Consider the following 57,697-nt stretch of genomic DNA (forward strand, 5'->3'; position numbering starts at 1 on the left):
AAGTGCTATCTAATGTCTCAGACCTATTATCGCTGGCGATGATAGAGCGTTTACTAAAACGCTATGATATTGTTCGATAGCGTTTTCCCGATGCTAAGAATACAAGATTTTCTTGTAGTGGTTTTCAGAGAGAAAGAGGGTGGGGCTTATATATTGTTAGCTACGAATATAAATCCAAAGTTATTTGGAGGTGAAGTAGTTCCTATTATACTTCTTTTACCTTCTGTTATCTTCTCTTTCTTTTAGAATTCTAATTTTATGCAATATAAATCTTGCATGACAACTAACCCATGGCTTCTCTTCAGGTGAACTTTACCTAACGCCATGTCTGGGACAACATTTTATTCCGACGGTGACATAGCAGCAACTCAACAGTTTGCTGATAGGTATTTAAATGGTTTATTCTAAATCCTTTATATTTATTCATTAATACTTTGTTGTTTATGTTTCTTAACCATCTTTAACTAATTGACCAAGTAGACTAAAGGGGAAAGAAAAAGAAGGCACCAACTCAATTGCAACATTCCATGGAGTATCCAAGATTGAACATGTTTCCATTAATGAACTGAATCAGTTTGTTGCAACCGGAAATCCACAGGTGAATATAAGTTGCATCATATTTATATTGAACAATCCACAGAGGGATTAACAACAAAATTTTTGTTTTGTGTTGTCAAATTTTAAGAGATTGAATTCTTATGCAGCGCTACAGTAACAGACATACAAGATCAGCGTCGCTGGAGTTTTATATCATGTGCTGCATGTGGGACAAAAACGGTGAAGAAGATGGCGTCCCTAACGTGTAATAACTTTAAATGTGGCTCAACTACTGCAATTGGAGATGTCAAGTACGTTTAGAAACTGCTACTCTATTTCGGGTTTTTAGTAATTTGCAAGTTTATTAACTAATCCATACTCTTACGATCTAATAATTTGGAAGATACCATGTGGAACTGGTTGTTCACGACGGGACAGGATTACCACCGGCGTTTTTGTAGCCTTTGATAAGGACATTGTGAAGTTAAGCAACATGCAAGCATCAACCCTCTCTTCTCATATGGTATTTAAATATTCTCCGAAACTTTTCATGGTTTTGTATTTCTTTCAATCTTTTAATGTCAAACGCCTACAACGTATCTGCTCGAAGTTCATATCGCTTATGTCATATCGATTTTGGAGGTCCTATACCAAAAATAGTTTCTGATATTGTTGGAAAGAAATTTACATTCCAGATTAAGCTGTCTGATTTCAATTTCACTCCTCACCATCAGTCATATACTGTTTCACGTATTTATGAGGTTGCTGAGGTGACTCATGCTCCAACTTTCACTGAAGTTAGCTTCAGACCACATCTGTATAACTTGCCGATGAATGACCTCACACTTTTGTTAACTACTTAGTACATATATACATAGGCACAAGCTGAAGATAATGTGGATTTAGGTGGTCAACTGCCTGCTACCAGTCCAACTCGGCTACACCTCAGAAGCACATCCGTAGAGAAAGGTTCACCAGAAAATTCGATTCGTTCTGGAGATTTAGCTGAGGAAACTTCATCCTCGACAGCAAGGAACATGAAGCAGAAGAAACCAAAATTGAACTAGCCTATTTCCTTATGCATTTTATTTTCCATTTGCTTTTTCCAACAGACCTTGGCTGCATTTCATAAATGTTGTCACTAGCCTACTTCCTTATGCATTTTATTTTCCATTTGCTTTTTCTAACAGACTTTGGCTGCATTTCATAAGTGTTGTCACTTTTATATCTATTTGGAGTTTCATTGCATTACTATATGATTGTTATTGTAATCTGTTAGAAGTTTGAACTGAATATTTAATCTGATGTTTTACTTTTGTAATGAAGAGATTTTGAAATAGAAATATGCTTCCATTTAAATATGTTCTAAGCACCAAATTCAATTGTATAATTGGCAATCAGAGGGTTTAAATACATAGACAGATAAGTTACAAGAAAATCTAGGACCAGAACATATTATACAAGGTCGAACCAAATGATGCCAGAGCTATGGAAACTGGAAAACATGAACAAAACCTCCTGCCTTTTTTGCTATTGTATGATATCTAATCTATACGTTTCAAAGATGAGTATATAGTAGTTCTGTGCCACTTCACACCTTGTAAAACCCAAGATTAAAACTTCCCAAAGGCGCGAATAAAATTAAAGTTTTTTGTATCGATACAAAGAATGATGCTTCAAAACGAAGAACACCAATCAAAATAAGATCTATACAAGCCTTCTCCTATGATTTAGATAGAAATATTAATACACACCATTTTGTTCAACAACCGATCTACGACAAAGAAGGAAAAACACAGCTACAAGACACGAGCGATTTTCCAAAAGGACAACAACATCCTCAAATCAATAAAACCAACTCTAGACCCAAAAGACCACTACTTTAAAGGCCTAAACCAATATTTGGGCCCAATCAATGTACCACTACAAAAAAAAAACAACCGAATGTAAGAAAATTTAAAACCTCAAAAAAAGTTACTAACTTACTAAGTTTGTAACACAATTTCAAAAACGTTGCCAAACATTCTCACACATTTAATGAAATACTTATTCTAAAAACCAAAAAAAAAAATGAAGTACAATGACGTATAGAAAAATACTAAAAATAATCTATACAAATAATGGAAAAACAAAAATTACAAACTAGAATGTTTGCATGAAAAAACAGAAAGAAACCCTAAATCACCATTACAAAAAAAACAAAAGAAATTGCAATCAAAACATAAAGCACAAATGACAAAATAAACCAACATATCCAGACAGAAAGATTACAAATACATATTCAAAAAACAAACTACCAAAACAACAAAAAAACAACCCCATCTAACTTCCGCGCGTAGCATGGATCAATTGCTAGTAACTTATACAATTTGGATAATTTATAAAAAAAATTAAAATACAATATTAATTTTCAAAAAATTGAATCACCAATCAAAATAAGAAACATAAGATTTGAAATCTAATTTATCATATTAATTTTTTTTTAATTATTATAATTCACCTCTCATCTTTATATGATTCTATTTTTGGGAAACAAATAAATCATCCTATCATCTTTGAGAACATTAATCCAGAAAATAACTTTCATATAAACAATCAATTAAAAACATCATAATCGATATTAATTTTTTATCCCTGTTTTAGGGAAGTTTTGAATATCATAGTAATTTTTTATTTTTATCATTATCAATATTTTATAAATAAGTGGTATATTGTATGATTTGAATAAATAAGTGTATTATTTAAGAAATTTGTTTGATATATATGTATATTAGGGGTAATTTCAAAAATACATATTTTTCAATACTACTTTTCAGAAATACCATTTTAGAAAAAAATATTTAAAAAAACTTCTCAGAAAATTCTCAAAGTTTTATGATTATTACATAAATTAAATTGAATTAACATAACTAATACAACAACCCACGCATACGCGCGGGATATTACCTAGTGATATTAACAAAAGCCCTTAATCATGGGAAAATTATATTTTAAACCTTCAAATTGTCAATGAGTAACACCTTAAACCTCGAGAGAATTTCACTAACACTATAAACCTTTACAATAATTTTACTAACACTGTTAACTTTTAAAATGATTTCACTAACACTTTAAACCTTAAAACTAACTTTCTTGTTTGCACCGCCATAAAAAATGATAGACCAGTAATATCCGTCAACTTAAATAGTTAAATTATGTTGATTTAATTTCTTTTTTTTTATTACTTTAATTTGAAAAAAAAAATAAGAGACATCCTCATTGTAGACGATAATTTTACGACGTTACTTTTCACATTATTAATCCTTTTTATAGATACATCTCTACTGGATTATGATTCAAATTGATTGACTTCTCACTCGAAACCAATGAATCTTCTAAATATGTAACTGTCTTCAATTTTAGTATTTTGCATTTGTCAAATGTTTTAGTATTACCTCTCATTCTTCATTCTTCATTTTCTTCTCTTGTGTTTTAATATCTCGTTAGAGGTTTATCAATGACGTAAGTAATGAGTAACCATGACGAGACTAGGGTTGGACGAGAGTTTATGGTCAAACAATGAATAGAAGAAGAAGATCTAGTTTTCTCATTTTTCTTAATTTTTTAATTAATCTTAATAAATAGTAAAATAAATAAAATATATATTATTAAAGCAGAAGTACTCACTAGACTCAAATTGGACCATGACTTTGTTTTGATACGTTTTTTATTAAAATTGATTAGAGAATCACTTAATTTAATTAAATTAATCTATAGTTACAATTTATCTAAATAACCATTATACCTCTTGCTCGACCACTTAATTACGACTGGGTCGGGACGCGGATCCTCTTTAACCCAGAAATAGAAGAAATAAAATTCGCGGACCTGTTTGTACTCCAGGTTTATAATATTCGGATCTTGTGTGTTCTTTGGTTCAATAATAATTATTCATGTCGCCAAACAGAGGTATAATCCCTATAAATAAGGAAACTAGTATCCGAGTATTTAATGGTTTCAGTAATATCAAATATTAACTACTACCATACTTAAAATCTATAATTATTATGAATATTAATAATAATGGGAAATCTTTAATACTTATGGATTGTGGCTTTGTTGCTTCCAAAAAAATCAATAGATTAAATACAAAATTGTATATATATGTAAACTTATTTGATTTGCTTTTATATTTTGAGATATTCACGGAAACAAAAAATCAATTTAATACAATTATATAAAAACAAATCATCATTTAGTTTAGATTTTTCAATATTTCCTTAACGAAGTTAAAGTAATTAATTATGATTAGTATATATGGAAAGAATAAAAAACGCATAAATTATATATATGTAAAGTTGTAAACTAATTTACAGAAAATGTGTACTATATATCCCACATCGACTAAATATTTTGGAATATGGTTCATAATCACTATAAATACATTATATGACTAATATGTTTTGAGTATAAATGAGCAGGAAGCTTGATTTATCAGGTACCCAAATTTAACAGTTTAATTTGGTTATATATTTGAGCATATTTAAACTTTTAAAAAGTAAACATATTATACTATATTTACGTTTTTGAAAAAAATTTTAGAGATTATAAATATTTAAATTTTTATAGAATGGTTAAATTATTATAAATATTTGAACTCCGTAGAAGTTTAAAATATTATAATATATTTAAGTCTATAAAATATTTAAGTAATATTAATATTTTTACTCTTAAAATTTTTCAAATCTAAAAAAATTTGAGTTAACCCCGTTAAAACGGGTATTTTTACCAAACTATAAATTAAATTGGTTTTTTACAATTTTGTTAATATTTGATATATCAAATATTAACTTCTAAATAATAACCTAAATATACCTAATCTCACTATAAATACAATGGTTTCCTAACCATTGAAATATCTCACACTAAAATTTAACAAGCAACTTCTCCTCTTTTGACAACAAACCAAAATAAAGAAAAACTCATCCTCTTACAAAACTACTATCCGATATTGCGTCTATCCTCTTACAAAACTACTATCCGATATTGTGGAGTGTCTATTCTCTTACAAAACTACTATCCAATATTGCGGTGTGTATGTTTCCATGAAAAGCTACATTTTACAAACTATTTACTATATTAGGATTTCCAATTTACTGTATAACCCCAAATATACATAAACAAAGAAAATAAGTCAAAATAGAAAACTATATTACAAAAATACAAATCACAACAAAAAGTAACTAACAAAATATATAATCTTGTGTTGTAGCACGGGTATCACCTAGTTAGTATTTAAATCAAACTAACATAACTTAACTGTTTCATGTTGACAAATATTACTGTTCCATTATCTTTTATGGTGATGCAAACATGAAAGTTAGTTTTATGGTTTAAAGTGTTAGTGAAATCATTTTAAAGGTTTATAGTGTTAGTGAAATTATCTCAAAATTTAAAGAGCTATTCAATGATACTTTGAAGGTTAAAAATATGTTATTCGCCTTAATTATGTATTGGAATACATACAGTTTTCCTTATTTAATCCTCTTATTTCGGACTATAAGAGTAAATTATTTTTGACCATCATAACATTTTAATGAAACATTACATTATAGATTACTTGTATTATTGGGCCATTCCATTTTTTAAAACCATTTACATAAAAGTAAGTTTCACTCTCTCTTTAATGGTCAATTTGATCTTTAATATTTTAAAATATAATATTTATTTTTAATTAAACTTAAAATTCAACAAATTTAATCATACATATAAATTCATACTTTAAATTCACTATTTACTACTATATTATAACTCAAATTACATAAATTGTGAATTGCCTATTGTTTTCAAGACAAGAATGAAGCAGAGCAAAAAGGACCTGAGAAATCTTGTCTTGAAAGTCTAAGAATGTTGGATTTGTTGTCTATATAGAGGACAGTGTAGTTGTAGCCTGAGAGGGTAAGAGAGGTTGTGTTTGAGCTTTTGTTGCATTTTAGTTTCAGAGAAGGGTGACTTCAATTCTCTTGACGAATTTCTCCCGAGAATGGGAAACCAGCTGTGATGTTTCCACACTGAAACAAATCATTACACAACCAAGGATCTAGTTGGCTTAAAGCACAAGGAAGATAAGAAAACAAGAATAAGAAGATCAGACTGAACCTAGTTGTTTGAGATCCCATGGAGGACGGAGAATCCATGATGTGTGAGAAAATTTTTGCCAAAACAAAAAAAACACACACACAAAGTCAAGTAAGGCCACAGAAAAAGGGGAGACTTAGAGCATCATTACTGAGACTTTCTCTCACCGTTTCTCGTATAATTGGGGTCCATTATGAAGAGAAGCGTTTCTTGGGGAAGGAATTTAAGCACCGCAGTAGCAACGCTACGTGGCGTTTTATGATACGTAGATGCATAAATATAAAAGGAAATCGCCGTAAAACATCATCAATGAAAATTCTAGTTTTATCATCATCAACGAAGATTGGGGTTCCTGTAATCTCCGATCAAAACCAGAGAATTGGGTTTGCTGATGATAACAGACACATATGCATCTCTAGAACGGCGTTTTGCTGCGAATGATTGGGGTTCCTGTAATCTCCGTTCTTGATCTCTGATGGTGGTAACGTCGACGTTGAAGATGGTGTTGTTTCTCTCAAACTCCAAGGTTTGCTTTCTTTTTATTATTTTTGGATTTCAATTACAAAAAGTTCAGATTTTGGAGTTAGGTTTTTTGCTGATTTTGTTGAAAAAAAGGTTGAAACTTTTTGGAGTTGTTGGAATCTAGTCCCCCTTTTTTTTTAGTTAGTTATATGTCAGTTTTTGGCTGGGCATAATAAGCGTAGGAGGAAAGAGAAGTTGTCGTATTGTGGCAGTGTGCCACCTCATTGTGTCTGCCCTTGTCTGCTGGCCAGTTTATGGATGGATTCCTGGGCTATTCCACAATCTTCTTTCGGGTGTCCAGACGTCCTCTGTTCCTGCCTTGGGTCCAAAGGAGACCTGTAGTTTCCTCTGCATTCTAGTACGGAAATCTTACACTTCCACTAATTATTTTCAACATATATTTCCAGCCGAATAGATACGACTCATCTAAACATTTGTGATGGAAGTTTGATCATGTTTTTTGTATTCATTTAATGTAAATGGTATCAACTCGAGTATCTCCATATATTATCTTATACTTTATTCTTCGTTGATTTCTCATTGCAAGAGTGATATTCTCCTAGAAGGAGTGTGGTTTTATAAAATATGTTTAATATTCTAAAGTTTATATAATTTTATTTTTTTCTATTTTATGTAATATAAAAATTTTAAATAATTATTTTGTCATTTTAGATCATTAAAGTTTGATAATTAATAAACACAAATTAAAAAATATATATATTTAAATTGGGGTTCTCTAGTGGAGGGGTGATTTTGCTTAAGTTCTCTTAGGGTTGCTTTAATTAATTTAGTATTAATTATATAATTAACTAAGATCAGAGTAACTATGGTAGGTTGATATGCTCAAATTAAACCCTGAGCTACTCTCTCAAATTAAGAGATCAATGTAGTACTTAAGGGTCGAAATCCACGAGGACTCTAGATTACACAATAAATTATAGAGTTTTATGATTACGCTAAACAAGTTGATTTAAATAAAGAAAAGCAATGCAAAATATTAAAATAAAACTGTTGTAAATTCAGAAGATCAAAAAGCTAGGTCCAGGGAATTTCTCAGGAAATTACAAAATATTAAATCAATAATTAAATAGGATTCAAACAACTAAAAATCAGATCTAGAACTCTAAACTCTTCTATAAAATAAATCAGTTCTCACTCCAAATATTATCTAAATTTAAAACCAGAAAATCCAAATATCTTTGTAAATTTTCTAGGTTAAAAATCAGCTTTAAAAACAGGTTTATATTGTTCACAAAATCACTAAATCAAATCTCTTTGCAAGAAATAATTTTGCTCATCAAAAGGTTTTTGTCAAGAAAATCAATTATATTCTCATATCAATCAATAGTCCTAAGATCTAAATTAAGATCTAAATCCAGATGACTAATCAAAGATCTAGCATTAAGAACAACCTATGATGAAGATCTAGAAAGATAAAGAATCCTAAATAAACAGATCTAATAAATCATAAAATCCTTGTGAAAAACCCTGAACCTAACAAGCAAACTACTCAGACATATTCAATGAAGAACAAAACATAATTCTGAATAATAAGCAATTAAAATTAAAAGAGTAAAGAGGGAGTTTATGAATTCTTCTCTCAAAGCAGTTCAGATCTCTCTACTAGAAGCTCTCAAAATCTCACAGAGTTGCAGAAAATAAAACTTGCTAGAATAAAACTTCAGGGTTTTTTAAAACCCAAAAACACTAAATATATGTCCTAAAACACGTCAGGGACTTGTGTTGTAATTTAGGAAAACTTCGGGCAACTTTGTAAAACTTCCAAATTTGTGATTCTTCATCGGCTGAAGAGGGTGTCGACCGATGCTCCTAAGTGGTGTCGATCGATGCCCTTGTTTTGATCCGAGTCCAAATTGATTCTTCGATATTTATGCTCCAAAATGATCCAAATTGCTCCACTTTGCTCCTTATGTGCCAAAGTCCTAAAAAACCTGCAAAGACTCAAAAACATCCTAGAAAACAAATCAAAAGACTCAAAAAACTCCTTATACATGTTAAAAACCACAGAAACCATAATATATCACTCCACTAAAGATGGTTTTAGAAAAAAAGGGGAGACTTTAGTTGACTTGATAAAGTGGTGAGACTTTTCTTAGGACATGTATCTAGACCTTAACCATAACTTTTTTTTTTTTATGCAACGACCTTAACCATATCTTTGTTGCCAATGTTCTGTAATATTTATAAATGAAGGTAAAAAGAACACAATATTATACTTTAATCAAGAATATATAAGAAAATCTCCTTAATCATTTATAATAAACTTTATAAAGGATAGTTTATTACATTAGAATGCCAATAGAAATATATGTTCCGAAGAAAGAACTAATAACAGTTATTGAGCGTAAAAATCTAAAATAATAATTTATACAATTTGGATAATTTATAAAAAAAACGAAAAATACACTATTAATTTTCAAAAAATAGAATCACCAATCAAAATAAGAAATATAAGATTTGAAATCTAATTTATCATATTAATTTATTTTTAATTATTATAGTTCACCTCTCATTTTTATATGACTCTATCTTTTTGAAACAAATAAATCATCATATCATCTTTATAATTAAAAATTGTATTTTCCACATATTTTCTGACTTAATTTTTTTTAATATCAAGTGTTCCATCGATAAAGAAAAAATTGCAACGGGTCAAAACTCCAATTGAGTAATAGATTTTATTTTAACTAAACATATATTCAAGAAAAGTCTCGACGAGCAACGAGTTAGATTTGGAATATACATGAGTCTAAAAAATTATATTACTTAGTAATACATACAAGAGTCTAAAAATTATACATGCACAAAATTAATATATGAGTCTAAAAATCACTTTGGAATATATGTTAACGAGACTTAAAATTTCACATTTTTTGGATATTTAAGTAGTCTAAGGGAAAGTTTTGTAATATGCATCATAAATAAAAAAGATATACTTAGTAACATTTTAGATTTTGAAAATACAAACCATTTTATTAAATTAGTTTCTCTTGCATGGTTTTTGACATGTGTATCATATAAATACCTCGGAGTCGTTTGAATTCTCTTCTGAGAGCGAAGAAGATTCTGGAAGAGGTTCTGCAGAAAAATGTAAAGAAGGCTTAGGAGGGACTTCAAGAGCATCCAAACTTCCTTCAATCATCTCAACAACTCTGTTCATCGGTGGACGATTTAATGGACATGGTTGTATACACCAGAGACCAACCAGGGTCATCTTCTTTGCAGTCTCTTTCTCCTCTCTAGATATATCATCACCAAATTTCCATGTATGATCTCCGTTCTCAAGATCCTTGTAGATCCAATCTGGAAAGTAAGCTGAACTTGAGTTGGAACCTGCTGTTTCTTCTGTTACTTTGTTCTTTGCTCCGATCATCTCAAGGACCAACATTCCATAGCTATAAACATCTGACTTGTGAGAGACTCTGCCATACATTCCTGAAAACACCTCCGGTGCAATGTAACCTATAGTTCCTCTCGCCTCTAACAAGGACAAGATGCTTTCTCTTTTTTCGCAGAGTTTGGCGAGGCCAAAGTCGGAGACTTTAGGGCATAGATTATCATCTAATAGTATGTTTTGAGGTTTGATGTCAAAATGCACAATCCTTGTTTTGCAGCCATGGTGTAAGTATTCAAGCCCCCGAGCAACACCTAGTGCGATTCTGTATATGGTACTCACCTCTAGATTCAGTGACTTGTTTTTAGAGAGGAATTGATCAAGAGATCCATTCTCTAAAAACTCATACACAATTGCTCTTTTGGACCCTTCATAGCAAAAACCAAGCAAAGAAACAATGTTAACATGTGATGTCTGGCTCATGCTTGCCACTTCGTTGATGAAATCTTCACCATTACTCTCAAAATCCTTCAATATTTTCACTGCAACCTTACGGCCATCGTAGAGGTTTCCTCCATAGACAGTTCCAAATCCTCCTTTCCCGACCGTGTTTGAAAATGATTTGGTAATTTTCCTTACTTCTGCATAACTGTACTGCTTCAGTTGTATTAAGGCCTTTAGGTTATGGTCTCTTGATCGTGGATGATGTGAAGTTTCTCTCTTTGGGATTATGCAACAAAACAAACATCCGGTAATAAGAGTTGCACCCAGTAATCCACAACTGAATCCGATACCTAGAGACAAAAAAATAAAGAAAAGAATCGTTATTTATTCTATTACTACTAACAAGGTATATAACATATACCTATTTTCGCCTTTTTGGAGAGACCTGCATGAATAATATACCATGAGAAAAATGTCAGTTCAAACTAATGGGAATATATATAAATGGTCATCAGAAAGAAAGTAATATATTATGAAAGAACCCATTACCCATATTTCCACAAGAATGCTTGTGTGGCTCATTTATACAATAGCAAACGAATTCTCTCGAGCGCTGATTATATCCACAAGCCCCCTTTGATTTTACGCATCGGGAACAATCACTGTTGAATCTAAGCTCGAACCCTTTACCAAGAGCTTTCTTTATAGTCTCCGGACTCTGATTTATCTCTGCTGTTTTCAGATCAGATCGAGAAACTGGAAGTTCGATGGTCTTTTTGCAGGATGACCTAACCTCTTTTGCTCCAACCAACTCCTGTGAAGATGAGATCTCTTTTCTCATAAAGTAAATTTTCTCATCAGTATCATCCCCACACTGCAGCTGACTAATGTGATCACCAAGATGAAAATCTACAGTTGGAACAGGGCAGTCGTAGAAGAGAGTTAGCAATTCAGTGTCTTTATAAAATGGAAGAACATCTTGGTTGATTGGTGCGCTCTCAGAGTCCTCGGGACAAAGATTGTTGAGATAATCCTTTCTGGCAAGTCTTATTATACGAGACTCATAGTTCATCTCAAGGATTTGGAACTTAACCGCCGAGGATATACTAAACTCGGCAAGATCTCCGCTGCAGTTGACCTTGAAATCCGGGTGACCGCACTCTTCTCTATCAGCTGTCCAGAATGGATAATAGAGCTCTGTATGATTGCCGCATTTAAACCCAGGAGTGCACTTTATGTGACGCTCATCAACTGATAAAACACTCGTGGGGATCACAAATAGAACCCATATGATTGTATAAGACAAAGAAATATTGATCTTGGTGATCTCCTCTGTTTTTTTCATTGCCTTAACGATGAATATGAAGATTCAACTAAGCGCAAGTGGAATCGTGTTTGTCCTAGTCAAGATTGATTGAACTTTTTTTTGTAATTAGATTAAACAAAATAAACGTCTTCTACACGGCCATCAATAGGGAGAAGACTTCACAACAACACCCAACAATAAACGTCTTCTACACGGCCATCAATAGGGAGAAGACTTCATAACAACACCCAACAATAAACGTCTTCTACACGGCCATCAATAGGGAGAAAGACTTGGTCATATTTTCTTATTTTTATTTGTTTTTCTCTCACTGGCAAAACAATTCGTGGCACAAATTACATGCATGATGCATGCGATACCGTGTTCAAAATATATGCATTATCCGGATTACTGCTACCCAAGACTTTAGAATCAGTTATTGTGAATGATCGATTAGAGAAGAAAGAAAGAGAATTGTATGCATGAAAAGTTGGAGACATTTCGTTAGATGTCCACAATTTTCGCCAATATCACCGAACTAAACCCTAAATGCTTGAGAATTCATCACTTTTTGTAACTATATTTTGAAATTGATACGATTAGTAAAACTATTAAACAAAAATTTACAAGAAGATGTAAGGTCTGTTTTTGTTAAGAATACGTTTTTTTTTTTATTATAACTAATAAATAATTTTTGAGTAAATTCAGCTAAGAAAAACATAATCGAATCTTCAAAGGTAAATCTTACGTTATGATTTTAACTCTTCTTGTTTCTCTGTCTGTTAAATAAACTCATTGTGAAAAAGTTTTATTAAAGAAAACAAGAACATGGGAGACTTGGAGATGTTGAAGGACCAAGTCATGAGTGAGAGTGACATATACATTTTTTTCTTTTTTAGATGCCGTGAAGAGAATCTTTTTTAACGTATGTCTCACTTATGTAACCCACAAATCCATTTTTTTTATATGTTCATTTGAAGAGATATTTGTAAGTTGTAAGTTGTAACTCAACACAACTTAGAAAAAATAGAACATTTCAGATTTTAGATATTGAATTCACATAGAAAAAACTATACACTTTGAAACATTTTAGATTCATTATACATAATCTTTTCTACAATAAAATTCTCTAGCATAATTAGACCAAGTATATGAGTCTCAAAAATAGTTTTTCCGCTTGTGGCTCATATCAATACCTCAGAGTATTTCGAATTATTTACTGAGAGTGAAGAGGAGTCTGGAAGAGGCTCTGCAGAAAGATGTAAAGAAGGCTTAGGAGGAACTTCTAGAGTATCCATACTTCCTTCCATCATCCCAACAACTTTGTTCATCCGTGGACGATTTAATGGACATGGTTGAATACACCATAGACCCACCAGGGTCATCTTCTTTGCAATCTCTTTCTCCTCTCTAGATATATCATTACCAAACTTCCATGTATGATCTCCGTTCTCAAGACCCTTGTAGATCCAATCTGGAAAGTAAGCTGAACTTGAGTTGGAATCAGCGGTTTCTTTTGTTACTTTGTTCTTTGCTCCAATCATCTCAAGGACCAACATTCCATAGCTGTAAACATCGGACTTGTGAGAGACTCTGCCGTACATTCCTGAAAACACCTCAGGTGCGATGTAACCTATTGTTCCTCTTGTGTCGAGCAAAGACATCATGCTTTCTCTTTTCTCGCAGAGCTAAGCAAGGCCAAAGTCTGAGACTTTAGGGCAGAGATTGTCATCTAACAGTACATTTTGTGGTTTGATGTCAAAATGCACAATCCTTGTTTTGCACCCATGATGTAAGTACTCAAGTCCTCTAGCAACGCCCAGCGCGATTCCATATAGTGTACACACATCCAGATTTAATGATTCCTTGCTAGATATGAACTTATCCAGAGACCCATTCTCTAGAAACTCATACACAATTGCTCTTTTGGATCCTTCGTAGCAGAATCCAAGTAAGGAAACAATGTTAACATGAGATGTTTGGCTCATGCTTGCGACTTCGTTGATGAAGTCTTCACCGTTGCTCTTAAAGTCCTTCAAGATTTTTACCGCAACCTTGCGACCATCGTATAGGTTTCCTCCATAGACAGTTCCAAATCCTCCTTTCCCAACCGTGTTTGAAAATGAATTTGTAATTTTCTTCACTTCTTCATAACTGTAATGTTTCATTTCTACTAGACCGTTAAGGGACAAGTCCATAGTTGGAGTGTTTGACATTGTATTGGTGGAGTAAGGCAGTGTAGTTGATAATTCTTTTCTTGTGTTTTGAGCTTCCAGTTTCTTTCTTCTCCGGATGATGAAACAGAGCATACATCCTATGAAAAGACTGGTACCAAAGAATCCACTAGCAAATCCGATGCCTATAGACAAACAAAATGACAAGACCTCTATAAGATTATGCTATTACTTAGGTATGTTAGTCTACTGAAATTAGTTTCCCTTGAAAAATAGAAGGAGACATGTACCAATTTTCGCTTTTTTGGAGAGACCTGCATGAGCGAAACAAACGTCAGTTCAATAGTCAAGACAGAACTTTAGAATCGTACATATAAAAGAAAGCTTGATGAGGAAAGGAAAAGATTAGCAAATCAGATACAGATAGAAATTGAGATTCATATTAACTTAGGTTAGCTGGAAGATTCAGAGAAACAAAGCAAGAAGGAATCACAAAGAGCATCCATATCAGAGACACAATTAAATCTTTTATAAATTGATTTAATATAAAAGACAACTGAAAATACAAAAAAACAAATTGTATTTAGAGGCTAATTTGTAATTTTGTTTTCTAAGAATTCGGATAACTTACCAAAAGATCTAGATGGGATCATATTCATTGAAGTGCATTTTTGTTCTGATGACGAGTTTGTCTTGCAGCAAACAGAAGTTGCTACACGGTAGGCGCAGATTCCACCACTGGTTTGACATCCTTGGCACAGTCTCTCATCAATCTTCAGCTTCACCTTGAATCCATATCTTAGTACACTTCCTAAATGGGTCAAATTCAAAGCATCCTCGCCCAGATCATAAGTCGTTGGAACAGTTATGTCGAAACTCGCGCTACAGTGTTCATGGTAGTTATTATCCTGATGCACCGAGGCAAGACCAATATTTGGACATGAAAAATTTGTGGGATTATGATATGTAGGGTTACAGCGGTAGTAAACAAAGAGGGTCTTATAGTCTGGCAAAAGCTCAAAGAGTTCAGAAGTCAACGTTGTGCCGGTGAATGTAGCAGAGCAGAATGATTCATATAAAAAGTCTTGCCTCGCAAGTCTAAGAGTGTTAGATGAATTGTCTATTTGGAGAACACGGTACATCTGATCTGAGATAATCAGGGAAGTCTTGCTCTCGTGACAGTGAAGCACCAAAGAAGGATGACCACATGGTTCTGGTCGACCCCCTCCCCAGAAAGGGAAACCGGCTGTGAGATTCCCACACTGAAACAGAGTATCACATAACCTAACCTCTCCTTTACTTAAAGCACAAGGTAGCTGGTGAAAAAAGGTCAAGAAAAAGAGCAAGACCAGAAAAGAATCGGGTTTAGAGAATCTGCAGAGTACTGGAGAGAACATGATTGTTATCTGAATAGTTTAGTCTTCGATGAGTTTGGCTTAGGCTGAGCAGATAAGCGATTAAACATAAACTATAAAAAAAATTGAAAAAAGGAAGCAAGTGGTAATGTTGAAGGAGCAAGTCAAGCGTGAAAGCCACACATACAAAAGACTTGGTGAGTTTAAATCATACGTTTCTGAGTCTATGTCTCATTGACGAGAGACTTTTTTCTCCTCACTTTTTTAATTATGTTTTGCACTCACCCAAAACTGAAAAAACTTTCCTTACTAGTCAATAGTCATTGTGGAGAATCTGTTAACGTATAAGAAAAACTTATGGAATCCGCAGATCCATAATTCGATATGTCATCATTTAAATATTATTTTCTAGCTTTCTGTTGACAAAGCCTTTAGACCCAATCATTGTTCATAAAACAGATAATTTTGGATAAAGAGGACATGAACTAATCCATGCATAGTTCAAAAGCATCTCTATATAATAAGATTTATTTTCCAGTTTACATGACAACTCAAACTGATCTCTCTTGTGTTCAGGTAAGCACTATACACAACATATAAATAACAGTCGCTGATAGTGAAAAGCCAAAAAAACCAACTGCTCTAGAGTTTTGGCAAGAGAGACAAACAAAAACTCTAATGCTTATACCAATCATAAAAAAATTCTGCGATACATAGTAAACAATACATAGTAAACAATACATAGAATAGTTTCAACTTGCCAAACAAAAAGAGACACAAAGCAATCAATACAACACTCAAGCCTGAACTAATCTATATCAAAAAATTAATACACTACATATAATTGCTTACACCTATGACAATACACAACCTGTAAATTCAAAATGATTAAAGCTACACTTATTGTCAATGATCAAATCATACCAGAGCTTGGAGGTGATGAAAAACCCCTCATGTTTCAGTTCATTGGCTTTAAACAATTTTTTCGGAACTGCCCCAATCTGTGAAATAGAAACAGAGGAAAGCAACAACAAAATTCAAGATATTGAGAATGTAACAAAGAAAAACAGATCATTGACAAGCCAAATGCACATATTACCAATCAAAGTTGAAAATAAACAATCTTTTAGAATCAATGAATAAGTCAAAGATTTTTTTGAGTCTGGTTATTTCAAACAATACATGTGTGTGGTTTCTACCTCTTTTTCGTTGTTATACATCTGAGCACAATCAATATGATGATAGCCAATCTGCAATTGGAGTAAAGATTAAACAAAGTATGGATTATAAAAAGTATGGATTCATGGCGAAGGAAATAAGAACCAAATTTCGAAAGACAAACCTTAACAGCAGCGGCGACTGGTGAAGGAAGGAGACTCTCTGATTTGGTTATCCAAAAGCCGATTAGCTGAACCAAACTCGCCGTTGAGACCCGGCGTCGTTCTGATTTTTAGACAAACTCGTCCAATTGCGTCGAGAGAGGGAGAGAGAGGAGGAGGAACAAAAAAAAGAACAAAATATTATTTTATATAATTTAAACCTTCATCCAACAAATTATTGACACGTCACCCGAAGAGTTGCCTCTTAAACGTCTTAAATAAGAGGCACCTCTTGTTTATTTTACCATTTCTGATTTATTTTTAATTGCATTAAACACAAGAGCCTAACCTAAATAACTCCCGATGGAGATGCCATTAGCCTTCACTGGCCTAACTATCATATAATTGACCACAAGAAAGGTATCAAAAATCATTATTTATCAGTTCTACCAAATTCGGAACAATTATTTTAAATCTTACACAAAACCAAACAATTATTTTGCAATCTGTTAACTTTTGGATATTTAAGTAGTATAAGGGAAAGTTTTGAAACGAATGTATATGATTTTAAACATAAAAAATATTTTCTTAAATAACTTTCTCTTGCATGGTTACACAACAAGTATATGATGGAGTCTCAGAAATAGATTTTCTACTTGTGGATCATATAAATACCTCAGAGTTGTTGGAATTCTCTTCTAAGACTAGAGCGAAGAAAATTCGAGAGAAGATGTTATGTAGAAATATGTAAAGAATGCTTAGGAGGGACTCTAAGAGCATCCAAACTTCATTCTATCATCTCAACTACTCTGTTCATCGGTGGACGGTTTGATGGACTTGGCTGAATACACCAGGGTTATCTTCTTTGCAGTCTCTTTTTCCTCTCCAGTTATTTCTTCACCAAATTTCCATGTATGATATGTATTCTCAAGATTCTTATAGATCCAATTTGGAAAATACGTTGAACTTGAGTTAGAAGTCGCGGTTTCTTCTGTTTCTTTGTTCCTTTCTCTGATCATCTCGAGGACCAACACTCCATATGTGACACCCCGGTTACATAGACTTACGGAAAGGTTTAAAAGAATTGATTTTGCCACCTATGACACCAAAGTGCACTTATCATTTCGGTCAAGGGTATGAGAGAACTCCACAGTTAAACGTGCTTATGCTGGAGTAGTCTTATGATGGGTGACCTTTCGGGAAGTGACTGTCGGAACTGTGTGAGTGAGGACAAAACACAGGGAAAGATCATGTGCTGTTAGGGACGGTAACAAGTCTTTAAAGCCTCCTGGACGTAGCAAACTGGCTGTCAGATATGGATGGGCTCACGTGCCTAGTGAGAGGACGTGAGGCCCATTAAAGAAGGTGGGTGATAGTAGGCTTTTCACCCAGGGTATCAATTCCCTCTGCAATTGTAGTACAAAGGGTTATCAATCCAAATGGTTGTTATGCTAACAGATAAGATGCAATCAGAAACAAGCAAGTCAAGCCAAGCAATAAATGGGTTTGATCTAACAATCGTAAAATAAACAAAAGAAAGCGATTAAATGAGAACCACACGACCTAAGCACTCGATGCAAGCATTCGAGTAAAGGATCGGGTAGAGTGATCGAGTAAAGAAGGGAAGCAAGAACAGCTCGAAGGTATACTCGAAGCAGGAGATCGTGTACTTGTTCGGGTAAGGGATCGAGTGATGAATAAAAATGTAAACAATCCAAATACGAAAGCTCCTAAGGATAGGGTAATCGACTCCTAAGTGTTCCTGACCAATATGGATGTCCTATATGCCTCAAGTAAATATTCCCTAGACAATGAATCTTTAAAATAGTATTAAAACACTCTCGTGATAGAAACAATCAACCTTAATCACTTTCCTACCCAACTCTCGTTGGAGAAACATGACCAAGCATGCAATACAAACCGATTCATTATTGTCAATAAACTCCTTACTCATCTAATCTCTTAGGCTAAGTGAGTAAAATCTCTAGCATTGATAGATTCAAGCATTTCAACTACACCTCTCGATGGTAAAACACCCTAGATCTAATCTCAAACTCTCGGTCTGTTGATAGCATTAAGAACACCAATCTAGTAGGGAATTTATAAAACAAAAACAACCAAGCTAAGACATCATAACTGATCAAGAATACAAAATCGTCTATCCCGTCCCTAGAAACCTTACTTCACTACTCAGATCTCATTGTAGAAAACATAAAAACATAGATAAACGAAAATTGCACTGCATTAAAAATAGAAGTAGAGTAGAAGAGTATAGAATCAAAAATGCAAAAAGAAATGAAATTAAATCCTAACAAAGTAGAGAAAGTGTTTGAGTCGCTCAAGATCTCTCTCAAAAGCTCTCGCTCTCTGGTTTGAGGGTCTGCGGCGTCCTAGGGCGAGAGGAAGAAGAGGGGGTTTATATATGGAAACCGATTAACCCTAGCTTCCCAGTCCTGCCCGAGAGTCTGCTCGATGGTGTGCACGAGGATGAGCTCGGGTTGCTCTTCGGGTAGGTCCTCGGATTGTTCTTTCTGATCTTAGATCCTCTTCGATCGGGTTGGTGTTCAGACTGTTCTTCCTACTCCATAGCTCCTTCGGGTACATGCTCGGATTTGACCTTGTTTCTCCCAATTTTCGGCTCTTAACACCTGTTTTCATCCAAAATATGCAAATGCAAGAATGCAACACCCTAAATGGCCTAAATGTGGTTTCCTACAGTAAATGACCTAAAAATGCTAAGGTTAGGGTAAAAACAATGCAAAACATGGACAAAAAGCGATGCTTAAAACATGTAAATTAGAGAGTTATCAGACCCCCAAACTTAAATCTTGCTAGTCCTCTAGAAAGGAAGTAGGAGGGTGCGGTTTTAAAATGGGACTCATAACCTTTTGAGCTAAGCGAAGGATTCAAGCTATAGTCCTTAAAGATAGTTTAATGGTGCTAAGATCAATCAACATACTTACAAATATTTTTCTATGCTTATCACCAAGCATCGATTTAGTTCAACCTCCAACTAACAACAAGGGCTTGCAATTCCAAAGAACATCTCTTTCATATTCATTATTAAAGTGTTTGGCGAATTCTTGCAAATGGAAGGTGAATCAAGCTCAATTGGTTTCAAGGGTAAGACTTTTGGTAGGGTGGTTTTTAAACAATTTCTTTGGGTGGCTTACTCTAAAAAGAAGGAATGCTAGACAGTTATGAAAACTATTAAAGATTGAGAACAATTAGGGCATACAAAACTTAGCTCTTGATAATCTACTCCTTTCTTCTCATTCACTCTCTCTTTTTTTTTTTATCAAACCCCCTAGAATAAAACTACCCACATCCTTGATTTTAATTCTTTTTTTATAATCCCTAAGGTATAATCTTTAGATATCTAGCTCTCTCTCTCTTTTTTTTTTTTTTCTTTTTCTCTTTTTCTTTCTAAGCTAAACTCCTAATAATATTCCTATTTTTTTTCTTTTCTAGGAGACTATAGCAAGATCTTTCTCTTTTTATTTTTAGAGACTTAGAGCTACTTGAATCGAACCGTAGGGATTTCCTTCCTAAATTTCTCTTTTATTCCTCAACCCAACCCCAAATAACCATGCTAACCACCTATCTTTCAGAACCGATCCTAATAGCTAAATCAAGAGCCAGTTCTTTGTCGTTCTCAATGCTCTCAAGGTTTCACAACCTATAGCACAATAAAAAGGCCTCACTCAACGATTCAATACAAGGTTTGAAAGAAAGGTTTGGGTTCAAGGGTAGGGGAAAACGAATCAGGTTAAATGAAAAGATTGGTAAAAATGGTGTGTTAACCCGATTTTAGAGTTACCATGAGCAAGTATTCAAATTCCATAAGCAAGACAATTTAATGTTCAAGCAAGTGGAGGAAGCTTTCAAAAGATGTTCAAATATTCCCTAGACAATGAATCTCTAAAATCTTGTTAAAACACTCTCATGATAGAAACAATCAACCTTAATCACTTCCCTATCCAACTCTAGTTGGAGAAACATGACCAAGCATGCAATACAAACCGATTCATTATTGTCAATAAACCCCTTACTCATCTAATCTCTTAGGCTAAGTGAGTAAATCTCTAGCATTGATTGATTCAAGCATTTCATCTACACCTCTCGATGGTAAAACAACCTAGATCTAATCTCAATCTCTCGGTCTGTTGATAGCATTAAGAACACCAATCTAGAAGGGAATTTATAAAACATAAAAAACCAAGCTAAGACATCCTAACTGATCAAGAACAAAAAATCGTCTATCCCATCCCTAGAAATCTTACTTCACTACTCAGATCAAGACATAGATAGAGAAAACATAAAAACATAGATAAACAAAAATTGCATTGCAGTGTTTGAGTCGCTCAAGATCTCTCCGAGAAGCTCTTGCTCTCTAGTTTGAGGGTCTGTGGCGTCCTAGGGTGAGAGGAAGAAGAGGGGGGTTGATATATGGAAACCCATTAGCCCTAGCTTCCCAGTTCTGCCCGAGGGTCTGCTCGATGGTGTGCAAGAGGATGAGCTCGGGTTGCTCTTCGGGTAGGTCCTCAGATTGTTCTTAGATCCTCTTTGATCGGGTTGGTGTTCGGACTTTCCTGCTCCATAGCTCCTTCGGGTACATGCTCGGATTTGACCTTGTTTCTCCCCATTTTTGGCTCTTAAGCACCTGTTTTCACTCAAAATATGCAAATGCAAGAATGCAACACCGTAAATCGCCTAAATGTGGATTCCTACAGTAAATGACCTAAAAATACTAAGGTTAGGGTAAAATCAATGCAAAACATGGACAAAAAGGGATGCTTAAAACATGTAAATTAGAGAGTTATCAGTGGGCCCACGGACTGGAATTGGACATGGGGTCCACTAAGAGGTGGCGGTCTGGGCGTTACAAGTGGTATCAGAGCCGAACTCAAACGAGTGTGGAGTCGAGTGGGCTCACACCGTCGGGGGTGACGGTCTTGGTGCGCAACGAGGACGTTGCTATCTGTTAGTGGAGGTGAATTGTGACTCCCCGGTTTCAGAGACTTGTGGAAATGTTTAAAAGAATTGATTTGGCCATCTACGTCACCAAAGTGCATTTATCTTTTCGGTCAAGGGTACTGAGAGAACTCCACAGTTAAGCGTGTTTATGATGGAGTAGTCTTAGGATGGGTGACCTTCTGGGAAATAACTGTTAGAACTGTGCGAGTGAGGACAAAACACATGAAAAGATCATGTGGTGATTTGTAGGGACGTAACAAGTCTTTAAAACCTCCCGTACGTAGCAAACCGACCGTCGGATATGGATGGACTCACGAGCCTAGTGAGAGGACGTAAGGTCCATTAAGGAAGGTGGACCCATGGACTGGGATTGGACATGGGACCCACTGAGAGGTGGTGGTCGAAGCATTACACCATAGCTATAAACATCTGATTTGTGGGAGACTCGGCCATACATTCTTGAAAACATATCTGGTGCGATAAAGCCTATCGTTCCTCTTGTGTCTAGCAATGACATGATACTTTCTCTTTTCTCACTTAGCAATACCAAAGTCCGAGAGTTTTGGGCATAGATTGTCATCTAGCAGCACACTTAAGCTATCTAACATAACTCTATTCTCAGAATGCAAAGGGGACGAGAAAAAGTAACGTCACACACCAATATCATCCTTACACTCGAGCTGTTTAATGTAACCGTTAAGAAGAACATCTACCTTTGAACCAGAGCAGTTGTAACAAAAAGTTGACAACTCGGTATCCGGAGAAAATGGAAGGATTTGTTGGTTGATTGTTTCCTTCTTAGGGTACTGAAGACAAAGATTGTTGAGATAATCAATTCTGGCAAGCCTTATAATACAAGACTAATAGTTCATCTCAAGGATTCTGAACCTAACCGAGGATATATTAAACTCCCCGAATCTTCCACTAGAGTTGACCTTGTAATCCGGATGACCACACTCTTCTCTATCAGGTGTTCAAAAGGGATAATAGAGATATGTCTGATTACCACATCTAAACATAGGAGTGCAATGCATGAAAGGTTCATCAACTGAAAAAAACATAAGAGGAAATCACAAAGAGCATACATATGATTGCTTATGACAACAAAGATGGAGAAAGATTGATCATGGTGATGTCGTCTGTTTTTTTTTATCAATGGGAAATTAAGAACTAAGAAGATCATATTTTGAAGTATTAGATAAGAACATGATCATCTTTTAAGAAGTACGTAATCGTGTTTGTCCAGTTCAAGATAATACAAGTCAAGCAAAGAGTGTAAACAACAAAATAAAAGTTAAGAGTGTCATCACTTTAAGACCTAAGAAGAAACCTCTCACCGGATTTGGTTGACAGCAGGATTATATCTTGGACCGTTACATGCGTCTTGTCTGGTGAGTTTTTCGAGGACGCACGACAATTATTTCTTTTGGGTGGAAATCATATCTGACCTCAAGGGTCATTGGCGTCTAAGCTTCTCCATAATGGAGATAAACTCAGCTCCGCCTTCCTTCCTTGTGGAAAGAATCTGTCCATGTCTCTTAGCCTTTTCAAAGTGGTTTGCACAAACAACCAATGAAGCTAAAAACTCTTTTTCAACATCACAAAATCTGTTGATAGTGACTAATGTTAATCTCCCCCGAACTATTCGCGTAAGTGTCTTTTGACACACCATGATCTCGTATGTGGCATGTTGCGACGTAGCTTTTGTCTCCGAGCTTCTACTGATCTACCAACAAAGCTTAATGTTTTCTCAATCTATCTACGTACTTTTGGTGTAAGCTTGTTTTTAGTTAACCTTTTGTATCCAACTATGAAGTTGATTAACTTGTACTACTTATCCCCTTTTGGGGCTGAATGAATGGATAACAAATATTTTGCACAAAGAAAAAGGATACTGGAAATTGAGAAGGATTGGCAAACACTTCACAGCACCCCCAACAATTAATATGAGAAGACTTGGTCAATTTTGAGACAATATCTATTCGGTTTTATGCCAAAAGAAAGCGTATACTTAACTTTTGCCACAAATTACCTATCATCCAACGTGCATGCACTATCATGCCAAATCCTAGATATATATTTAAAATCTTGGACCAAACTAAGGCTGCAAATGGTGATTAACAAACTGAACCAGGAATAATGATGGGCTGAATAAAAATAAGCTGAACCATCAAAATAAGCTGAAGAAATTGAATGAGCTGAAGAAATTGCAGAGAAATAAATTAGTATGCTAAATGGTGACTATTAAGTTGAATACAAAAATATAATATTAATAATCTATCAATAAAGTATCCGATTTTAGTTTTTATTTTAATCAATAAAATATGAATTATGCGAAAGAGTTTAAAATTAAGCTGATTTTGCGTACTAGAATATCTTTTATTTGTAACAAATAATGCTAATTTAAATTATTTAGTTTAATATTGAACAATGAATAATGTAAAAAAATTGCAAACAAAAAAATATAATTAGTTAGTGAACGATTCGTTTGTTACATATTTAAATATATATATATATATATATATATATAAAATAATAATTAAAAACTATAAATATAATTTAAAAAACAAATTTTTAAACTCACAATCTTTGACTTTCCTAGATTATCAAAATAACAATCTAGATTTTGACGATTGTTTTGGTAAATGATATTTTTTTAAAAGCCAAAAAAATAATTCAAATATGTAAATTAAATAAATATCATATTTTTTTAGTTTTTCATCTCGTTCAATCTGTTCATCTCCTATTTTATGGCTGAACAATTTTCAGCCAAAAAGTGCAATTTTCCAGCCACACGGTGAAAACATATTTATCTTAAATGGTGAGTTTTTGGCTGAACAAGGTTGAAAAGTACGTTCAACTCATTCAACCATGTTGAAAAGTACAACAATTTGCAGCCTAAACCTCGATAGCTTGTTCATCTTTAAACTTCGTTTAAAAATTTAGGTGCTAATTGGGCGTTCGGGATGGATCTATCATCTACTGAGAAATCAGAAATTAAACAAAAATTAATCAAAAATTAGTTTTAGAATATTTTATTAAATAATAAAATTAGAAATATATGTATAGTTTGGTTCATATTAACGAAAAAAAACACCACATAAAATACAAAACTACAATATTGTTTTCAAAATTGCAATAAACACATGAAAACATAGTTTTTAAACAAAACTTATGATTTCCATTAAAATTTTGGGTATATAAGTTACTGTAAAACATCACAAAATAACAAACAAAAAAACTGTTATATACTTATAATCGAAAAATAATTGGATTATGCGGAAAGTAATCAAATGACTGATTTATTCAAAGGATGAGTCATTTATCGAAGCGAGTAGTATGAGCCTACCAATTAAGCGGTACCATTTAAGCGAGAAATAATCAGAAGTATGCCTTGATTAGAAGAGCATATGAAGGAGGATTTTTATTTTTATGACCCAATCAACATTTGCTAAGAGAGCATATAAGGGAGCATTTAGAAGCTGCAGATGCTCTCATTTGCTCTCTTCCTTTATGCTCTCACTTGAAGCATTTGTCAAGCATTTGCCAAGCATTTACCTCTAAAATATTAATATATATTAAAATAAATTTACATAATGTAATTTTTTTTGTTAAAAATATATTAAAATTATGATTTCACAAAACATAAATTTATTATGTTACAAGATAATATTTATTAGTAAATTATTAACGTTATTACTGAAATTAATAGTATATTTATTTAGTACATAAAAATTATTAAAACTAAAACATTAAATGTAGATATAACGTTTATACTATATATTACTATTTTATTTTAGTCAAATGTGTTATATTATATTATAATATATTAAAATTTATTGAAATTAAAAATGTAAATATAGATATAATGTTTTCTATTTTTATAATATGTATTAATTATTTTTTGATTAATTTGTTACATTATACATAAATATATAAATTTCTTAAATTACAAACATATATATATATATAACAATTTATAATATTTATTAAGTGTGTACAAACAAAATATTATATAGCAATTAGTGATTATTAATTTTTCTAATGAAACACATTTAAATTATGTATATTTTGTTGATATAATATATATTCAATTTAAATATAATATCTAATCACTCACTATTCCACCAATCAATTAAATGTGTTATATTAATCAGAGCATATAGCTTATTGCTTATGCTGCATAATGCTAAGAGAAAACTATCTAATGTGCCATGAACAGTGTTTTTCCTTTCCAAATCTGCCATAATCGATTAAATCTTTCCAAATGTGCCACATCGATGGCAATTGGCGGACAACTTAAATTGGTGGACAACATTTTTGACATTTGGTGGACAACTTCAACAATTTTGGTGGACAACTTTAACTTTTTAAGACAATTTTAACCTCTTCTATCGCCAACTTTAACATTTTTGGACAGTTTTAACCCATTTGGTGGACAACTTCAATCTTCGTGGACAACTTTAACCTTTTTATTTTCATTTTGGTGGACAACAATTTATGTTATAATGCCAAATATGACACATTTCCTAAGATTTAAAACAATATGGCTTGTTTGGAAACTTTAAAAAAAAATATGGCAGATTTGACAAAAATCCGTAATGTTAATACTCTATTATCCCTTGTTCCAACTTCCAATCAAGTACATAGAGATTTTCTAATACTCTACTCTTTAACCGAGTTGGTATATACCACAGACCTTATTTAGCCTGTCTCGAACAAGTACAACCTTCTTAACCGGTAACAAAATTTGTTAAGGATAAAGCGGTCAATATCGTCCAATCAAATCGATCTATAGAATACCACGGGTTAAATTTTCACTCAAATATTTTATTTGCTAGGTGGCTTACCAGGACGTGAAAATTTTCACACCTAGTAAATTTTTAGATTAAAAGCTCCCCATGGTTCCAAACCCTAGACCCCAAATAGAGTGCTCGTCAGGTAAGCGTGCGCAGACATGGATACGCCAAACGATATGAAGAGAGTAGAGAAGGGACAAAAAGTTTCTGAAAATCACGATTGTTCCAAACTTTGTCCCGATCACTTACGGTCAATCCTCGAAAGCTTGAGCTCTATTGATTTTCACCGAGCAAAAATCGTTTGCACCGATTGGTATTCAGTTTGGAAAACATGCGTGAAGCGGCCTCGTTGTCCATGGCGGATCAATTACGTAGAAGATTCTTTGATGTTGTTGAATACATGAGAAGATAAAATTTACAAAGGAACACTCGTTGGACTCTCCAACGACAGCTATTTTTTGGCTAGCTCCGGAAACTGGCTCTTGATGGTAGATTCTCATCTCGATTTCTACATTTATAATCTGTTAACGTGCAAAAGAATCGATCTTCCATCAATGGAGTCTTCAATTCGCGGTGGAAAAGTGAGATTCGAGTCTCGGCCAATGGGGACGCTTCGTCGAGGCTTTTCGTAAGGTTGAGGTGTCAAAACACACCTTCATATACAGAAGACCAGCTGTTCTGTGGGTAGACGGGAGAACAGGAGATTATGTGGTTGCTTGGATTCTGAATAGTCATTACTTGTTCTCGTACAAGAAAGGAGACGACTCGTGGTGGAGCCGGAATAAAGAGTGGAAGATGGAAAGCCTCAACGTAAGGTATTTGGACTTGGCTTATAGAAACAGCAAGCTTTATCTTTACACTACTAATGATCACATCAAGATTTTTGATTTCTCTGGAAACGATCCCATAGAAGTAATCGGATAAAACCCGTATTGGGATCATCAGTTTCGATACTTTAAGAAAAAACATGAATACATATGTAGCAGGAGAATGGCGATTCAGAAATCAGGAGAAGTTTTGATTATCTTGAGTGTAATATCGGAAGATAAACTTTTGTTTTATATCTTTAAGATGAATCTTCAGAGTAACATATGGGAAAGAGTAGAATCTATTGGAGATGATGAGATGTTGATCTATGGTCATGGGGTTACAATAAGAGCACCGGTCCAAGATGTTGGTTATGGAATAAAGAGTGGTTCAATCTATTTCGTTACAGATGACTTTTGTCCAATAACCATCATCGTACTGATTCAAATTGCGGTGTCTTCCATCTTGCCAGAAGTATACTCCAATGGCAGGGGCCTAAGAATATATCTACCAAAACTTGATCAGTGGTTTTTTCCAGGATTTGCTTAGTCTTTTGGTTAACTAGTTTTCTTCAATTTGTTACTTGAACAATAAATTTATTATAAACAATTGAATCCATATCTTGTAAGACTTCATCAAGAAACATATATGGAGAAAGATAACAAACTTTGGTGCTAGCTCTTTTCTTAAGAATTTTAATTCACATTGCTCTCTTCCAAAGTGTCATTGTACCGTTTCTCAAAAAAAAAAAAAAACTAACTAACCGTCATGCGAGAAGAATACCTCAAGATCATGACAAGTTTTAAGAGATCCCCAACCATGTTGACTGTAATTAAGGAGAACCTTGATATATGTAGACTCTCTTCAACAGTTTGTTGAACCACTTTCTTTTGAAAAGTGTGAAACATCTTCACTAGCTGAGAGAGTACCTCTTTCAAACTGAGTTGGGTTAAAGAAGCTTAAAGTCTTATTACTATCTTCAATAGTTTCTGGAACCGTTGCCGCGGGTATATACAAGAGAGGTTTCGGTGGAACTTCGAGAGCCTCTATGTTCCCCTATAACATTTCAACGACTTTGTTCATTGGTGGACGGTCAGATGGATTCATCTGAATACACCATAGACCAACCAATACCATTTTCTTCAAAATCATCTCTTCTTCTTCGGTTATCTGATCTCCAAGAATCCTCATAATTTCTCCTTCCTCAAAATCCTTATAGATCCAATATGGAAAGTACACTGTACTATTATTTGATCGAGCATTTTCAACCTTGTTTATATTCCTTGCACCAATCATCTCTAGAACAACCATCCCATAACTATACACAATTCCTCCAAAATTCGTAGAAAATACTTCAGGGGAAATGTATCCAAATGTCCCTATTGCATCTAGCATTGAAATTATGCTTTCTTCTTTATTTTTGCACAGTTTAGCAAGACCAATATCTGAAATCTTAGGGCAAAGATGATCGTCCATTAGTATGTTCTGTGGCTTTATGTCAAAATGCACAATCCTCGTGACACAACGATTGTGCAAATACTCTAGCCCATGAGCGACACCTACCGCAATGTTATATAATCTTTCCCAATCCATCTTGGTTGACATCTGTAAAGGTGTAGAGAAACACAACACACTGATTCACACTTGGAACATGCCAAACCAACGCTTTTCTATTCAATTTTATTAACAAAATCTATCTTTTACAATGATACAATTTTGTCTCGGCCCTTACTCAACCTATTCTATCCAATAGGATTGAACTCGACTAAGAATGAATCTAAGCCTTTCTCTTTTCTATCTAACACAACACCATCTGTAGATCTAAGAGAAGAAAACAACCTTCTCTCTCTTTATCTATAAGAGAAGAAAACCAACCCTCTCTCTTTTCTATCTAAACTCTCACCAGTGTAGAGAGAAAGAAAAACAATTCTATGCGCACTTAATCACCTTCCTGATTAACGTCACAGAGATCTGGGAACACACCTTCTAAGCCTTATTTTTCTGGCTTCGAAGTTTACAACTGTATCAATATTCTAGAGTGCTCAAATTGGCTCGGAGCCTACTCCTAGAATATATATACACGACTTGAAAAACCCTAGAAGGCGAATCTCCAAGTATCAAGGGATAAGGAAACTGTTTGCTCTCATCCTTATCTTTTCCTTATTTGTTGTAGAGAATATTCTTCATATCTCCAAAGATAAGGAAACTGCTTGCTGCTCAAGTTTATCCTTTCCTTAATTTGCTGTGGAGAATATTCTTCATATCTCCAAGAACAATCTCGTCTCTATCGTCAATGCCAAGTCATCAACTTTCCTCGACACGTCATCATATCCATTCACGTCTTGCCACGTCAGCTCACACATCCACGTCAGCAACTCAGGCGTCTGTGATCTGAGGCAGCTTCCTGATTGGCACAACACTCTGTTCGGCACAACTTGTTCCTCTCAGCGAGTTGTTCCAGAATCTGCATTTACAACATCTTCTTAGAAATATACTTGTCAAGGGATCCATTCGGCATGAACTCATAGACTATAGCCTTCTTGTTCCTTTCATAACAGAATCCAAGCAGAGAAACGATATTGACATGAGATGTTCTACTCATGCTAGCAACTTCATTGATAAATTCTTCCCCATTCTCCTCTGTCACCTTCAAGATCTTCACTGCAACATCCCTACCGCTATCAGGTAACTTTCCTTTGTAGACAGTTCCAAATCCTCCTTTCCCGAGAACATGCGCAAATGAGTTTGTCATTTTCTTGACTCTTTTGTAACTATATTGTTTCAACATTACAACTGCCTCAACGTTCTTGTCATTCCAATCACTCTTTCTTTTCACTATTATCACGACTACAATAATGATGATCATGATCACTACTAAAGCTCCTGAGACTCCTGGATATAAGATAATTAAAAAGAATATAAAATCTTGGTGTTTTTTTGTATACAAGAGTATTAGCAGGTTGATTGAGCGAGATATGGTACCAAGTATGAGTTTTAACTTCCACGGTGATTTTTCTGCAAGATAATTCAAACAAGAAGTCTTTTTAGCAAACGTTAGTATGAAAAGGTAAATAAATAAAAACTTACGTTTTGACGTTCCTCCATTAATTTCCTTGGGAGTTTGAGACTGTGAGGGAGGTTCAAGAGTTCCATTTTTTGTCTGAGCTATCCAACAAGTGACATAATTATATCAGTATATAAAAACAAAAGTAGCACTATTTTAACATTTTGGTAGGTGCTAATCAGACATTAGGATTTTGCATGCCTAAAATATAAGGACTGATTAGTGATTCTAGATTTTGCATACCAATAAATCGGCTGCCTAAACTACTACCTGAACCTGGTGCTTTCTTCGTCATAAGCATAGCTATAAGCGAGTGGACACTCGTTCTTGAAATTCTTGGCGTAAAGCGACGGTGGGCATTTCTGAGGTGTCGAGTAGAAAATGAATTCAGAATTTGACTGCCCTTTTGTCGCCTATATTGATTAGGAAGTAACTACTACGTAGGAAATTTCTGGAGCCTAAAGTATCTAAACAATATTACAACTAGGTACTAAGGGCATCTCCATCAATGGATGTAAACTCAATAATCATCATCGATGCTGATGACCTAACCTTCACTAAACTGCATGAACTTTTTTTTTTTATGAAAATTTGAAATAATTTATTTTCTTATTATGTTATTTATAATAGTTTGTGATAAAAATTCAGTTTGTTTATATAATAATTTTTGTATTTAAATAATATTTATTGAAAACCTGTCAATAAACCTATATAGTATTTTTTTCTTTTAAATGAATATATTAAAATCTCAACATATTTTATTTTCATAAATAGCTAAAAGATAATTATAATTTTTTTAAATAGATATGATTTATTTAATATTTTTTAAAATCTAAGCTATTAAACGGAACTGATATAGATTTAGTTCCATTAGACTTTTTTTTATCAAGAACGAATTAGATTTGATTCAATTAGATTTGATTTGATTAGGTGATTTTATTTTATTTGATCTATCAAAGATTTTAAAATTTAACTAATTAATTTTATTAAATTAACTAATTAATCTTAATTAAGTATTTATAATGGTATTTAAATGTAATTTTTTATAGTTTTAAAGATTAGTTTCATATTTGTATTTTCCAATTAATATATTAGGATGTTAACCCCAATCTGTGAACCTTTCCTTCTAGGATTTGTATATTTCTAGAATTATCTGTATTTTGTACCATGCACCTATATACAATGGCTAGTTTGCAACAAACATGATATGATATTGATATCTCTGACACACGAAAGTAAATTATGTTTGAGGTAATTTGTTGGATTGAGTAACTTGAAAGATTCTCGAATGACATTGATGGTACTTCTTTCTGTTTTTTGTGCAACTGATGGTACTTCTTTTAATAACTCTTTGATGACCATCTCAAATTCTTTGTTTTCTGTCCGGGAGCTTGTGGTCGAGTGGTAGGAAGCGGGACTGAGACGCTACAACGTTTCAGATTCGATTCCCCTGCTGCACGAAACTAAGTCAAATTTTCCTGAACACCTTTATACGGATATTAACCTATCTAACGGTCCATTTGAATATCTGGAGAGAGGGTTTATCCGTAGGCTGCACCTCCCCTACAGATTAGTCTCGAGCCTTCCATAAACCTGGGGATTTACTCTGAGTTAACAAAAAAAAAATATCTTTGTTCCACCGTTATTATTTCTCACTAGCTTGTGATGAAGAAACATTTTATTGACATATTTTTTAGTCATAAATGTAAATTGTGTTTTCCAACAAGTCTAATCAACATTCTTATACATAATTTCGGTGGTGAACACCATCCAATAGAAAATTTTAAATTCAAAAGCGATATGAAAAATCCACGTCAATGCATACGACCAAATTATAGTAAAAGCAACAATCCAGCAAGTATCTTCTAAACTGAAAAAAAAGTTTTGGAAATTGTATGTCTATTTTTACTTCAAATATTTGGTCGCATATTCAAATTATGATATGACAAACAAAAAAATTCAAATTATGATATATATATATATATCAATGAATGAATGAAGTTACCCTCAATTTTCTTCGTTATGTTTCTTCACAAGTGTTTAAAACCAAATGTAGCTTAAATAAAGTATTGATATATACATTTTTTTTCTTAAATCAAGTAAAAATATAAACCTATATAATTAAATTCTTTTCAATTTGTTTCTTAAGGTTAACTTTTGGATTGTTGATTAAAGATGAGTCTAATTTTGTAGCATCATCTTAAAATTATAAAGAAAAACTAAAATATTATTTTTTCAAAAAGAATTTGTGTATTTTGCAATCGTATTATCCAATGCTTTTCTCGCATGCACATATATTCTTCAAAGGCTTTTCGAATTCTTCCATCATCCTGCAGAAATTGTCAATTTTTTCGTGATTGTTTTTCTTTATATCATCATGTAGAAATCGTAGTTGTGGTTAATGTTGCATTTTCTTTAGAAGATAAATTAACAAATGTAGAATTTATCGTTTTAGGAAATTTTATTCCACAATCAATTCTTGACGAATCAATTTATAATGAATCTTAGTGTTTTAGATTTTTTTCATTCCAAAATCAAAGTTATGAACATGAAATCTTTGAGACGAAGCATTTATAATGAATTTGGTCTTCCATCCAGATCATACCTTGTCCTAGTCCTTTAAAATTTACTAGATATAACTTGCACTATCCAATGCGGGAAAATATTTACGTATATTTTGATTTATTAGTTACAAAATAATAGTAATATCTTTATTTTATTTATTCTACGTATTTTATAATTTATAAATTTAATTTACTTTGTTTCATACTCGGGTTTTGAATATGGTCGGTACAATAAACTTAACGACTTACCATTATTAGGTTTTGAGTATAATTACTTAAATGATTTAGAATTGGTAGAATCACGAAAACCCTTATTTACTCGTTATCTGATTTACAATTTGTAGCGGTATGAATCAATGTAAAAATGAATTAAAGTGCAAGAAAATTATATGAATGGGAGGTAGAATGGTGTATAACAAAATATTTTTGTTAATAAAACTCATGGATCTCAGTGCAAAATCATAAAATTTTAATATTTATAAGTATAAAATAAGTTAACCCGTATATATGTTTTGAATAGTGTGACAGGACAATATATTACCTCTCCTACGATAGAAAATTTAGTTGATTTGTTAAGCATCTCACTATATTAAATTATATGTCTCAAATCTTCTCAAATTTTGAATTAATTTGTGAATGAACGAAATCTTTTCGTAAATAAGATCATCAATTGTAAAAAATTTGCTGAAAAAAAATTGTAACCATGAAACAACCCTTTTTTTTTTTTAATAATAATATTAATTCACTAGTGTTCCCATACCTACTAACAACCTAGCAACAAACAACAACAGCGGATAACAAAACAATTCCATTAAACCAATAAGAATTTCATCAATCACAATCCAATAACCAACAATGCAATAATCCAGAACCAACAATGAAAAAACAAAGTTCCAACATCCTACAATGTTCTATCAACTCAATACTAGAAACCTAACAATAGCTAGACCACAATAAAACAAGCCTCTAGAACATCCTCCTCCTCATCGCCTTGATTCAACGATCATACTTTGTCTTTACCTGCACCACAAATACATATTGAGATTCATGAGTATTATTATAAACACTCAGTGAGGTCATCCTCCCATCTACTGGGCTATACACACAAGCAACTGAGATTCCATTGTTAAGCTAAACAAATAAACACAATCAACACAATCAACACATCAAACAAGGCAAAACTCATCATCGGTTAAGATTGGTGTTGATCGACACCAGATTGGTGTCGATCGACGCTAGCACAACATGGTGTCCACCGACACCACACTGGTGTCGATCGACACTGCTTCTGCAGACGCGAACTGCACGAACCCGAACGTCGATCCTCCATTTTAAATCATCTCGAAACTGTCCCAAACTCACCCAAATGCCTCAGGAACCGATGCGAAACACGAAAAAAACAAACCCAAGCAAGCAAACACCACAAATAGGCAAAGAACAACCAAACAACAGAGATCTCAGGCTTAGATCAGCCACGGTCAAGCACTCACCTCTTTTGCAGGAAGATTTGATTGAGAAACGGTAGAAACAACACCTTAGGAAGCTTCTCCTTCGTTCCCAACAACAGCTCTCCCTTCTACAGCTACAGATCTCACCAATAACCACCAAAAACAAGCCAAGAACTCAAAAACCACAAGTTCTCTCCTTTCTCTCTTTTTCCTCTGCAAACGGCACAAAACACCCTAAAACCCTTAATTCGTCGCTTCTCCACTTATATACTCGGCTTAGATAACTAAACCAAACCAACCAAACCAAAATCGCGAATTAAAAACAAACCCGACGAACCCAGAAATAGTGGTGTCGATCGACACACCCCTGGTGTTGGTAGACACCCACTCTAAAAATACAAAAACCGGTTCGCGGATGTTACAAACCCGCACTGTTTAGATAGTGGAGGTTTAATAGTTTTTTGTGGAGAATTATTTTTATTTTTATTTTGAATTATCAAAATAACTATTTAAGAAAAAATAATATTATGACTGATCATAATTATTATTTACGATTTTCTAGTAAAAACATTTGTGTAGATGTCTAAAAAATTAAGGTTAAAATTATGTGTAAGAAATATTGGATTTCTAGTTATTCAAGTATCATATGCTATAATCTGATATCACTACAAGAAAACAAGCCTTTTGCGACGGAGAACAGCTCTCGCAAATTTGCGGTATATTTTGCGAGGGATTTACGAGAAAACCAAAAACCATAGCACATCCCTCGCAAATCGTCGCAAATTCCGTCGCAAAATTACGACAAATTCGTTGGGAATGTCCCATCCCTCGCAAATCCATCGCAATATTGCGACAATTTTGCGAAAACATATTCCATAGCAAATTTGCTATGGAACTGCCAGTGAATTGCGAAAGCCATAGCAAATCCATTGCAAAGTTAGGATAATGATTTTTTATAAATATTACAAAACTTAATATAATTATTATGAAATACATTTGAATGTGTTCATAAGGTGATGGTTTTTACAAATTAGATATTCTAAGTTTGCGACATAATCGCGATTGATTTGCTAGACCCATAGCAAATTCGTCGCAAATCCATCACTAATTACACAAAACATAGCAATTCCCTTGCAAATCAAACCCTTAACCCTTAACCCTAAACCCTAAAAACTAATTACATTATTATTAATGTTTACAAATATGAATCCAAGACATATAATCAAAGATAGCAGTGCAACACAAAATTCTTGGAGAATTAGACAATTTGGCAAATATTTTTCTCAATCTAATGAACATATATGTGATATAGTTTAGAACATCATCATGTTTGGAGTAAGAAGCATAATTGGACAATTTTGCAAAATTTGATTATAGAAAAGAGTATGATGACACCATTGGACCTTATAACGTACTTGAAAGTTAAATAATTTTTTAACATTTTGATGATTTTTACAAATTAGATATTCAAGGTTTGCGACAAATTTCCGACTGATTTGCTAGACCCATAGCAAATTCGTCGCAAATCTATCGCAAAATACTCAAAACATAGCAATTCGCTCGCAAATCAAAACCCTAAACCCTTGAACCTTAACCCTTAAGACTAATTACATTACTAATAATTATTAAAATGATATAATTTAATATTTATAATATAAGATAGGACACTAATGACAATTATAAATCCTAAACCCTAAAGATTTTTCGAGGGATTTGCTACGTTCCCTCACAATTTGGTCGCAAAAAACTCTAAATAAGAAAATTTATATTAATTATTGTTTGTGATGCTTTTGCGAGGGACTCTAGTAAATCCCTCGCAAATTTTGCGTTGGAATTGCGACGCCTTTAATTTCCTATATAAGTAAAAAACGTAGTTTGAGAGAAGCTCAAACCAACACCCGCAGCCGACAAACCCTAAACACTTCTCTTTTTCTTCCGATTTCATTCTTCTCCGGTTGCGTTCACCATTGCTTTAGGGTTTAGAGCACTTGTCTTCTCTGGTTGTCTTCTCCGGTTGCCTACAAACCCTCTCATCCTTTCTCCGGTTGTCTACTCCTCCTCTCATCTCTTCTCCGGTGTCTACTCCTCCTCCCATCCCTTCTCAGGTTAGTCTACTCCTCCTCTCATCCCTTCTCCGGCTAATCTCCTCCTCTCTCTTCTTCTGTTGTTTTTTAGATGGGTTTCGATTTAGGGTTTTTCGATTTAGGGTTTTTATTTCAATTTTTGGGTTTTTATTTCAATTTTTGGGTTTCGAATTCCATTTTGGGTTTTTATTTCAATTTTAGGGTTTTTGTTTCAGATTTTGGGTTTCAAATTCGATTTTGGGTTGCGAATTCGATTTTGGTTTTAGGGTTCTAATTATATCAATTTTAGGGTTTTTACCTAATTCGAATTTAGGGGTTTAATCTAATTTGCTATTAGGGTTCTAATTATATCGAATTTGAGGGTTTTAATTTAGTTTTTTTTGGACTTGTTTTTTAGATGTCTTCACAAGAGAACCAAAATCATTCTGGGAGCCAAAACGTTTACAGAAGATTTATATCTTCTCAAGGGTTATCTTCTCCCATCCCTTCTCGAAGGTTACCTGCTTCTGCCTCTGCTCCAAGGGTAGCTTCTCCCGCCTCCTCGCAAGGTACCTCACCGGTGATCCAAGAGAATCGTCAGGAACCTCACCGGCGGTGGAAGATCATCTTCCACCACAGCAATCGACTTCGCGTGTCAACGATGAGTCTCCTCAGATCTCTTTTTTACTTTGGAAGAGCTACTTGCAAGTCCCGCTCGTGCTAGCTTAAAGAAATTGGACCCTAAACGCCCTCTGGATACTCTATGGTAAGAATGTAGTTAGGGTTGTCTAATTTTTTAGATATATTTTCATTGATCCTCATTCCTTTTTTTCTTGTGTTTTGTAGGTTTGACGAGGATCCTTCGGTTGCTGCTACTATTTGGGCCATCTTTGAAAGAGATTTCAAAGGAGCTCATGCCAATTGGACCCAAACACCAGGTGCGGTTGTAAACCGGTGGTTTGAAACGTTTGTGGTAAGTTAAATGTTTGTTGATGTGTTTAAATTACAGATTTTGTTTTTACTTACTTGATTCTGATTTTGATTCATGTTATGTTTTTACAAGCAAACATATAACTGGGACCAATCCATCAATGGGAGAGTTCGAGCCGAGTTTGAAAGCAAGTTGAAGACCCGGATGACTGATCAAGTGTCTCGGTGGAAGTCTAAGTGGAGAGTAAAAGGTGATGATGCAAAGCCGCAGTGGCTTGATCCGACAGTATGGGACGGCTTGGTCAAGTTTTGGTGTGAACCAAAATCTGAGGAAAAGAGCATCAACAGTCGAAATACTCGATACATTGATCCTGATTGCACTGGAATGCATAAACACCGGTCTGGTCAGACCTCCTTTAAAGCTCGTGCACGAAAACATGTAAGTATGTTTAGTTAGTTATTTAGTACAATTACTTATAAATTCTTGCTTTAATCTAATACTTTGTTGTTTCATATCTTTGTTAAGTCGGAGATGACTGGTGAAGCACTTCCTGATTTCTTGAAAGTCCTAGAAGATACTCATAGGAAACCTGATGGGTCGTTTGTGGATGGATTATCTGAGAAAGTATACTATGAAGTGTCATCGAGGATAACTGAGGCTGAAACTGGGCTATGCTCAGGGGACAACATAGAGAGTAGTGCTTCTGGCGGATTGTCAGTTAGTATGAAGAACCGAATTTTTGCTGAGGTAAATTCTTGAACTTTACATAGTGTTTTGTTTTATATCTTTGAACTTTACATTGTGTCTCTGTTTTTTTTTTGTTTGCAGGTTGCTCCGAAGAAGAAAAATAGGATATATAGAGTCGGTACTATGCAAACTGAAGCATCTTCAGCTCAAGTTGTTCTGACGCCTACTCCGACTGAAGATCCAGTCATTCTAGCTGAGAAGCTTTCTCAGGCTGAAGCTGTTCTTGCGAGTCAGTCTACTCAGTTAGAAGATTATGCATTGAAGTTGCAACAAAATACTCAGAAGATGCATTGCTACGATGCCTACTTCGATTATCTATCTGAGAAGGACCCTGAATTTGCTGCAAGATTTCCCCGACCTGAGACTGATGCCACCAATGAGACCAGAGCAGGAGATACCGGACCTGAGACCGGAGCAGGAGGTATCACGAGACCAGCTTAGGATCTCTTGTTCTTCAATTTCAGCTTATGTTTATGTGTTTGTATCTGAGAACTTGTACTTGTGTTTGATTTATCTTTTGAACTTATGTTATTATGTTTATGTAATTTTAACAACATTTTGTATTACAAGTTTAATTTCAGTTTTAATTCAAAGTTTTTTTTGGCTAATTATGAATTTTAGTTTGCCTAATTAGAAATTAATCATAATTAATTTGCATAATTAAAAATAAACGTAATTACAAAATGAATAATTCCTAATTCAAATCTCAGCTGTTACGACGGACATAAATGTTGCAAATCCATCACAAATTTGGGAGGGATTAGCTTGAACCAAATTGCGACGAATCTGCTATTGATATTGTCCCTCGCAATTTGCGTTGATTTTGTGACGGCATTTTTTCCTCGCAAAATTTGCGAGGGATTTGCGACGTTAACCAATTTGCGAGAAGCGATTTGCGAGGGAAGTGTGTTCCTCGCAATTCTGTCGTTTTTGCCTATTTGTGAGGGATTTGCTATGAATTATTCCATCGCAAAAGGCTTGTTTTCTTGTAGTGTATTAATATTATGAATAATTGTTTTATTGATACTATTGATGAAAGTAGGTTTTTTATTTTAATTGATTAAAATATCTTTATTATAAAATTAAGATTTTCTGAGTTGATTTATGAATAAATATTTTCTGAATTAGTTTTTATGTATAAATTCTATTAATACAGATTAAGTTCAAAATAAATGGAAACACTATACTTTTGATATCTTGTTATGATTTTGATAATTTGTTATCAAAAAGGGAAAAAATCGGTTGATAGCATGATTTAAGCATCTTTATTATTTAAATCTTAAACAATTCTTAATATATTATATAAGTAATTTGTTGAAAAATAAAAGAAAAATAATTAAAAAAGCAACTATAATGAGTATATCTTGACTGAATAATATTTCATTCTAGATAGTTAGCACATGAAAATGTATACATAGTTCTCGTGTTATACATTTTATAATCTTTTACATTTCATCTACTTAGTTTCATACTCTGATTTCAACCCGTTTTGGCTACATGATACAATGTTTAATTCCGAAAATCATATAAATTTGGTAAAATTCTAAAAATAAAACAAAACTTGTATTGAAGCGGTCATGTTTAGAAATCTACATTTAACTTTTTGATTTAATTTTTAGTTATATATATTATATTAAATAAAATATAATATTTGTGATTTCTTTGATTTTAACATAATATCTCTGCCTCGATGTGGAGTGCAAACAAATATTTAACAATTAAATAGACAACCACAATTTTGAGGCCCTCCGACTTCAGGATCGTCACAACATTTGCCAACTCCATTGTAACCAGTATAGCAGCTTAAACGGCAATCGACAAGATCACATGGAGTTTCTTTGTCAATCGTCAAATGACATCGCTTTTCCTCAGCTCTTGCAACCATTAGAAAAGCTACAAAAGTAAAACATCGCGGTCTATACATATGATCAATCACAATTCCATAAAATTATCATGTACATGTGTATTTTGTATGCTTATAAATAAGGAAACGTATGAAATTACCTGACAATACAAGCATGAGCACAAGGAAATAAGAACATGATAACTTGGCCATGATCAATATATATTACAGCTAAACAAAGACCGAAGTTTTGTGAAACTAGAGGTGACACGGAAGGGTCCTTTTGTTTTGATTAATGTTTAAATGGCTGTGTATAAATGGTTATGTGTATACTATCATATACTGGTTGCTAGGTACGGGGTGTTCCTTTTTTTTCTTTGTTTAAGTATCACTATCATCCAAAGCAGGATCTCTAAACATTTATTAACTTTAAAAAAATTTAGAGATCTTACGTTTTTTTTTTTTGGACGAAAAGAGATCGTTCTTTAAATTGATTCTTTAAATTGATTCTTTAATACATCAACCATAATTATAGAATAACGATATCGGTGTCCTCAATTAATTGTAGTACGGACTGATCTATTTCTAAGTCTAATTACTCAAATTATTTGATGCATATATTCAATTCATAGGTACTGTGCCTATAATCACTCCAATCAAAATCCCTTCTCTAATCATCAACTCATTTACCAAATTAAAACTAGCTTATCTATAAAGATAAATATCTATCGAAATTCTTTAGAAAGTTAAAAGCACATCAAAAAAAAAAAAAAAACTCGGAAACTGATTATGGCAACGAAAATATATACTCAACGTCAACGGAAATGGAAATCTCTCATGTTCCAAATCTTCTTCTTTTTAACTCATAGTAATCTATATTCTAAACCCTTACTATTTTTCAATCTTGATACTAAAAGATTAAAGATTAATGTGTAGTGTATATAATCTTTGATTTATAATATTTTTGACACAAATCCTAATAATTACAGTAAACACACATATCTTAATTTCTATAGAACTATAACCGGCGTAGGACATCAAAACTAATCTCCCACTAAAAAAGTTGACTAGAAATAGATTGATTTAATAAATAATTAGACTAAAGTATCTTTGTAGATCCTCTATTTAATTATCTTTAATTTAGTCTGATTTGCAAAGTCGTAATTTGCTTTCAAACTATAAGTATTGTGTTCATCTTCAATTATTAGTGGGAAAATAGATCGTCTTCATTGTGAGTTAAGTAGTTTTTAAAAGAAAATAGATCATATTCACGGTGAAAACTAGAATAACAATAAAGTGACTGAAATCCCCACAGTTTTTTAAAACGAAGTCATAAAGAATGATGGAGACCTAATATAATGACATGCGCATTTAATAAATCTATTTTCTGGTTACAACAAATTAATATTAAAATAAGGTTATTATATTTTATAATAAATATAGTGACATTTTGTGTAATATACACATGGGATGGGAATAGGGTTATTTGTTTAAAAGGTTAGAATAATATAGTAGATAGGTTAGTAGGTTTTTGAAATTTTAAAGTAGTCCGATCAGACTTCTCTAATTCGATCCCAAATAATATGTTGGTAGACTAAACGGTTATAGTAGGGTGGGCTATAGAGGGCAGTTTTTGTCTGGGCTGTTTTTTTTAGTTTTGGTCCTTTGGCTTTTGGTTGTACTAGGGTAAGGGTTGTAGTAGGGTAAGGGCTCTTGTAATCTGCCGTAAAAAGTATCAATCAATACAACTCCTGTTGACAAAAAAAAAAAAAAAAAAGGACTAAACGGTTATTTTTTTCCCATTTTGCTAAAAACGGTTAGATTTGTTTCCCTTTTTCTAAACAGTTACATTTTTGTGGGGCTGAAGAAATTTGTTACTGTTGAAGAAAATTGTTACTTTAAACATTAAATTGGCGCAAACATTAGTACAATCAATAGAATGCCTATCTGGAAAGAAAATAAGTTCATTGACACCTTAGATTTGTTTTAGGGAAGTTTAAACTAGCGTTGTTCTCTACTAAAGCAACTATTGTAACAACACTTTATTAAGCAACATATAGTGTTAAACTTTTTTTTTCATGTATTTGAGTGGTTCATGTATATGTATATTGTAACATTGTTATGATATAATAAAATTGATTTTCCATTAAAAAGACAGTGGAAATTAGTCTTCGTCAACCAACAATGTTCAGTGTTTGTTAATAAACACCATATAATAAGCATATAATTAACACTAAATAAGTCAGAAATTTTTAAGACTAACCGTCATTCAAAAAAAATACCTGCTGATCTTGACAAGTCTTAAGAGATCCACTCTCCGGTTGACTTTAGCTTAGGAGGACCTTGACCCATGCTGACTCTCTTCAATAGTTTGTTGAAACACTTCTTCAGAAAAGTGTAAAGCATCTTCGTCACTAGACAAGCGAGTACCTCTTTCAGAATGACTTGGATTAAAGAATGTTGAAGTCTCATTGCTATTTTCAAGAGATTCTGGAACTGGTGCCGGGAGTGAAAGCAAGTACGGATTAGGTGGAACTTCGATGGCCTCTAGATTCCCCTCTAACATTTCAATGACTTTGATCATCGGTGGACGATCAGATGGATTCATCTGAATACACCATAGAGCAACCAGTACTAATTTCTTTGCAATATTCTCTTCTTCATCGGTCATACCATCTCCAAAAATCCTTGTGGTTTCTCCCTTCTCAAAATCTTTATAGACCCATTCTGGAAAGTACATTGAACTATTGTTGGATCCAGAATATTTAACCCTTTCTATATTCTTTGCTCCAATCATCTCAAGAATGACCATACCAAAACTATAAACATCTGACTTGTGCGAAACTGCTCCAAAGTTCTTGGAAAACATTTCAGGGGAAATATATCCAAAGGTCCCTCTCATGTGTAGCATCGATATGATGCTCTCCTTGTTTTTACAGAGTTTAGCAAGACCAAAATCTGAAATCTTAGGACAAAGATTTTCGTCCATCAGTATGTTCTGCGGCTTTATGTCGAAATGCACAATCCTCGAGACACAACGATTGTGCAAATACTCTAGCCCACGAGACACACCTATCGCAATGTCATATAATTTTTCCCAATCTTTCTTGGTTGACATATTCTCATAAACAAACTTGTCGAGGGATCCATTCGGCATGAACTCGTATATAATAGCTCTCTTGTTCCTTTCGTAGCAGAATCCAAGCAGAGAAACAATATTGACATGAGATGTTCTACTCATGCTAGCTACTTCATTAATGAACTCTTCTCCATTCCCCTCTGTTTCCTTCAAGATCTTTACTGCAATATCCCGACCGCTATTGGGTAACTTTCCTTTGTAGACAGTTCCAAATCCTCCTTTCCCGAGAACATGTGCAAATGAGTTTGTCATCTTCTTGACTCTTGTATAACTATATCGTTTCAACATTATAACTGCCTCAACATTCTGCTCATCCCAATCACTCTTTCTCTCATTTTTTGTTCTCAATATTATTACGACGAAAATTGTGATCATCATGGTTAAAGCTGCTGCTGAGACTCCTGGAATAAGATAATAAAGAATAATAAAAATCCAGGTGTTTTTGTATATATACAAGGGTACGTCCAATCAGATGATTTGAGCGAGTTATGGTACCAAGTATGAGTTTTAACTTCCATGATGATTTTTCTGCAATGAAAAAATAATCAGACAAGAAGTCTTCTTAAGAAAAAAGAAACATGAGATATAGTGGTATGAAAAGGTAAAATATAATAAACCTTACGTTTTGTTCCTCCATTTGTTTCCTTGGAGGATTGAGACGCTGAGCTTATGGTGTTGCTATCCAACAAGTGACATTATTACATACATATCACTATATCAGTTTATAAGAAATACATATGAAGTCTCAAAAATGTTTTAAAAGCTGATAGGCGTTAATCAAACATAAGATTTTGCCTAGCACCTAGAATATTTAAATGGCAGTCAAAGGACTGATTAGTTTCCTAAACTGCCAAAAAAGTTTTTGTTAACTGATTATTAACGAAATTTACCAACCTTGAAAAATGTAACTATTTTTTTGACAACCAAATTTTAGAAAAATATTTCTATAACATTGGATCACATAATAAACATGGTAGGGATCGGAGTATGACATGAACTCATTAGCGTGATAAGTTGGATTGGGTTGACACGAAATATAGACACCAAACGTAATTCGCATTGTAAATTAGTAATCATAGACTCAAAATATATATCACTAGAATAAATGGTCAAAACTAAAGCTGTGTGATGTCTAACGACCCTTGTAAACGTCTTTGAAGAAATAGAAAGTGACTAGAGGAAAGGTGATAACGGAAACTTACTTGGTGGTGTTCGAAGTAATCAGCGGGCAAAAGGTGAGGATGTAGTTAGCTGAGTTTGAGCATCTGACGGTGCTGTTTCTATCGTCATAAGCATAGCTATAAGCGAGTGGACACTCGTTCTTGAAATTCTTTGAGTAAAGCGTCGGTTGGCATGTTTCAGGTGTGCTGTGCTCGCCGTAGCAGCAGAACTCCGGCAACCCGAATTTGTCACAAGCGTTCATGCAAGCGATGGGCTGTTGCTTGTTGGAGCGTCCCATCACCCTAAGCTCTGACGGACATGTCTTGTTTAGGTTGACCACGCAACCAACGTTGCTGCATGTCCGGCCACTCCCTGAAAGCTGTGGGACCACAACCAAGGGAAGGTTGTAACCGTTCGCGACAGTTACGTCATAGTAGTCTTCACCGTTTGGACCGTCGAGGGTAAAATCGATTAGAGTCGTCGGAGACGATGCTCCTTCTCCGGAGCACTCAATTTTTCCCGTGCCACAGTCGCCCGTTGCACAAGAGAAATTCCCTGTTGAGCTTGTGGAGCAGTGGGATCTACCCCACAAACGACCTGTCCATGAAGATGGCATATTGATCACACGCGACTCCCCTTTCTTAAGGGAGAAGCCGGTGGTGGAGGGCGAAGCCATAACAGCCATGGTTAGGATTCCTGGCCAGACAGTGTAATCGCATTTGTTTTCTATAGTAAAGTTTCTCGACATTACTCCTACGATTAATAAGAAAATTAACAATGAAGAAAAAAAATCATCAAATAATATGACTAAACCACCAAAAATGTTATCTCAGAATTATGGAAGCGGCCGTACCTGAGACGAATAAATGTGACACAAGGAGGAACATTAATGGGAACCTTTCAACCATTGGCTCGAAGAAGAAGTTATATGACTACCCTTTTGTCCCCTGCATTGATCAGACTATCAGACTGTAGATTTTAATTTGGTAATATGTTAATGCTATGTTAATAAAGTTGTTTTCCATTTAAATTCTACGTGTAATTAGTTTTCATTGCAAGTCAACGAAAAAAGATATATAAAAGAAACAAACATCCAATGCGACATGAAACTCATGTACTGGATAATAACAAGCTATCTATCCAGTAAAACATAATTTGTTGACATGAGGGCATTACATCATCGTCTCAATAATTCATTTCATATTTGGTTTACCTTTTAAAGCGTCTCTGTTTTGACCAAATGTGACTCCAATTTAGAACTTGACTCAAATCTGTGTGCCTAGACCAAGCCTGCGATTGAAAAAAAAAAAAACTCTGAAATTAGAACCTGCATGCGTTATGGGAACGAACAACAAGAAAGTCTGTTGACTCCATGAAAATATTGAAGAGAAATAAGGATTAGAGTACTCACTCTAATGAAACGACCGTAGCAGTTTACTGAATGAACTAGAGATCCCAAGTCAACGCACTGATTCTAATGAAACGACCGTAGCAGTTTACTGAATGAACTAGAGATCCCAAGTCAACGCACTGATTCTATCGATTTGAATCCGCCAATCAAAGTGAGAGTACTTCAACGATTACAGCATAATGACTCAATTAGTTCCTTAATTGATCTCAGATCGATTCTCTAATACATACTACTCAGAGTTGACGAAACCTATGTAAAAACACTTTCCCTTTTCATTCTTTCTTTTTTTTTTCTGTCTGCGTTTATGTCTCTACAGTAGCGCGTTTTGGCCTTTGTTTATTTCAATACTTTTTCTTTTTCTATTCTCTTCAATCCCATGTTTCTTTTATGCGCTTATCATATTAAAACATCATATAAAAAAACATGTATCCCTCTGTTTTACTGACTTCAAACAATGTCTATAACCTATAAGATAAGGAGTTAAGGACTATCTGAGATCGATGTCGTGTCGGATACCCACCTAAACACTAACATATAATGTTCACGATATTTGCATTTTTTTGTTAATTAACACTAAGTGTTATTAAACTTATGAAGATAAAGTAAAAAAGCCGGAAAAAAAAAAGAAACAAAAATTTCGAATGGAGTAAACAGATTACGTGGAAAATTATAATTGTATCTTTACGGTTAGAGTAGAAACATAGATGAATTGCACTTGTACTACCACCATTCATAATCCGTGTATAAACCATGCTATTTCATAATTTAAAACTATCAGTTTTTTTTTTTTTGTATAAATCTTTTAATTTTTACCGTTAATTCTTGTTCGGCTCTCATTGTCGAACTGATTTTTTTAAATAAGTTTTTATATGTACTAAATTTACTAATGTAAAACATTAACAACTAAAATCGTATACAATTTACATAAAACTGAAAAATATTTATTATAATTGTATAATACTAAAAAAAAAAACCAATTAATAATCCTCCAACGCCTTTGTTCCTTCCCCTTCTCTAGCAAAATCAGTGAGACTGATAAAACTCTTCGTCGTATCCTCAAAGGTTGCGTTTACCAAATTCTCCTAATCATTCGTCGAAATCCTCAAAATTCTACACAAGTTTAACTCTTTACACTTTAGAGTTCATCAGAACCTCGTCCCGATTGATGGGTAAGTATTATTATTTCCCTTGAGAAGATAAAGTTAAACGAAATTGGGAATTTAGGGTTTTAGTTCTTGACGAAGCAATTTCACATCTTTCTTTCATTTTTCAGCGATGTTTTGTGCGTCGCCTTCTCCAGTTACATCTCTTCTCTACCCAAAAGCTTATAAATTGGGTCCTCAAGCAAAATCGAATTCGAAAAGATCATTATGCTCTCTGCGTGCCTGTTTCTGATAACAATCTTAAGTTTGAATACACACCATGGCTTATCGTTGGGCTTGGTAACCCTGGATTAAAGTATTACGGAACAAGGCATAATGTAAAAATTTCACTCCTTTACATTTTCAATTTTAATGTTTATGACTTCAAAGTTCTCTTCTTTTTTCTTTTTTAATTCTTGATTTTTTTTTGTTTATGTGTAGATTGGTTTTGAGATGATTGATCATATAGCTCGAGCTACAGACATTTCCATGAACACTATACAGTCCAAGGCTTTAGTTGGGATAGGTAGGTTCTCTAGTTCTCAGCATTTTCCTGTTTTTGATTCATTTGGTTTCAGGTGTTCTTTTTCACTTGTTTGTTAGTTAATTTGGAATTTCACTGTGTGACCAGAACAGGTTCTGTTGGAGAAGTTCCGATTTTGTTGGTTAAACCTCAAGCATACATGAATTTTAGTGGTGAATCGGTTAGTCTTACTTACATTACTACTATCACTTGAGTGAGATAACAGACACTGTTTTCTCTACATTAGATTTGATAGCCTAAATGCTTGAGCTTTAACATCATTCTTTAAACTTGAAATGGTGTGGTAATGTGTTCTGAAGGTTGGACCCTTAGCGGCGTATTATCAAATACCCTTACGCCACATCCTGATGGTAAGTACTGAGTCTTATTGCTTGCTGTGTGATAGATAATGAAATGGAATTGACCAAAAGATTGTATGTGCCTCTATGGTGTAGATTTATGATGACATGGGTTTGCCTAATGGTGTCTTGAGGCTTCAACCAAAAGGAGGTCATAGCCAACACAACGGGTAAGTAATGTCTCTGAAGAGCGAAGTGGTCATTGTGTGTTCTTTTGGTTTAGGAAATGAACAAAAACTGTGTCTTTGCTTATAAACTTAGAAGGAATCATATGTGAAGTCAAATATTCAAATCTCCTGCAATCTTTTTTCCGAGTTCAATTTCTAGACTTATACTCGCTTTTGAGGAAGGGAGATGTTATTTTAAAAGGACACTCAAGATCTAAGACCTAGAGATAGTGAAGAATAGAATCGAGTTCAAATAGTGTAAAGCATTTTTTATATCTAGGAAGAGCATCACACTGTGAAGAAAGTAATGCATCTTCATCATTTATGATTTCTAGTCAGAATTGAAACAATGTAACCATTGCTTATGCTTTTCTGAAAAGGCCTATAACTTCTTTTGTTATGTACCAGATTGAAGAATGTGACAGAACATTTAAACGGTTGTCGAGGCTATCCCCGCTTATCAATCGGTTTGTGTCCTGTTTCACCTTGAAGTCCTGTCCCCAAATACTCCTTTTGCAAATCATAGTAAAAAAATTACCTGTTGAATTGCAGGAATTGGAAATCCACCAGGTAACATGGACATGAAAGCGTTTCTTCTACAGAAGTTCAGCCCCTTGGAGCGTGAACAGGTAAAACCTAAGTTCATCAGTCAATAGAACTCTGCAAATCTGAAACTTGTATGTCTATTTGTTCATCAAATTTTAAATGGGATAATGTTGAACTGAATCATGTCTAGATCGATGATGGACTGGAACAAGGTGTTGAAGGTGTGAAGACACTCATTGAAGAAGGATTCAGTGACTCAATATCTCGATTCAATCTGGGACAGAAATACAAGTTTCACGCAGTTTAATTTCCTTCACATCTACTTGGTCGTGATTATACCTGTCACAGTAATCAGTAACAGTAGTAACACCATAGTCCAAACATTGTTATTAACCTTAGTCGTTGTTTTGTCTAGCTTATATTGTAATTTGTAAGCGTTATTAGATAACGATCAAAATTTTATCGATATATATCATTATGAGTTTTTCTATTAGATTTAAGTCTATTAAATAAACAAACAAAAGATCAGATATTTATTACCGGACTAAACCAAATTACATAAATTGTATAGATAAAGAGATGGATCAAGTACATTAATGACCGTTTGATCAATGATTCACTGGGTCCCACACTATCTAAATAAGACCGTTGAACGTAGGAAATAAAAAAAGGAAAAGGGGAATAATCGTCAACACTGGACCGTTGCGGAAACCATAAAAGAGAAACCTTTTTTTTACCAATTCCTTAAATAAAGTCTTTTTGCAAAACAAGAAAAATCGAGTTAACAAAAATAAAAAAAGCTCTCTCTTTTACTGAAGAAGTGATTCGAATTCGAAGATCGTATTCTGAATCAATGGCGGATATAATCTCGAAACCGAGCATGGAACAACTGTTCTTCTCTGTAGATCCGATGTCTCTTATACTCTCACAAAACTCCGACACTCATCAGCTTAATAAACTCTTGTTAGACGGTTTCTCCGGTTTCGAAAGAGGTCCAAGATACGACGAATACTCCAAACTACGCGAATCAAAGCTTCGTATGAAACGCGATTTCCAGAAATATCTCGACGAGAAAGACGTAGAAGAAGAGCCAAGGATCAAAAAACAAGTCAGATTCGAGGGTAATTCGGTAATTTCACCAGAAAAAGTTAAGTTTTCGGCGGAGGAGAAGAAGAAACAGAGTCGGTTTGGGTTGAGAAAAGCTGTGCCGTCTTCGTTGGCTCAATCGGTTCCTGATTTCTCAGCCGTGTTACGTAAAGAGAATCGTCGTCCGGTGAGTTACAACACTACTACTACTCCTCCTCCGCCGGCTTCGAAGAGTAGAAACGGCAGCGTTTTATCGGGATCGGTTTCACGAGGGAGCAAGTCGGCGAGTGCAGGGGAGAAGAAGAGTAAAGGGATGATGATGATGGGAATGGCTCGTAAGAGTTACGCGAATGTTGAGGATCTTAAGAAAATATCCATGGCGGCTGCTTCTGCTATTAATGGAAGCGGAGGAGGAGGTGGTGGAGGAGGGAGAAGAGTCGGTGACGGCGGTGGTGGTGGTCGCCGGACTATTCTTGGTTACAGACAAATTTACTGATTTCGTTCCCAAAGCTTTGATTTTTTTTTTCTTTTTTTTTTTTTTTTCTGAATTTGATTGTTGATTTGGTATTTTTTTTCCGTATTGGTGTGTTGGTGATTTGATTTGTTTTGTAAGAAAAAAAATAAAAAATACATTCTTGATATAAAATTTTAAATTTTGTGTTAGGGCTTGGCATTCGGATAATCCGTTCGGGTTCGGGTATTACCCATTTGAGTTCGGGTAAACGGGTTTAGAAAAATAGAACCTATTGGATATTTTTAGATATATGGGTTCGGTTCGGTTTGGGTACTATCGGGTTCGGGTCGGTTTGGGTTACAAATTTTAGAACCCGATTAGTACCTGAACTACCGGGTACCCGAAAAATATAATTAAATTTAAATAAATTTAGTTAAATTTTGACTTACATAACAAAATATTTTAGATATTTTGATTATTTTTGACATTTAGGTATAAAACATTTTTGACATTTAGGTATAAAACTAAATGAAATATTCAAAATTATAATAATAATTTTGGGGTAATTGCATTATATTAATGATAAATATTATAAATATGTTTATATGTTTGGGTTTAATGGGTACCCAAACGGGTACCGGGTATTACCCGACCCTAATCCGAACCCACAGGTATTAGAAAATAGAATCCAATAGGGTTTTATAGGCAAACCCGTATTCAACCCGAACCCAGTTTTTCGGGTCAGGTTCTGGGTTGAATATTCGGGTACGATTTTTATGCCCAGGCCTATTTTGTGCGATTCTTTCAAATTATTTTGTCACATTCGTTCATGTAAGTGTATGATTAAGAGTATTTAAGTGGTACCCTAATTCGTGTATTATTTGATGTATTCACAATTTTCTTCTACATGTCTTTTTGAATAAACCAGAATTTTCGATTAATTAGGAAACTCTTATCTACTAAATTCGTATGTAATTGCCTCTTATTTAATTGAGTATTTCTAGATCATCAGTCACCGACTCAATCTATACGAAGCATTTACACACATATACTGATATACACGTCTTTAAACTTTCTATAAATACATAAATTATACAGTTGAAGTTCAAGAACATCGTATCGTGGGATATAGTATGAATCGTGCTTTTACTCGTCGTTTCGTCGAAGACAAATCAAACATAAAATTTTGAAAATCTTCCAAGAATTAAAGGAACACATATATACCATCAACAAATGCAAAACTATGCCAAGTGGGCAAAGACGGGATACAGAGGAAGTAGACGGAGTGGATGGCAATATACCCAACCACGCCTCAAACCAATACGTACTGGCATTATACTTGGACTGGGAAGATCGAACTGCCTAACACAAGCCAAGACATAGAGAACCACAAACAGAGAAAGGTAAGGAAACAAACTACGACACCGAAGTCGAACCAAAAACAATGAAGAGATATATAGGAAAGCCATGATAGTCCGGAGAGAGGTGAAACGCCCAAGGAGCTATCCTTTTACGATTGTTGGGATGATATTGAAAACTGAGCAGCAAACAACCACGAGCTGAGGCGAAGGGGAACCAAACAGAGAGATGGCTTACCTAACCTTTTTGAACAGAGCACTATGTTCAAGCGCCAAAAAAAACAAAGAAGAGAACCTCTTTCAAGGAAACACGTACCGCCGATTCCTTAACCATGAGAAAAACTCACAAGCCCCAACTGTTAGAATAGGTATGTCTATATCTAGGGATGTTAAAATGGGACTACTCTGCCCATTTAGACCCTGCCCATTTAAGCCTTGCCCGTTTTGGACCCGTTTATATCCTACCCGTTTATATCCTGCCCGTTTAGACCCTGTATCCGTTTAGACCCTGCCCATTTATTTGGCCCGTTTAGACCCGTTTAGATGGATTTTTTTTTTATTTTTTACTTAAGATTGCTTTTTTACTAGAGATTGTAATCAGAGAACAACAAAGGAAAACAGAAACGAAAACATTATATATCAAAGAAACGAAATACGAATTCATACTTGTATGATACAACAAAACAGAACAAAACCCACTAGTACCAAACAAACCAATTCGGATCATAATAAATCAAATTCTCATCTTAAAGCCTCAAATAATAAAATTCCTAAAACCCTATGACACTACTACTTCTCACTGAATCTTACGAAGAGGAAGACGAAGCCAAAACAAAACAGAACAAGACCACACTAGAAGCAACATATTCAATGCATGATAGAATCTCCTGATCTTGAACATTCTTCTGAAGTACATGTTGTTGTGCCAATGTCATAGTTGTTCTCTATGTTACCTGTTAAAGTTAAGAGTTTTATGGAAAATAGTTTTATGTAAAAGTTAAAGTTCACTTATTAAGGAAAATAGTATTATGTAAAAGTTAAGAGTTTAGTTACCTTCATAATCTGCAAAACCACGTAACCAATTACGGGTACAGAGCAAAGCTTGAATGTTCTTTGGAAGCAAACAGTTTCTGTAAGGAGTTATGACCCGAGATCCAATACTAAAGGCTGATTCAGATGCTACCGTGGTGATGGGAATACTTAGTATTTCACAAGCCAAATAGGCTAATTCCCCAAGTCGATGCTGGTTGTCCTTCCAAAAGGACAAAACATCCAATTTTGGAAAAGACTTTCTCTCCAATCTTGGCTCTTCTAAATAGATATCCAGATGTGTCTTTGTCTTGCCTACTCCAACTCCGATGCTTTTTCAAGCTCAAAAAGATCCTACAGAAAAGAAGCAACACAAGCAACGTAAACAACAAAAGTAACATAAGCAACATAAGCAACACAAGCAACATAAACAACAAAAGCAACATTCTTACATTGTCATAATCATCATCAAGTGGAGATTCATTGACCCAATCATGCGGATTTGGAGTTACAGAAATACTTGAAGAACAAGTCCTAGATGTAGCCTTATAATCTTCATAGAGCATCTCCAAATTGTCTTTAAGCTTTTTGATTTTCGATGAAGAAGTAGTTGGATCAACTCTTTCATAAGCTACTTCAAGCATTTGCAGTTTCATTCTTGGGTCTAAAACAGCTTCCATTGCCAAAATAAGACTATAATCCCCCCCAATACTTGGTAAACACAATCTGCATATCCTGAGCCAGTTTTGCCACATCTTCATCATCACAAGATGCAAATTTCCTCAGCAACAGTTCAATTCTCCACACTTGTGTAAAATAGACATTAGAAGTAGGATACTTAGAACCTGAAAAGTGTGTCGTGATATCACTAAACGGCTTCAACAACTCACAGATTTTCTCTCCACGATTCCATTCATCATCAGAAGGCAAAGTCTTGTAGTTGCTGTCAAACCACTTCAAGCTGACAAATGCTTCCTTAAACTTCAAAGCTCTTACAAGCATCTCATATGTAGAGTTCCATCTTGATATGATCATGAGACCATCCAAGACGACCCTTGAGTCTTGCTCAACACGAACGAAGTCAAAGATCAACTCTTCCTACCAAACTGCTATTTGGGATGCATTCTTACCGCATCTAGAGCATATCTCGAAGTTGAATCAGTCCAATCAGAGTTTAGGTGAAGGAGTTATTCATTTTACAAATCAGGTGAACTCATGGCTACGCGACTTAGACCTACGAGCATTCAAAGGAGGATTCCGACCAAGCCAGAAGTACTCAAGCTATGAACAAAACTGTTCTGAAATCTTGATCCATCCTAGAACCACTGAGAATTGGAAGCACATTAAAATCAGTTCATACTTGAAAGATATGGATATTTCAAGTCAGTGGATCTGTCCTAGTTCCATTTTCGCGTCTGAGCCAAAGATCGTGTTACACAGACCAACTCAGAATCAATTTGGACACGAAATCAACTGGAGGATGTCAATGGATCTCTTATGTTTCCAACAAGCTCAAGAACACAAGCTTTGGCCAACAAACCACAGAGTTACGTCCCATTTGCCAAAGGAGGTGGATCTATTTCTTAACTTGATGAGTTTCAGGACCAGTTGGTTTAAGAGCTTCCAGAATTATGTTTGGCAACCAGGAGTTGTTTTCTACTAAGCCCAAGATGAAGAAATGATACAGCCCATGCTGTTTCTCATCAGCAAATTGGATCAAGGAGTCAAAGAGAGTTAAAAAGATCAAGGAGGTACTTAATGGGCTAATACAAGAACTTATGGCAAAAGAGAGCATGGGAAATTATTTTGGGGATGATACCTATCAAGTCCAGCCCAGTTTGAGCCTAATTCAAGTCCAAGAAAGCCCAAAATAATCACTTTATTTTGTGGTCAAAGAGAAGTGACGAAAATTGGAGTTCAACTCACCTTGGGAAGGAAACCTTGGGAAGACAAAATTCAAGAGTTGAATCTTCATTCAACTATCTATCTTTATTGTTTTTAGTTTCAAGAATAATACTTGGCTTTGTTACCAAGTTTTCTTATCTTATATAAACTCATGTAAGAGTAAAGAAATAATCAACAATCCAACTTTTTATCAAAACCTTTTCTTTTTGAGAGTGATTCTCTTCTGTTCTTTGTGAACAAAACCGATTGCTTGGTGTGATTCCAACAATCAAAACCGACTACTTGGTGTGATTCCGATAGTCAAAACCCCGATCTCCTTGGTGCGAGGCTGAGAGATCCGATCTTTTTGGTGTGAGGCTGAAAGATCAAACCGGTATATCAAGAGTCTTTCCGCAACTCTTGTGCGACCATTCATTCCACCATCCTTATTCTTGAGGCTTCGTCGTCTTTAGAATCAAGGTGTCTCTATCAACCAACTCGAAGGTGCCGAATCCTTGGGAGGATCATATCAAGTGGTATCAGAGCACACCCTTGAGTTTGGTATTCTATCATTCTCTCATCTTCTAACCGTTCATCTTCTTCCTATCATTTTCTATCTTTCAATCTTCTATCTATCATCTTTCTATCTTTCCATCTTCTTTATTTTCATCTTCTCATCTTTTCATCTTCTATTTCTATTTATTTTATTTAAAAAAAAAAAGGCAAAAAAAAATAAAACGAGAAAAAAAAAGAAGGAAGAAAAAAAAAAGAAAAAGAAAGAAAAAAGAAAAAAAAAAGAAAAAACAGAGAAGAAAAAAAAAGGCAAAAAAAAAAGCAAAAAAAAAAAGAAGAAAAAAATGTCTAATGATCCACAAGTTCAAGCACTTATGGGAGAGATGCGACGGTTGATGAGGGTTGAGATGAGTGCAATCTACAAGAGGTTGGATGAAGTACAAGTGGAGGCATAACAAAGACAACCACAAATGTTGCAGCATAGAAGAGAAAGAGATCAACTTAGAGTATTAAGGGTTGACGATTATTACACTACTCAATCATCAAGAACAAGCCATAGGAGGCCACAACACAGAGATGGCATGGATCAAACTTATGAAAACATTGGAGGTAATAAGTTGGAGATTCCTACCTTTCAAGGCAGGAATGATCCAGATGCATACCTAGAGTGGGAGAAAAAGATTGAGTCGGTTTTTAGTTATCAAAACTATTGCGAAATGAAGAAGGTACAAGTTGCAGTCACTGGATTGTGTGATTATGCCATTACTTGGTGGGATCAGTTGGTGATAAGCAGGAGGAGAAATGGAGAACACCCTATTGAGACTTGGGAAGAATTGAAGTCTATTTTGAGGAAACGATATGTTCCCAACCATCACCATCTTGGTTCAAATCATATTCTAAGGAGGCCTTCTAGACCAACTGATGGAGCGTCTACTGTCACACCAAGTTACCAACGAGAAAGGACATCTCTTCTTTTTAAAGAAGAGAAAGCTGCTTTTGTTTCGTTACCATCACCAAAGGAGCACAAGGAGTTGTTGGTTCAGAAAAATCTGTTAGAAATAGCAAAATCACCGAGTGAGCAAACAGAAGCCGAGGAACCAAAGCACAAAGAGATCAGCAAAGATCAGAGTGAGGAAGCCGCGAAGAAAGGCATTATCATCAACAACCTTGATAGTATGGATGATTCATCTGATGAACCAACAAGGAGAGAAAAGCCAACATTCCATTTATCGTCAAGCAAGATAGAGCAAGTTGTTGATTTTGTAGGAACCAAGAAAGATCTCACTATAAACTGTGCAAATCTTCCTCATGGTAAGCCACCAGAGTCACTTCAACACTCTCCAACCCAAAGTCTTACAGTTTCGAGGACGAAACTTTTTCAAGAGGAAGGGTATGATATGATCATGAGACCATCCAAGACGACCCTTGAGTCTTGCTCAACACGAACGAAGTCAAAGATCAACTCTTCCTACCAAACTGCTATTTGGGATGCATTCTTACCGCATCTAGAGCATATCTCGAAGTTGAATCAGTCCAATCAGAGTTTAGGTGAAGGAGTTATTCATTTTACAAATCAGGTGAACTCATGGCTACGCGACTTAGACCTACGAGCATTCAAAGGAGGATTCCGACCAAGCCAGAAGTACTCAAGCTATGAACAAAACTGTTCTGAAATCTTGATCCATCCTAGAACCACTGAGAATTGGAAGCACGTTAAAATCAGTTCATACTTGAAAGATATGGATATTTCAAGTCAGTGGATCTGTCCTAGTTCCATTTTCGCGTCTGAGCCAAAGATCGTGTTACACAGATCAACTCAGAATCAATTTGGACACGAAATCAACTGGAGGATGTCAATGGATCTCTTATGTTTCCAACAAGCTCAAGAACACAAGCTTTGGCCAACAAACCACAGAGTTACGTCCCATTTGCCAAAGGAGGTGGATCTATTTCTTAACTTGATGAGTTTCAGGACCAGTTGGTTTAAGAGCTTCCAGAATTATGTTTGGCAACCAGGAGTTGTTTTCTACTAAGCCCAAGATGAAGAAATGATACAGCCCATGCTGTTTCTCATCAGCAAATTGGATCAAGGAGTCAAAGAGAGTTAAAAAGATCAAGGAGGTACTTAATGGGCTAATACAAGAACTTATGGCAAAAGAGAGCATGGGAAATTATTTTGGGGATGATACCTATCAAGTCCAGCCCAGTTTGAGCCTAATTCAAGTCCAAGAAAGCCCAAAATAATCACTTTATTTTGTGGTCAAAGAGAAGTGACGAAAATTGGAGTTCAACTCACCTTGGGAAGGAAACCTTGGGAAGACAAAATTCAAGAGTTGAATCTTCATTCAACTATCTATCTTTATTGTTTTTAGTTTCAAGAATAATACTTGGCTTTGTTACCAAGTTTTCTTATCTTATATAAACTCATGTAAGAGTAAAGAAATAATCAACAATCCAACTTTTTATCAAAACCTTTTCTTTTTGAGAGTGATTCTCTTCTGTTCTTTGTGAACAAAACCGATTGCTTGGTGTGATTCCAACAATCAAAACCGA

At 34.4% G+C, this 57,697-nt stretch overlaps 6 protein-coding genes and 2 pseudogenes across 13 annotated transcripts; 3 read left to right on the forward strand and 5 right to left on the reverse strand.

Annotated features, from left to right (window-relative positions):
- Positions 1–8,717: 8,717 nt before the first annotated feature.
- On the reverse strand, positions 8,718–12,493 carry LOC104719491 (LEAF RUST 10 DISEASE-RESISTANCE LOCUS RECEPTOR-LIKE PROTEIN KINASE-like 2.1). 3 transcript variants are annotated; one of them, XM_087470509.1, is made up of 4 exons: positions 11,525–12,493; positions 11,397–11,420; positions 10,223–11,325; positions 8,718–9,128 (listed from the first exon to the last, which is right to left on the reverse strand). In XM_087470509.1, exons 1-4 carry the CDS (start codon positions 12,318–12,320, stop codon positions 9,120–9,122), a joined length of 1,932 nt encoding a protein of 643 aa, XP_087326635.1. In that variant the 5' UTR covers positions 12,321–12,493; the 3' UTR covers positions 8,718–9,119. The 3 variants fall into 3 exon arrangements, with proteins under 3 accessions (XP_087326635.1, XP_087326634.1, XP_019086129.1); XM_087470508.1 differs by having other exon boundaries at positions 8,718–9,149; XM_019230584.2 differs by lacking the exon at positions 8,718–9,128 and having other exon boundaries at positions 10,099–11,325.
- Positions 12,494–13,301: 808 nt separating this feature from the next.
- On the reverse strand, positions 13,302–17,456 carry LOC104719492 (LEAF RUST 10 DISEASE-RESISTANCE LOCUS RECEPTOR-LIKE PROTEIN KINASE-like 2.1). Of its 3 annotated transcripts, none has more exons than XM_087470510.1 (5): positions 17,153–17,456; positions 17,010–17,060; positions 15,087–16,811; positions 14,746–14,769; positions 13,302–14,640 (listed from the first exon to the last, which is right to left on the reverse strand). In XM_087470510.1, exons 3-5 carry the CDS (start codon positions 15,850–15,852, stop codon positions 13,970–13,972), a joined length of 1,461 nt encoding a protein of 486 aa, XP_087326636.1. In that variant the 5' UTR covers positions 15,853–16,811; positions 17,010–17,060; positions 17,153–17,456; the 3' UTR covers positions 13,302–13,969. The 3 variants fall into 3 exon arrangements, with proteins under 3 accessions (XP_087326636.1, XP_087326637.1, XP_087326638.1); XM_087470511.1 differs by having other exon boundaries at positions 16,735–16,811; positions 17,153–17,382; XM_087470512.1 differs by lacking the exons at positions 17,010–17,060; positions 17,153–17,456 and having other exon boundaries at positions 15,087–15,363; positions 15,545–16,709.
- Positions 17,457–26,260: 8,804 nt separating this feature from the next.
- LOC104720563 (putative F-box protein At5g38270) lies at positions 26,261–28,261 on the forward strand. Its single transcript, XM_019230783.2, is given in 4 exon segments — positions 26,261–27,497; positions 27,499–28,135; positions 28,138–28,227; positions 28,229–28,261. Coding segments are annotated over 4 exon segments (1,194 nt in total). The 5' UTR covers positions 26,261–27,063.
- A 315-nt stretch (positions 28,262–28,576) lies between these two features.
- LOC104720564 (PR5-like receptor kinase) lies at positions 28,577–31,071 on the reverse strand (annotated as a pseudogene). Its single transcript, XR_015568247.1, has 5 exons — positions 31,020–31,071; positions 30,800–30,877; positions 30,695–30,727; positions 30,200–30,604; positions 28,577–29,325 (listed from the first exon to the last, which is right to left on the reverse strand). The product of XR_015568247.1 is annotated as a PR5-like receptor kinase (transcript).
- A 9,117-nt stretch (positions 31,072–40,188) lies between these two features.
- Positions 40,189–40,698, reverse strand: LOC147937209 (defensin-like protein 159). Its single transcript, XM_087468238.1, has 2 exons — positions 40,534–40,698; positions 40,189–40,422 (listed from the first exon to the last, which is right to left on the reverse strand). Exons 1-2 carry the CDS (start codon positions 40,583–40,585, stop codon positions 40,241–40,243), a joined length of 234 nt encoding a protein of 77 aa, XP_087324364.1. The 5' UTR covers positions 40,586–40,698; the 3' UTR covers positions 40,189–40,240.
- Positions 40,699–42,499: 1,801 nt separating this feature from the next.
- LOC104719493 (PR5-like receptor kinase) lies at positions 42,500–46,410 on the reverse strand. 2 transcript variants are annotated; one of them, XM_087470138.1, is made up of 7 exons: positions 46,142–46,410; positions 45,886–45,962; positions 45,526–45,619; positions 44,714–45,425; positions 44,134–44,189; positions 44,007–44,039; positions 42,500–43,912 (listed from the first exon to the last, which is right to left on the reverse strand). In XM_087470138.1, the coding sequence occupies exons 3-7, from the start codon at positions 45,578–45,580 to the stop codon at positions 42,705–42,707; spliced, it is 2,064 nt and encodes a 687-aa protein (XP_087326264.1). In that variant the 5' UTR covers positions 45,581–45,619; positions 45,886–45,962; positions 46,142–46,410; the 3' UTR covers positions 42,500–42,704. The 2 variants fall into 2 exon arrangements, with proteins under 2 accessions (XP_087326264.1, XP_010435726.1); XM_010437424.3 differs by having other exon boundaries at positions 46,084–46,395.
- A 948-nt stretch (positions 46,411–47,358) lies between these two features.
- LOC104719494 (chloroplastic group IIB intron splicing facilitator CRS2-A, chloroplastic-like) lies at positions 47,359–49,313 on the forward strand (annotated as a pseudogene). The gene is made up of 8 exons (XR_015568988.1): positions 47,359–47,563; positions 47,667–47,751; positions 47,862–47,929; positions 48,069–48,119; positions 48,204–48,277; positions 48,683–48,741; positions 48,827–48,903; positions 49,011–49,313. The product of XR_015568988.1 is annotated as a chloroplastic group IIB intron splicing facilitator CRS2-A, chloroplastic-like (transcript).
- Positions 49,314–49,517: 204 nt separating this feature from the next.
- On the forward strand, positions 49,518–50,569 carry LOC104719495 (uncharacterized). Its single transcript, XM_010437425.3, has one exon. It carries the CDS (start codon positions 49,674–49,676, stop codon positions 50,400–50,402), a length of 729 nt encoding a protein of 242 aa, XP_010435727.1. The 5' UTR covers positions 49,518–49,673; the 3' UTR covers positions 50,403–50,569.
- The last annotated feature ends 7,128 nt before the right edge of the window (positions 50,570–57,697 follow it).

This window comes from Camelina sativa, chromosome 10, assembly GCF_030686135.1.
Source record: "Camelina sativa cultivar CO46 ecotype springtype chromosome 10, ASM3068613v1".
Taxonomy (NCBI): Eukaryota; Viridiplantae; Streptophyta; class Magnoliopsida; order Brassicales; family Brassicaceae; genus Camelina; species Camelina sativa.

Excerpts from the sequence above, each read along its gene's own strand:
- LOC104719491 (XM_087470508.1), bottom strand. The coding sequence starts at position 12,320 with ATGAAAAAAACAGAGGAGATCACCAAGATCAATATTTCTTTGTCTTAT. Across the intron at positions 11,326-11,396 it reads CTCCAAAAAGGCGAAAATAG|GTATCGGATTCAGTTGTGGA; the intron begins GTATATGTTATA and ends TTTTGTCTCTAG. Across the intron at positions 9,150-10,222 it reads AGAATTCAAACGACTCCGAG|GATGTTTTTGAGTCTTTGCA; the intron begins GTATTTATATGA and ends TTTGTTTTCTAG.
- LOC104719495 (XM_010437425.3), top strand. The coding sequence starts at position 49,674 with ATGGCGGATATAATCTCGAAACCGAGCATGGAACAACTGTTCTTCTCT.
- LOC147937209 (XM_087468238.1), bottom strand. The coding sequence starts at position 40,585 with ATGGCCAAGTTATCATGTTCTTATTTCCTTGTGCTCATGCTTGTATTG. Across the intron at positions 40,423-40,533 it reads GCTCATGCTTGTATTGTCAG|CTTTTCTAATGGTTGCAAGA; the intron begins GTAATTTCATAC and ends TTACTTTTGTAG.
- LOC104719492 (XM_087470510.1), bottom strand. The coding sequence starts at position 15,852 with ATGTTCTCTCCAGTACTCTGCAGATTCTCTAAACCCGATTCTTTTCTG. Across the intron at positions 14,770-15,086 it reads GATCCCATCTAGATCTTTTG|GTCTCTCCAAAAAAGCGAAA; the intron begins GTAAGTTATCCG and ends TCGCTCATGCAG. Across the intron at positions 14,641-14,745 it reads CTCCAAAAAAGCGAAAATTG|GCATCGGATTTGCTAGTGGA; the intron begins GTACATGTCTCC and ends GTTTGTCTATAG.
- LOC104719493 (XM_087470138.1), bottom strand. The coding sequence starts at position 45,580 with ATGGTTGAAAGGTTCCCATTAATGTTCCTCCTTGTGTCACATTTATTC. Across the intron at positions 44,190-44,713 it reads ATTACTTCGAACACCACCAA|CAACACCATAAGCTCAGCGT; the intron begins GTAAGTTTCCGT and ends CTTGTTGGATAG. Across the intron at positions 44,040-44,133 it reads AACAAATGGAGGAACAAAAC|AAAAATCATCATGGAAGTTA; the intron begins GTAAGGTTTATT and ends TTTTCATTGCAG.